At 38.3% G+C, this 72,089-nt stretch overlaps 1 long non-coding RNA gene, 1 other non-coding gene and 1 pseudogene across 2 annotated transcripts; all 3 read right to left on the bottom strand.

The window, feature by feature from the left end:
• Positions 1–16,113: 16,113 nt before the first annotated feature.
• Positions 16,114–16,254, bottom strand: LOC112130027 (U4 spliceosomal RNA). The gene has a single exon (XR_002912340.2). It is a non-coding gene; the product is annotated as a U4 spliceosomal RNA (small nuclear RNA).
• Positions 16,255–18,636: 2,382 nt separating this feature from the next.
• On the bottom strand, positions 18,637–60,560 carry LOC134760357 (uncharacterized). Its single transcript, XR_010137685.1, has 3 exons — positions 60,371–60,560; positions 55,549–55,704; positions 18,637–18,861 (listed from the first exon to the last, which is right to left on the bottom strand). It is a non-coding gene; the product is annotated as an uncharacterized LOC134760357 (long non-coding RNA).
• LOC100459111 (small ribosomal subunit protein eS1-like) lies at positions 29,036–29,882 on the bottom strand (annotated as a pseudogene).
• Positions 60,561–72,089: the final 11,529 nt, after the last annotated feature.

Raw genomic sequence — 72,089 nt, 5'->3', positions numbered from 1 at the left:
GAAACACAAATGTTTAGGAGCAAAAGGTGCCAAAATGTTAGACAACATTACAGGGATAGCATAATGAACTTTGTTCTTAATAATTCAGTAGCAAAAGTTATATCTGAAGTCAAATTAAATGTTTTGAGATTTAACAAATATTCAAGCACAACATTGCCATTCCTTCCCTTTTTTAGTGAGATCTGTAAAAGCAGGTATGTAACAACCTACAAAAACATATGTTAAATTTGTTTAAAGTTCAGAAGATTGTTACATAATAGATGTCATTTGTGTAAAACATACTTATTTTATTGTGCGTGCACTGAAGTCTCCAGAAGAGTCCTCAAGAATCTGGGGAAGAGAACTGAATGAATGAGAGCTCATGGCAGGAGGGAGAATGTCCTCTGTAGTAAGGCTTCTCACAACTCTTGTATTTGTACAATGTGCCCTATTACCTAATTGATATGGTTTGGTTGTGTCCCCACCCAAATTGCATCTTGAATTATAGTTCCCATAATCCCCACATGTCATGGGAGGGACCTGGTGGGAGGTAATTTAATCATGGGGGCAGTTACCCTTATGCTGTTCTCATGATAGTGAGTTCTCATGAGATCTGACCGTCTTATAAGGGGTTTTTCCCCCTTTGCTCAGCACTTCTCCTTGCTGCTGCCCTATGAAGAAGGACATGTTTGCTTCCCTTTCCCCCATAATTGTAAGTTTTCTGAGGCCTCCCCAGCCCTGCAGAACTGTGAGTAAATTAAACCTCTTTCCTTTATAAATTACTCAGTCTTGGGTATGTCTTTATTAGCAGCATGAGAATGGACTAATCCACTAATCAAAGAATGAATGAGGTAAAATAAATATTAGAATTATATTTAAGGCAACGTAGTCCTTTCCATAATTTAAACAACATGGGAAGTAGCATCATTCTTCCAGTAATGATCTGAAAATTCTATGGTAAAGTTAAATTTCAGGTGCCTTACATAGACCTAGGAAAGTTCTTCTAAAAAAAATAATAAAATACGCACACCACCACCCACCATCACCACCACCACCACCATATAGCTTCTAAAAGCTTTTCAGGAAGTTCACAAGAAAATACAGTGGAAACTCTGACTATTCATAATTTCTCGAGAGGGGATTTTCACTAAGTGAAACATCTTATCTGAGCCTGCTTGATTCAATTATATGAAGATTAAATTACTTTTTCATATACCACTACAGGTCAATGGATTCCATAATCTTTTCTCATTTCATTTAAATCTGGATTACCACAACACCAAATAAGAAGAAATTGGATAGATGAGACTTATGGATAAATTTTACACAAAAATCGAGTCATAGGTCACTTAAAGCTGCAACTCAGATTTCAGACTTTTAACTTGACCATTTTGAACTTATAATATAGACTTTATTTTTTAACAGTCCTTTCATTTCTTCTTTTTTATTGCGATAAAATTCACAAAACATAAAATCACTGTTTTAATCATCTTAAAGTTTATATAATTCAGTGGCACACAATACATTCACAGTGTTTTGTAACCGTCACCACTATTTAGTTCCAGAACATTTTTATCACTCCAAAAGGAAACTTTATACCCATTAAGCAATCACTCACCATTCCCTCCAGCCTCACCCCCAGCCCCTGGCAATCAGTAATCTGTTTTATATCATTATGAATCTGCCTGTTCTGGATATTTCATATAAATAGAAACATACAATACATGGCTTTTTGTGTCTGGCTTTTTTCATTTAGTTTATTACTATCAAAGCTCATTCATGCTGTAACGTATATTAGTACTTCATTCTTTTATGGCTGAAGAATATTTCATTCTCTGGATAGACCACATTTTGTTTACCTCTTAATCAGTTAATGAATATCTGTATTGTTTTCACCTTTTGACCATTATGAACATTATTGCTATGAACATTCATGTACAAGTTTTTTTTTTTTTTTTTGAGTTCCTGTTTTCAATCTTTTAGGTATATTCCCAGAAGTAGAATTGCTGGGTTATATAGTAACTCTATGTTTAGCTTTTTGAGGAACCAACAAACTGTTTCCCACAGTGGCTGCACATTTTATATTCCCACTGGAAATGGTCAAGAGTTCTAGTCACTCCATGTCCTCACCAATGCTTATTTTCCTTTTTTGATTATAGCCATCCTTGTGGGTATGAAAAGGTATCTCATTGTGGGTTTTGATTTGTATTTTCCTAATGACTAATGATGCTGAGTGTATTTTCATGGGTTTCTTGGCCATTTGTAAATATTCTTTGGGAAAATGTGTACTCAAATCCTTGGGCCATTTGACTTTCTTTTGCATTCTTTATTGCATTCGACTTTCTCTTTGTTATTGAGTTCTAGGAACTCTTTATGTAGTCTGAATACTAGACCCTTATCAGCTAAACGACTTGCAAAGATTTTCTCCAATTCTTTTTTACTTTATTGGTAGTGTCCTTTGATGTAGAAAGTTTCATACTCGAGTCCAATTTATCTATTTTTTTCTTGTTGTTGCTTATTTTTTTGGTGTCATACCCAAGAAACCATTGCCAAATCCAAGGTTATGACTATTTATTCCTATATGTTTTCTTCTAAGAGTTTTACCTCCATTATTTAGATCTTTAAGCCATTCTCAGTTAATTTCTGTAAATGATATAAGCAAGGGTTCAAATTCATTACTTCGCATGTAGATATCCAGCCATTTGAAATTTGGACTAATAAAGGTAGCACATGTCAACTTGTACTACCTTTTTGTAAGTACTGCATTTTATATAGTAAAGTATATTTTAGTGGTTAATTCGGAGTGTGATATACATTGAAATAACGAAGGAATATTATATATATATATAATATTCACTCACAATTGGGCATCCAAATGTTTATTAGTAGTAGTATGAAAAACTTACAAGCAAGTATGTGACTTATTTGCCACAATGAAAATCACATGGAATAGTCACAATGCAAGCACACATGTTTTTTTTTCTTTTTTTTATTTACAATTTTTTTTCTTTTTATTATTATTATTATTATTATTATTATTCTTTAGGCTCTATGATACATGTGCGCAATGTGCAGGTAAGTTACATATGTATACATGTGCCATGCTGGTGCGCTGCACCCACCAACTCGTCATCTAGCATTAGGTATATCTCCCAGTGCTATCCCTCCCCCCTCCCCCCACCCCACAACAGTCCCCGAAGTGTGATGTTCCGCTTTCTGTGACCATGTGTTCTCATTGTTCAGTTTCCACCTATGAGTGAGAATATGTGGTGTTTGGTTTTTTGTTCTTGCGATAGTTTACTGAGAATGATGATTTCCAATTTCATCCATGTCCCTACAAAGGACATGAACTCATCATTTTTTATGGCTGCATAGTATTCCATGGTGTATATGTGCCACATTTTCTTAATCCAGTCTATCATTGTTGGACATTTGGGTTGGTTCCAAGTCTTTGCTATTGTGAATAATGCCACAATAAACATACGTGTGCATGTGTCTTTATAGCAGCATGATTTATAGTCCTTTGGGCATATACCCAGTAATGGGATGGCTGGGTCAAATGGAATTTCTAGTTCTAGATCCCTGAGGAATCGCCACACTGACTTCCACAAGGGTTGAACTAGTTTACAGTCCCACCAACAGTGTAAAAGTGTTCCTATTTCTCCACATCCTCTCCAGCACCTGTTGTTTCCTGACTTTTTAATGATTGCCATTCTAACTGGTGTGAGATGGTATCTCATTGTGGTTTTGATTTGCATTTCTCTGATGGCCAGTGATGGTGAGCATTTTTTCATGTGTTTTTTGGCTGCATAAATGTCTTCTTTTGAGAAGTGTCTGTTCATGTCCTTCGCCCACTTTTTGATGGGGTTGTTTGTTTTTTTCTTGTAAATTTGTTGGAGTTCATTGTAGATTCTGGATGTTAGCCCTTTGTCAGATGAGTAGGTTGCGAAAATTTTCTCCCATTTTGTAGGTAGCCTGTTCACTCTGATGGTAGTTTCCTTTGCTGTGCAGAAGCTCTTTAGTTTAATTAGATCCCATTTGTCAATTTTGGCTTTTGTTGCCATTGCTTTTCGTGTTTTAGACATGAAGTCCTTGCCCATGCCTATGTCCTGAATGGTAATGCCTAGGTTTTCTTCTAGGGTTTTTATGGTTTTAGGTCTAACATTTAAGTCTTTAATCCATCTTGAATTGATTTTTGTATAAGGTGTAAGGAAGGGACCCAGTTTCAGCTTTCTACATATGGCTAGCCAGTTTTCCCAGCACCATTTATTAAATAGGGAATCCTTTCCCCATTTCTTGTTTTTATCAGGTTTGTCAAAGATCAGATAGTTGTAGATATGTGGCATTATTTCTGACGGCTCTGTTCTGTTCCATTGATCTATATCTCTGTTTTGGTACCAGTACCATGCTGTTTTGGTTACTGTAGCCTTGTAGTATAGTTTGAAGTCAGGTAGTGTGATGCCTCCAGCTTTGTTCTTTTGGCTTAGGATTGACTTGGCGATGCGGGCTCTTTTTTGGTTCCATATGAACTTTAAAGTAGTTTTTTCCAATTCTGTGAAGAAAGTCATTGGTAGCTTGATGGGGATGGCATTGAATCTGTAAATTACCTTGGGAAGGATGGCCATTTTCATGATATTGATTCTTCCTACCCATGAGCATGGAATGTTCTTCCATTTGTTTGTATCCTCTTTTATTTCCTTGAGCAGTGGTTTGTAGTTCTCCTTGAAGAGGTCCTTCACATCCCTTGTAAGTTGGATTCCTAAGTATTTTATTCTCTTTGAAGCAATTGTGAATGGCAGTTCACTCATGATTTAGCTCTCTGTTTGTCTGTTATTGATGTATAAGAATGCTTGTGATTTTTGTACATTGATTTTGTATCCTGAGACTTTGCTGAAGTTGCTTATCAGCTTAAGGAGATTTTGGGCTGAGACAATGGAGTTTTCTAGATATACTATCATGTCATCTGCAAACAGGGACAATTTGACTTCCTCTTTTCGTAATTGAATACCCTTGATTTCCTTCTCCTGCCTAATTGCCCTGGCCAGAACTTCCAACACTATGTTGAATAGAAGTGGTGAGCGAGGGCATCCCTGTCTTGTGCCAGTTTTCAAAGGGAATGCTTCCAGTTTTTGCCCATTCAGTATGATATTGGCTGTGGGTTTGTCATAAATAGCTCTTATTATTTTGAGATATGTCCCATCAATACCTAATTTATAGAGAGTTTTTAGCATGAAGGGTCGTTGAATTTTGTCAAAGGCCTTTTCTGCATCTATTGAGATAATCATGTGGTTTTTGTCTTTGGTTCTGTTTATATGCTGGATTACATTTATTGATTTGCGTATATTGAACCAGCCTTGCATCCCAGGGATGAAGCCCACTTGATCATGGTGGATAAGCTTTTTGATGTGCTGCTGGATTCTGTTTGCCAGTATTTTATTGAGGATTTTTGCATCAATGTTCATCAAGGATATTGGTCTAAAATTCTCTTTTTTTGTTGTGTCTCTGCCAGGCTTTGGTATCAGGATGATGCTGGCCTCATAAAATGAGTTAGGGAGGACTCCCTCTTTTTCTATTGATTGAAATAGTTTCAGAAGGAATGGTACCAGCTCCTCCTTGTACCTCTGGTAGAATTCGGCTGTGAACCCATCTGGTCCTGGACTTTTTTTGGTTGGTAAGTTATTGATTATTGCCACAATTTCAGCTCCTGTTATTGGTCTATTCAGAGATTCAACTTCTTCCTGGTTTAGTCTTGGGAGGGTGTATGTGTTGAGGAATTTATCCATTTCTTCTAGATTTTCTAGTTTATTTGCGTAGAGGTGTTTGTAGTATTCTCTGGCGGTAGTTTGTATTTCTGTGGGATCGGTGGTGATATCCCCTTTATCATTTTTTATTGCATCTATTTGATTCTTCTCTCTTTTTTTCTTTATTAATCTTGCTAGCGGTCTATCAATTTTGTTGATCCTTTCAAAAAACCAGCTCCTGGATTCATTTATTTTTTGAAGGGTTTTTTGTGTCTCTATTTCCTTCAGTTCTGCTCTGATTTTAGTTATTTCTTGCCTTCTGCTAGCTTTGGAATGTGTTTGCTCTTGCTTTTCTAGTTCTTTTAATTGTGATGTTAGGGTGTCAATTTTGGATCTTTCCTGCTTTCTCTTGTGGGCATTTAGTGCTATAAATTTCCTTCTACACACTGCTTCAAATGCATCCCAGAGATTCTGGTATGTTGTGTCTTGGTTCTCATTGGTTTCAAAGAACATCTTTATTTCTGCCTTCATTTCGTTATGTACCCAGTAGTCATTCAGGAGCAGGTTGTTCAGTTTCCATGTAGATGAGCGGTTTTGAGTGAGATTCTTAATCCTGAGTTCTAGCTTGATTGCACTGTGATCTGAGAGATAGTTTGTTATAATTTCTGTTCTTTTACATTTATTGAGGAGAGCTTTACTTCCAAGTATATGGTCAATTTTGGAATAGGTGTGGTGTGGTGCTGAAAAAAATGTATATTCTGTTGATTTGGGGTGGAGAGTTCTGTAGATGTCTATTAGGTCTGCTTGGTGCAGAGCTGAGTTCAATTCCTGGGTATCCTTGTTGACTTTCTGTCTCGTTGATCTGTCTAATGTTGACAGTGGGGTGTTAAAGTCTCCCATTATTAATGTGTGGGAGTCTAAGTCTCTTTGTAGGTCACTCAGGACTTGCTTTATGAATCTGGGTGCTCCTGTATTGGGTGCATATATATTTAGGATAGTTAGCTCTTCTTGTTGAATTAATCCCTTTACCATTATGTAATGGCCTTCTTTGTCTCTTTTGATCTTTGTTGGTTTAAAGTCTGTTTTATCAGAGACTAGGATTGCAACCCGTGCCTTTTTTTGTTTTCCATTTGCTTGGTAGATCTTCCTCCATCCTTTTATTTTGAGCCTATGTGTGTCTCTGCACGTGAGATGGGTTTCCTGAATACAGCACACTGATGGGTCTTGAGTCTTTATCCAATTTGCCAGTCTGTGTCTTTCAATTGGAGCATTTAGTCCATTTACATTTAAAGTTAATATTGTTATGTGTGAATTTGATCCTGTCATTATGATGTTAGCTGGTTATTTTGCTCGTTAGTTGATGCAGTCTCTTCCTAGTCTCGAGGGTCTTTACATTTCAGTATGATTTTGCAGTGGCTGGTACCGGTTGTGCCTGTCCATGTTTAGCGCTTCCTTCAGGAGCTCTTTTAGGGCAGGCCTGGTGGTGACAAAATCTCTCAGCATTTGCTTGTCTGTAAAGTATTTTATTTCTCCTTCACTTATGAAGCTTAGTTTGGCAGGATATGAAATTCTGGGTTGAAAATTCTTTTCTTTAAGAATGTTGAATATTGGCCCCCACTCTCTTCTGGCTTGTAGGGTCTCTGCTGAGAGATCCGCTGTTAGTCTGATGGGCTTCCCTTTGATGGTAACCCCACCTTTCTCTCTGGCTGCCCTTAACATTTTTTCCTTCATTTCAACTTTGGTGAATCTGACAATTATGTATCTTGGAGTTGCTCTTCTCGAGGAGTATCTTTGTGGCGTTCTCTGTATTTCCTGAATCTGAATGTTGGCCTGCCTTGCTAGATTGGGGAAGTTCTCCTGGATAATATCCTGCAGAGTGTTTTCCAACTTGTTTCCATTCTCCCCATCACTTTCAGGTACACCAATCAGACGTAGATTTGGTCTTTTCACATAGTCCCACATTTCTTGGAGGCTTTGCTCGTTTCTTTTTATTCTTTTTTCTCTAAACTTCCCTTCTCACTTCATTTCATTCATTTCATCTTCCAGGGCTGATACCCTTTCTTCCATTTGATCACATCGGCTCCTGAGGCTTCTGCATTCTTCACGTAGTTCTCGAGCCTTGGTTTTCAGCTCCATCAGCTCCTTTAAGCACTTCTCTGTATTGGTTATTCTAGTTATACAATCTTCTAAATTTTTTTCAAAGTTTTCAACTTCTTTGCCTTTGGTTTGAATATCCTCCCGTAGCTCGGAGTAATTCGATCGTCTGAAGCCTTCTTCTCTCAGCTCGTCAAAGTCATTCTCCGTCCAGCTTTGTTCCGTTGCTGGTGAGGAACTGCGTTCCTTTGGAGGAGGAGAGGTACTCTGCTTTTTAGAGTTTCCAGTTTTTCTGCTCTGTTTTTTCCCCATCTTTGTGGTTTTAAATACTTTTGGTCTTTGATGATGGTGATGTACAGATGGGTTTTTGGTGTGGGTGTCCTTTCTGTTAGTTTTCCTTCTAACAGACAGGACCCTCAGCTGCAGGTCTGTTGGAGTACCTGGCCGACCGTGTGAGGTGTCAGCCTGCCCCTGCTGGGGGGTGCCTCCCAGTTAGGCTGCTCGGGGGTCAGGGGTCAGGGACCCACTTGAGGAGGCAGTCAGCCCGTTCTCAGATCTCCAGCTGCGTGCTGGGAGAACCACTGCTCTCCTCACAGCTGTCAGACAGGGACATTTAAGTCTGCAGAGGTTACTGCTGTCTTTTTGTTTGTCTGTGCCCTGCCCCCAGAGGTGGAGCCTACAGAGGCAGGCAGGCCTCCTTGAGCTGTGGTGGGCTCCACCCAGTTCAAGCTTCCAGGCTGCTTTGTTTACCTAAGCGAGCCTGGGCAATGGCGGGCGCCCCTCCCCCAGCCTCGCTGCCGACTTGCTGTTTGATCTCAGACTGCTGTGCTAGCAATCAGCGAGACTCCGTGGGCGTAGGACCCTCTGGGCCAGGTGTGGGCTATATTCTCCTGGGGCACCCTTTCCTAAGCCCGTCGGAAAAGCACAGTATTCGGGTGGGAGTGGCCTGATTTTCCAGGTGCCGTTTGTCACCCCTGGAAAGGGAACTCCCTGACCCCTTGCGCTTCCCGAGTGAGGCAATGCCTCGCCCCTGCTTCGGCTGGCGCACGGTGCGCTCACCCACTGACCTGCGCCCACTCTCTGGCACTCCCTAGTGAGATGAACACGGTACCTCAGATGGAAATGCAGAAATCACCTGTCTTCTGCGTGGCTCACGCTGGGAACTGTAGACCGGAGCTGTTCCTATTCGGCCATCTTGGCTCCTCCCCAGCCGCACATAATGTTTAACCTAAAAGACAATACATTACCATTTAATTTATGGGAATAATAACAAGTTTTAGCACTGCAATGGTTCTGTGTAAAATAAGTCACAGCGACTTTGGTTCTCAGCTGTGTCAAAAATTTTTCAACACAAAGAAAATTTTTAAAATTGAGATAACGTTTCTTCGGTGAATATATTCATTTTATTTCTTTTAGAGTTCATGTTATACTGGTGATTCTTTCGTCTGTCTCAAAGATGACAGCCTGCTATACATCTTGTTGACCAAAAGCAATATCAAGTAGAGAAGTTTAAGTCAAACCTTCACTAGTATTTAAAACTTTCTTTCCAGTTACAACAATGTGATCTAATCATACATGTTAGAACTAAAAGAGTTTAGAGAGATTCTAATATTTTTTACTAGCAGAGAAGATACTAGTATCACTGCTTTCTAGTCATACATTTTTCTAGTTACATAACTAGTGAGTGGTTGTAAAAGCACTAGAAACAGATCACAACCAGGTGCATGTCTACTGCTAATACAGTGCATTTTCAACGACAGTGATCAATAATCATGCTTTTAGTAGAATACCTATCTTAATATTCTGAAGTCCCTTTTTCTCCTAAAGAATAAATTAGGGACATGAAAAAAAAATCAGTGCTTCAATTATCTAACATCCTTGAGATATTCCAGAGACTGCTCTAACTATAACAGGTATGTTAAAATCTTATTAATAATTTCTCTGTTCCATAAAAATCAGTTTCTTTAAACACTAAGTTAAAGGGCTAAAGGGTTGCTTTATGAGCTGATAATGCTTACTATTGGACATGATCTCACAAATAATTACTTCCCTTTATATAACACAGAAATGTGTATGGGAATTATATATTTGATAATTTACTATTGATAACTTACTAATAACGTTAGTATTGAATGTTGCTATAAGCAGGCATTCAGTGTGTTTTAAAGGACTTGTGCGATTGAATGGAATCACACTTCAAAAGATAGTGAAAAGGTCCCCCACATCCTGGGTATCTTTTAGCCCTAAAGTTGTCCCACAGGCCACACTTATCCCTGTCCTCACTCCTCACTATGGTTTAAATGTGTTCCCTCCAAAAGTGTTGACACTTAATGGTCAATGTGAGAGTATTAAGAAGGGGGGCCTTTATTTGAGGTGATTAGGCAGTGAGAACTCCTCTCTCATGAACAGGATGAAGGCCCTGATACACAGTGTTTGACTCTCTTGTCCTCTGACTTCTGCCACACACAAGGACACAGCGTTCACCCCGCTAAGGAGAAGATGAAAAAGGGGATAGCATGCAGCCACAAGGAACAATCTCAAAAGCAGAGAGCAACCCTCACCAGACAACCACACCTGCAGACACCTTGATCTTGAACTTCTCAGTGTCTAGAACTGTGAAAAATAAAACTGTAGTCTTTGTAAATTACCTGGTCTAAGGTACAATCACGTGTCACTTAACAATGTAGGGATGGCCGGGCGCGGTGGCTCATGCCTGTGATAGCCCAGCACTTTGGGAGGCCAAGGCGGGCAGATCACCTGAGGTCAGGAGTTCAAGACCAGCCTGGCCAACATGGTGAAACTCCATCTCTACTAAAAATACGAAAATACAGTTGGCCAGGCTGTATTACAGGCACATGCCTGTAACCCCAGCTACTCAGGAGGCTGAGGCAGGAGAATCGCTTGAACATGGGAGGCAGAGGTGGCAGTGAGCCAAGATCGCACCACTGCACTCCAGCCTGGGCAACAGAGTGAGACTCTGTCTCAAAAAAAAGACAGTGTGGGGATACATTCTGAGAAATGGGTTGTTAGGTGATTTCCTTGTGTGAACATCACAGAGTGCACTTACACAAACCTAAATGCTGTAACCTACTACACACCTGGGCTAGATGGCAAAGCCTATTCCTCCTGGGCTACAAACCTGGACAGTATCTTACTATACTGAGTGCCGTAGGCAACTGTACCACAATGGTAAGTATTTGTGTATCTAAACACAGAAAAGATACAGTAAAACTGAGGTATGAAAGAGTAAAAAAATAGTACACCTTTACAGGTGTACAGGCACTTACCACGAATGGAGCTTGCAGGCCTGGAAGTTGCTCTGGGTGAGTCAGTGAGTGAGTGGTGAGCAAAGGGCCTAGGACATTACTGCACACTACTGTAGACTTTGTAAACACTGTAGACTTTGTAAACATGCCACACTTAGGCTACACTGAATTTATTTTTATAAAAATAAAGTAATTGCACTACATTATGATGGCTATGACATCGCTAGGTGATAGGAATTTTTCAGCTCCATTATAATCTTATAGGACTACAGTCACATATGCAGTCTATTGTTGACCAAAACATTATGCATCTCATGATTGTATTTAATTACAGCAGAAGAAATGGACTAAGACACTCCTGCCGCAGGGATACCTACTATGTCAGCAGAGCCAGCAGCACCTTGTCTATGTCTGAGAAAGACTCCATTGTGGCCCCCTCACCAGTTCACTAGGTGTCTCCTCCAGGCTCCTACAGACTAAATCCAATGATGGGTGAAGTTCCCACAGACAGACTTAAGAGAGGAAGTACTGGCCAGCAGCAGATAGCCACAACCTCAGAGAGCCGGATGGGCACGAGATGTTTGCCTGCTGAGTGCCAGATCTACTACCGTGGTCCAGGGACCCTCAAGGGTGGGGGCCACACACAAGAGCCCTAATGGCCTACCTGGTGGTTTGGCAGGTAGAAGAGTCCCTAGACAGTGCCCAATGGGCCTCTTCAAGGACAGGCCCAATGCATGTTCAAGATATAGGCTGGCCCTCTAAGAAAAGAGGGAGAGGAAATCCAAAAAAAAAAAGAGGCCAAAAATTCAAGACTTTGGGGGCACCGATTTGTCTGGCAATAACCAATCTGAAAGTAATACTGGAATGGGGTGCTAGGGATCTGCTGAGGTGCCAGGCATTACTTCTTTTGTTGCTGGACTAGAGAGGAGGTCTAGAATCCCTTCCCCCTTGGCCCTGGAGAAGGAACAAGGATGGCCATGTAAGTAGAGGACATTGGCTACCTACCAGTCAGTAGGTGAGTTTTATATTTTAATATATGGTTAAATACCAGATCTGCCCTGAAACATTGTAAGTGTTCAACAAACATTAGTTACTATGATATATGCTATGATCATAATATGAACTATATGATGATTATTTCTTTTTTGCAGTGTGTTGTTATTTTAAATAGGTAGGCTAAGGAACTACTGTCATCTCCTTTAACAAATGAAGAAATTGAGGCCAATGAGGTTAAATAACTCAAATTCACAGTTAAATACATCTGTGTCTTCTTTTTTTAAGACTAGGTGTCACTCTGTCACCCAAGGTGGAATGAATAGTGCCATTGTAGCTCACTACAGCCTTGAACTCCTGGGCCCAGGTGATTCTCCCACCTCATCACTCCCCTAACCCCAAGAACCTAGGACTACAAGTGAATATTGACATACCCAGCTAATTTTTAATTTTTTTGTAGAGACGGAGTCTCGCTGTTTCCCAGGCTGATCTTGAACTCCTGGCCTCAAATGATTCTCCCACTGTGGCCTACCAAATTTCATGGATTACAGGTGTGAGCCACCATGCCCAGCCCATGTCTTTTCATGTATGTTTCAATGCACCTTTCCACCTACCCTCATGTAGGTGAAGGATTCAAATGATGGGGAAGTACAGATGTGAAAGGGTGGATAGAGGGATACAGCTGAAAAAATAACAAGCTTGAAATATATGTACATCTAAACCAGATTCAAGAAGTAGAAATCAACTAAAAATAGAGGAATACAATCAGATATGGCAAGGTTCAATGTGCAGGAGAAATTGAGAGAACCTATGGCTTCATGAAAGATATACCAAATTTTCTTAACCTTGTATATCCACAAGTCAAAAAAAATTCAACATTTTGTGAGAAATCCTAGTTTAAAGCCAGTGACATAATGTGATTTCTGTTGTTTCCTTTTACTTTCAAAAGTGTTCTAATTTGGGCAATAAATTATATGCTTACTCTTTATGCTTAAATTGATGATATGTGGTCTCATGGAAGGTGGATCATTTTTTGAAGGCCCTTTGTCATCAGACCTACTGTGGTTCTAAAATACTAACAATTCAGAGAATAAAGTAGTCTGAAGATGGGTGGGAAAGACCACAAGTATAGACAGAGGGCTACTGGAGTTCACAGGAGAGAAAAACTTTTGAGATGGTTGAGAACTGAACCCATACAGCCCTATAAGCAATAAAAGGACACCATTGATATGAATAGTTCAGTCCTTAAGCAGAACATCACCTCACTCTGAGGACAAAGGAGGTCACTGGCACTCTTGTCCTTTTCCTATTTTCTCTCCCTGTGAGAACATCAAAGGATTAGGAGCTGAGAAATTTTGCAAGCGATCTGAGATGATAATAAAAGGGTTGAAAAGAGGCTCTTTGTGATGAAAGAGGAGCCAAGAAGAAGGAGAAAACTTCTTTAGCACAATAAAAAAGAGTTATGTTTTATAAGAAGTAGAATCAATATTATACAATAAAATCAATATACTATTTTCAGATGAACATAAGCTGCGCTCTCTTTGGAATAAAATTAGTTGTTCTTGTACAGAACAATTGTCAATTTAGGGCCACACTGCATCCATTACTCTTTCCCAAAGGCCCTTCATTTTTCTATATAAAGACTGAAGTATTTTTATCATGCAGAAGCTTGATAAAATTCTATATTCAAAGAGCCTTGAGCTACCATTATAAGACTAAAGTGGTCTTAGAGCTCTTTCTACAAGATCCTTTCTCTTGACTGCATCCGTTACTCTTTCCCAAAGGCCCTTCATTTTTCTATATGAAGACTGAAGTATTTTTATCATGCAGAAGCTTGATAAAATTCTATATTCAAAGAGCCTTGAGCTACCATTATAAGACTAAAGTGGTCTTAGAGCTCTTTCTACAAGATCCTTTCTCTTGCTGCCTAGATCGACAGTAGCCACATGATCCAAGTTCAGCCAATTGATCACTGTTTCTTTCCCTAGGTGTGGACCCTATAACCACCCAATGGGTTTATCTTGCCCGTTGCCTAGACAGAGCCGATTTATCAAGACCAGAGAATTGCAACAGAGAAAGGGTAATTCATGCAGAGCTGGACGTGTGGGAGACCGGAGTTTTATTATTACTGAAATCAGTCTTCCCGAGCATTTGGGGATCTGATTTTTTAAGGATAATTTGGTGGGTAGGGGGCCAGTGAGTTGAGAGTTCTGATTGGTCATGTCAGAGATGAAATCACAAGGAGTTGAAGCTGTTGTCTTGCAAAGTCATTTCCTGGGTGGGGGGGTGGCAGGGTGGGGCCAAAAGACCAAATGAGCCAGTTTATCAATTTAGGTGGTACCAACTCATCCTTCGAGTGCAGGGTCTGCAAAATGTCTCAAGTGCTGGTATTAGGGTTTACAATAGTGATGTTATCCCCAGGAGCAATTTGAGGAGGTTTAGAATCTTACAGCCTCCAGCTGCATGACTCCTAAACCATAATTTCTAATCTTGTGGCTATTTGTTAGTCCTGCAAAGGCAGTCTAGTCCCTAGGTAGGAAGGGGGTTTGTTTTGGGAAAGGGCTGTTACCATTACTGTTTCAAAGCTAAACCATAAAGTAAGTTTATCCCAGAGTTAGTTCAGCCTCCACCCAAAAATCAACAAGGACAGCATGAAGGTTAGAAGCAAGATGGAGTCAGTCAGTTAGGTCAGATCTCTTTCACTGTAATAATTGTCTCAGTTATAGTTTTTGCAAAGGCAGTTTCAACCCTCCGAGAGGTGACACAACAATGAGAGAAAATGTTTAGAGATCATTTATTCTGTGAAAGCAGGTGAGACAATCTAGAAGTTTCTTTCAAAAAGGTGACTTAGAGCTGCCCGGTTTCTATCTCTTCCAAGCCTGATTGGTGTCACTTGCTTTAAACCAAAGAAACTTAACATATTCAAGTTGATAAGCTGTGTTTGCCCTAATCAAAGGGAAAAGTTTCTGATGCCATCCCTGGAGGAGGAAATTGAATGGAATTGGTACTATATTCTTCCACCTCATGATACAAGAGCCCTGTGATTTGACAACCAGTAGAAGCATGGTCCAAAGAAAGCCTACCATAACATTCTTTCTAAGCCAAAGATGATAGAGTTTGCAGGGCACAGGGAAAAAAAGATGGCCAGAATCTCCGTCTTTTATGTAGATGAGTATTCCAGGAAATGGGAAGTGGTATTTCTAAAGCAGAGTAGGAAAAGGAGAGAAAATTAGGAGTTGATGTTAGAAAGTGAGGGTACATCTACACAGAGCACTTCCAAAGGCCTGTATCTTGTGGGGGCACATTTTAATATGTACTTACCCTTCAAGTGTTTAAATCACCATGGAAATCTGCCTGTATTTTCAGTTGGGGGTTATGTTCTAATGGTTCTTAGGAAGATCAGTGCCTACCTGCTTCCTGTTGAAATAGGGCTGCTGGGGTCCCAACCCCACCCCACCAATCATAAGGAGAAGAGGCCACAGATCTGCATGTGTGTAATTCACTGGCAGTAAGACCCCAGGGCTCTTTTCTTTGGTGGTTCCCCTATCCCAGCAGTGTAGTATGGGCACCTTCTCTTTTGTGGGACAGAGAGAAAGACCATTGACTCACCCAAGTAAACATTTCTCTCCACTTTGTAATCATTTGTGGTAATTGTTAATTTGACTGTCTCATTTTGGAAACTTCTATTTCTCTTGGTGATTGTGGGATCCCTCAAAGCTAAGAGGGACTGGATTAGGGGTTAGGGTTCACAGCAAGTAGCTGGCAGATTTGAATGGACTCTATGTCGAGATTTCCCAGGAATAAGGCCAAAAAAAATCTGGAGATTTCCCTCTTGCCAAGAAAGCAGAAACTCAAGCAAGGACTTGAGACAGGTGACTTGGTTAATAATCAACTGTCTCCCAACCACAGCACTTCCCTTGTGGTCCCAAGCACCCAAGCTTGGCACTCGAAGACAAGTGACAGAGTGCAGGATACATCAAATACAGTATTTGCACATTATGGTTAAAAATGAACCCTCTTTTTTCTTTTTTTAAATTCTGTCTCTGTAGAGACTGTCAAAAATTGCCAATGCACATTCTAATGCAAGTTATCACACCAGGATATTGGGAAATGTTTTTAATTAGCAATAATCGCACCCTGGAGGAACCTCAGTAGCTACAATAGTGCCACTGCACAAAGCTTAAACTAACTTATTTTTATTATTCTTCCAGTGCTAATTTATTAAAATACAGATATGGTGTAAATAATTCAATTTCCTGCAATATGTCTTTTCTATTATTGCTTCTGGAACCATTTGATTCCTTCCATTTTCTTCTTATCACAAGCTAGTCTCTATTTATCTTGACCTATTTATTGTTACAAATAATGTTTTCCTAAAACAAATTAGGCCATCAGGCAGGTATTTTAAATGTTTTTTCTTTCCTTGTCATTTAGTAATTCTATTTGGCAGGAAAGATGTTCTATTGAACACTTAGAGAAATGTTCTTCTCTTGGGCTGCAGACTGTTTTATGAGCTTTGATCCGATTTTCTCAGTTGACTCATTCTTGTGCAGAATGCAATTTGGCCAAGCTTAGTATTAGAATATAGCGCGAGTTCTCAAATTTCTCTCTTTGTGGACAAGTCAACCTCTCAGTTCACATGCTGGAGGATATGCTATAAGGTAGAATGCCTACCATATTCTCCCAAAAATACAGAAGGCCTTAGAAAAATTTGGCTTCCTTTTAGGTGTATGACCCCATCTTTTCACTCAGAATAGGAAAAGACTCCATCAAAGTTTCATATGTTGAAAAAAATCTTTCATTGGTTTGTGTGTGTTAGAGACTCATGATTTATCAAGTTATACTTACTCTAAGCCTTGCATTAGAAGTTACTGTGAGAGGATTTGTCACTAATTCTCCTCTTCTGCCTCTCAGAGTTTGCCCAGGTACTACCAACACTGTTCATTTAGAGTAGGTGAAAATCCTTGATATCTAATTAGGAAATGACAAAGAATTCTCAACTCTGTGTGCATATTGGAAACACCTAGGGGTCTTTCAAAAATTATCAACGTCCTACTTCTATCACAAAGATATTGACATCAGTATTTTTTACAATGCTCCTCAAGTGATTCATAAAAAGATACCCAAGACTGAGAACCACTAACCACAGTTAACTTCCTAATTTTAGGTAGTTCAGAATAACACCCTTAATTTCCTCTCAGCTGCCATGGAGAAGAGAGACCTTGTAATAAAGTAGTTCTCAAAACTTGGTCCACAAACCAGCAGCAACAAAATTATTTCAGAACTTGTTAGATGCCAATTCTCAGGTCCCACCCCACTGCATTAGAAACTGTGGAAGTAGGACCCAACAATTGTGTTTTAACAAGTCCTTCAGGTGATTCAGATGCACGCGAAGGTTTAAGAATCACTGCGGTAATACATCAATGCTTTTTCTTACTTTTAAAGTGCCACAGCACAGAATGACAAACAGAACATCAAAGCTGTGCCACTTCAGACCCGGAACTGTAGAATAAGGAAATAGGCCAATGCTATTTCTTAATCCTGTTTCCTGTGTTGTTGTCCATAAAAACTCCTATCTGAACCCCACATCTGCTCAATTCTTAATATAAATTTTTGGTGCTATAGTGAAAAATTTCCCCTTCTTCAGTTATTTTAATGGACAGCATGGTAGAAAGTTAAGCCAAGGGGTTTGGGCCCTAAAACTCAAAGATCCTCTTCCCCAGAGTTCTTTAAGTGATCTCTTTATTTTGCAAAATTGAATAGGAACAAATGACTTGACATGGAACAGTTCTCTTTCTAAAAGTTTGAAACTTAAATTGGCAGCTCAGACATGACTTGGCAGTTAGAAACTCAATAAAATACCATTAGGGCAGGCTGTGACTCAATCACTCCTGTGTTTGAAAAAAAAGAAGAAGAAAAATAAGAAGAAAGCTGACAGAAAGCTTTTCTTTTAAATCCATGCTTGTTTTGTTTCTTTGATTATTTTTCTTCTCATCCTCCTCCAGGTTCCCTCCCTCAAGGGAATTACATAATGGCAGGGAGACCTATCCAGGGCCAGTAGGGTGTTGATGGCTGACAGATGATCTCTTTAATTTCTTTGGTGATCACTCCAAAAAGTAGCTCTAAAAAATAACTTCTTGAAATATTTTTGAATCAATAAGAAGAGTTAGTGGAAAACTATAAAAGAATAATAACCACAATGTACAATTTATAGACTATAGGTTTCCATTTTTTAGAAAAAAAAGACTGGGGACAATTTAAAGTTTCCAGTCTTATGGTGGCTTTTTTTACCCAATAGTTTTATAGTAAGTGTGCAAATTGTCTCCCTTAAAATAATCACAATATACAAAATATCCGAGACAAACATGCAGCTATTAAGAAAAAGTATTTTTAAAAAATTCACACAGCAATAAAGAAGAAAGGTAGGAACTATTTCATTTGATTGTTTTAAAAAATAGACTAAGATAAGATTCCTAAAAGGGAGCCAGTAAAAATCACTCAAGACAAATTCTATCTTACTTAAGATATACTTACCTACATTCTGCATATTTGTTTCTTTTGGCCCTTCTCCAAAAAGAAACCTTTCTGTAATTCCAATTTGCACTATCAAAAGAGTAATCTGATGGATTGATGACAGGCCTCATCTCTTCCGTGTGAGACCACGATGTTGTGGGTACAACAGAACACTGCTGTCCACCCTTAGGTCATGAAGCCATTTCTGGTCATCTTGGGAAGACATCCCTGGGCAAAGAACAGCCTGGGACTGCTTCTTTGAGCAAGGAACACTGCTAGGGAAATTTATGCCAGAAAGGAAAGTCAGGAGGACAAGCAAGTACATTGACATAGCCTGTAGAATTTCTCGCTGACCTCTGGCAGAGCCATGCCTAGAACTCAGGCCATCTTAACCAAGTAATTTTCCAAATTCACACCCCAACATGTAATTTTATTTAACTATAAGTTTAGCTAATGTCACAGAGACAAGAAAACAGCATAAACACAATTGCCTATTTCTTAGTATCAGCATGGCTGAAGATGTGTTTCCTGAGAAGCTGGTATTCTATGAGATGCAAATAGGAATTGCTTGTAAAAAAAAAAATAATGCTACCAATGTATAAATATTTAAATACATATAATTCATATTTACAATTATATGTGGATGTATATGTAAATATATAATTTTTAAATGGTTATTTTGTTATATGACAGTCTGCCTCTTCAGGAAGTGGTATGACATGTAACTAAATTTTTGATAATTGTACAGCTCAAGACATTTGATCTGAGTATTGACTCATCAAAAACAGTTACTAAGAATCCTTCATTTTGTCAGGCAGCAATATAATTACCTTTGGTAAATGTTGTGCTTTTTTTGCTCCAATTACAATTGTATTTCCAATAATGGATATCTCTTTGATAACCTCATTGCAAATGTGTATTATAGCTCAGCAGCTCCAATTGGTGTGCCCTTGGTTCATTATAATGTACAACAGTGTCCCCTGGTCGAATATCCTGGAGAAATGTTGCCAAAGGTGATACTTCTAGCTTGGAGGAAGAGGAATAAATGGAGCTAGTTGCACTCAATATAGAGAGGCACCATAACTAATCTGATTAACAATATAAAGAGTGAAACCATTATTAAATGGCTCTTTTGTTATATGACAGTCTTCTTCTTCAGGAAGTGGTATGACATGTGACTAAATTTTTGATAACTTTCAGGCTCAAGACGTTTGAACTGAGTATTGACTCATAAAAACACTAAGAATCCTTCATTTTGTCAGGCAGCAATATAATTACCTTTGGTAAATATTGTGCTTTTTTTGCTCCAATTACAAATATGTATTTCTAATATTGTAGAGATAAAGAATGCTCCATGGCATTCCTGCATTTGCTTCATATCCAAGAAATAGGACTCAGCCATTCTCACAGCTTCATGGCCACTGCTGTTTGTCATCAGGAGAAGGCTGAAACACTCAATGCTACTCCCCAAGAAGTTTACCTGCTACCTGCTTGCATTCTCCCTCTCCACCCACTGTCCCCTGTCTCCACCACTGCTCCACTACTCAGCTAACTCTAGTCTCCTCTTCCTCCTCATTAAGAGGGAAGCATGCTCTTAACTCTCTGGGTTCTCAGAGAATGCTCTTAGTTCTCTGGGTGCAATCACAACAGAGGAGAACGAGTCAGTACTCAACACTACGGCTGCCCTTCCCTTGGAACCATAAGCTGGCTTGGGTAAATAAATGGCTAGGCATAATGGTGCTTTAAGGGAAAACAAAACTGATGAGAAGGGTGATGCAGTCTAAATATAAATATTTTTAAAATAAGAAAACATAAGATCTTAAAAAGAAAGGGAGTACCTCGAGAAACTTGAAAATCGTAAAATTTCTATCAAAGAAGATTAATACTAGAAAGCAAACCAAGTCAGTGTCACTGTGAAATGGGGTAACCCTTGCAAGACCTAAATCTAGGAGCACAGTTTGGAAACATTACATATCACAGGTGGAAAGTCATTTTTTTTTCTTTTGGGAAAAATCAAAGTTACCTTTAAAATAGATAGGCCTTAATTTTAACAAAACAATTCAAGCAGCCTCCTTAGGTGAACAAATATAAAATAAATATTCACACATTCTTATGGGGGAATAAAGTCACCATTAACTGAAAAGCAGATGATTTAGAATGAAGACATACTATTTTACTCTTTTAATTGTTCTTCCTCATTACACTGTATGCTCTGTGTTGGCAAGAGTCATAGCAGTCTATTTTACTCATCATGGTCTTCTCAGCCCACATAGCACAGGGTCCCACATACAGTAGGACCTCACACACTGTGGGATATATACACATATGAATAAAGACTATCAATGCTATGAACATGACTTACAAAGTACTAGGGCAGTGCTTATCATGAGGAATTGTTAGCTTCATATATGTTAAAATATGACACAAATAGCATAGCGATATTTAATATTTATTGAAGAGACTAAAGTTTAAATCATTTATCTTTCACTGTTTTCTATTATCTTAAATTCAGAATAATTATTGATACTTTTTTCTGTACAGTAGCACCTATTAAAGGTCATTTCACTTGTAGTTGCCTCACAATAAGCCCTCTTATTTTCTTTTATTAGACTCAGAAAACTGTGTATGTGCTGGTTTCAAAGTCAAGGGGTACTTTCTAATTAGATTTTACACGCATATTTTTTGTCATATCAAGGGTTTAATAAACTAGGGAAGGCAACGACACAAGAAATATACCCCAGTAAAAGTAAATACCTTCTCTTATCATCTTACCATGATTTCTGAAAAGACATCTTTATGATAATCTGGATAACTTTATTTTTTCAATTTGATATCAGATGTTAAAATGAGCCACTTTCTTAAGCAAATTCCTTAGAGCCCTATTATAGTAGGACAGTGAATTGGATCCCAGCATGGTCATTTACTAAGCTGGGGCAAGAGTTTAACCAGTAAGCCTCAGTTTCCTCATTTGTAAAATGCAGGTTTAAAAAACCTACTTTAAAGAGGTATTTTAAGATTAAATGATATGATGCATACAAGGTAGACACACTGTGCTGGCATCTTTAATGTGCTCAATGAAGACTGGGTGTCCTTGACAATAATGGCCACCCTCCCGCCTTTTAGACCTCATGTACAGAGTACCAGATGTGGTTCTGAGCACATGACAAATATACTCATTGAATTCTCATGTTACCTCTTTCAAGTACTATTATTATTCCCAGCTTACATAAGAGGAAGCTGGGGTACGAAATGATTGAGTGACTTGCCAAGATTTACAGGGCTGGTAAATTGCAGAACTGGAATTTGGAGCCAGGCACTCAAGCACTAGAATGCATGCTCTTTATAATTTCACTCTAGCCATTCATGTGGCAGTTTTTAAAACCAGGTCACTCTACCATACACAGAAGTATGCCTGTCCTATTAGATTAAATCAACATGGATGGTAAGCATTCTGAAGAAATTATGGCTGTTACTTGTGCAAGAAAGATTTTTTTAAAAGGCACAATTTTCTGTGATTAGAAAACGCCTCCACAGCTGTCTTTTCACTTGTGAATATCTATTTTTTTAATTATTTTTATTGATACATAGTTGTGCATATTTATAGGGTACAGTGCAATGTTTCAGTGCTTGTGTATGTTGTATGATGATTAAATCAGGGTAGTTATCATATCCATACTTTAAACACTGATCATTTATTTCTTTGTGGTGGTAACATTCAAAATCTCTTCTTGCTATCTTGAAATATACACAACACTGTTATTTGCTATAGTCACCCTACTGTGTAATAAAACACTAGAACTTATTCTTCCTGTCTAACTGTAACTTTGCGTCTGTTGACCAACCTCTCTAGGTCCTGTCCTCTCTACCCTTCCCTTCTCAGTCTCTGGTAACCATTCTACTCTCTATTTCTATGAAATCAACTCTTTTAGATTCCACATATGAGTAAGATCATGTGGAGGTTGTTTTATTGTGCCTGGCTTATTTCACTTAACATAATATCTTTCCAGTTCATCCATGTTGCTGCAAATGACAGGCAGGATCTTATCCTGCTTTATGGCTGAATGGTATTCTATTACCTATGTGTGTGTGTGTGTATACACACATACACGTATGTCTATTACATATGCATGTCTAATATGTATGTATGTAATATATATACATATGTGTGTGTACATATACACATAGATTAATATATGTAATAGAATACTATTATTAAATGTTTTATATATATAACATTTTCTTTTACTTTTTAAAAAATTTTTTTATTATACTTTATGTTCTAGGGTACATGTGCACAACGTGCAGGTTTGTTACATATGTATACATATGTCATGTTGGTGTGCTGCACCCATTAACTCGTCATTTACATTAGGTGCCTCTCCTAATGCTATCCCTCCCCCCTCCCCCCACCCCACAACAGGCCCCAGTGTGTGATGTTCCCCTTCCTGTGTCCAAGTGTTTTCATTGTTCAATTCCCACCTATGAGTGAGAACATGGGGTGTTTGGTTTTTTGTCCTTGCGATAGTTTGCTAAGAATGATGGTTTCCAGCTTCATCCATGTCCCTACAAAGGACATGAACTCATCCTTTTTTATGGCTGCATAGTATTCCATGGTGTATACAAGCCACATTTTCTTAATCCAGTCTATCATTGTTGGATATTTGGGTTGGTTCCAAGTCTTTGCTATTGTGAATAGTGCCGCAATAAACATACATGTGCATGTGTCTTTACAGCAGGATGATTTATATTCCTTTGGGTATATACCTAGTAGTGGGATGGCTGGGTCAGATGGTATTTCTAGTTCTAGATCCCTGAGGAATCGCCACACTGTCGAACTCCTGACCTCGTGATCCGCCTGCCTCAGCCTCCCAAAGTGCTGGGATTACAGGCGTAAGCCACCAAACCCAGCCTATTTGTATGTCTTTTTAAGGAAATGTTTATTCGGGTCATTTGCCCATTTTTAAATTGGATTATTTGTTTGTATTGGCACTGGGTTGTTTGAGTTCCTTAGATAGTCCTGATATTAACCCTGTGTCAACTGCATAGTTTACAAATACTCTCTCCCATTCTGTAGGTTGTCTCTTCACTCTATTGATTGTTTCCTTTGCTGTGCAGAAGCTTTTCAATGTGATGTATCCCATTTGTCTATTTTTGCTTTTGTTGCCTATGTTTTTGAGCTTCTATTCAACATCTATTTATGTTTTATTCTGTCATGTTCAAAATGCACATTTTCATGTAATTATATAAATGCAGTGCATTTATAATCTTTCTTAAAACTATATTTGCCATTTGATTGTTTACACAGGATGTTTTCTGAATATCATTCCAATTATTTTCATTTAAGTATCTAGTTCAGCTTGATACTGAATTTGTCTGTGTAATTTTCTTGATAGCCTAAAATGATTTAAACCATGGAGTTGGCTTCAGAGGGTAAAATGTGTAATCAGTGAATGCATTGTCAAGAGAGAAAGAGGATTTTTGGAGACATGTTAATAAAGAAAATGGTTAAAAAGAAAAGAGAAGTGACACAACCTACATCCTGTGCCTCTGTGCCTCAATATCTTAAAGAAATAGCATTGGGATGGAGGTTAACTTATCCCTTTTTATGAAACATTATCAAGAACTGAGAGTATTAGTGATCCTCTTCTGGGTACTTACTCTGCCAATACCAAGTAATTACTATTCCATTCTGAATAGATTTTGTAATAGAAATTTTGAGGACTGGAGTCAGCCTACAATCATGTCACATTGTCAGATAATTCCACTGAAGGGAAAAATAAGATAATGAGAATCCCAATTAAATGAAAAAAAATGGGGCACATTGAAATATGGAAACAGACATAGTCCCTAAAGTAATATACGTATTGAGATTGCTTACACTGTTGACCATAAACACAAACATTTAAAGAGAAAGCCATTTTCAATTAATAATTCATCACTTTTTAAATGGCTGCAATGTATCAGACATGTTATAAACTACAGCTACAAAGGACTAGACCATGTTTTTAAAGTTCTTGCCCAAAAAATGCAGAGACAGGCCTGTGAACAGAAACTTAGCATTTAACACTAAAGCAGGCAGAAAGGTTTCATACCTTTCCTCATAAATGAAGACAGTATGGCGATTCCTCAAGGACCTAGAACCAGAAATACCATTTGGCCCAACAAGCCCATTACTGGGTATATACCCAAAGGATTATAAATCATTCTACTATAAAGATACACGCACACATATGTTTATTGCAGCACTATTTACAATAGCAAAGACTTGGAACCAACCCAAATGCCCATCAATGGTAGACTTGATGAAGAAAATGTGGCACATATACACCATGGAATACTGTGCAGCCATAAAAAAGAATGAGCTCATGTCCTTTGCAAGGACATAGATGAAGCTAGAAGCCATCATTCTCAGCAAACTAACACAGGAACAGAAACCCAAACACTGCATATTCTCACTCATAAGTGGGAGTTGAACAATGAGAACACATGGACACGGGGAGGGGAACATCACACACTGGGGCCTATTGGGGAGTGGAGGGCAAGGGGAGGGAGAGTATTAGGACAAATACTTAATGCATGCAGGGCTTAAAACCTAGATGATGGGTTGATAGGTGCAGCAAACCACCATGGCACATGTATACCTATGTAACAAACCTGCACGTTCTGCACATGTATCCCAGAACTTAAAGTAAAATAAAAAACCAAAAATTAAAAAAAAAAAACTCTTCAATAAAAAAAAGATGTCTGTGAACCAAAAAATGTTAAAGTCCATTGAAGATCACATGTTGACATGTTATGAGTCTGGATTTTTATCCTGAAGGTTATGTGAAGCTATCTAAGGATTTTAAACTGGGGAAACCTTTTAATCAGATATGAGTTTCAAGTACAATCAGCCTGATTTGGGGTTACAGAAAGGAAAGCTGTGGGTCAGAAAGGAGGGATGCTGACAGCTGTTATGAGGGTCTGCAATGAATAATCAAGGTAAAACAAGAGAAGCGACTGAACTCAGGCAGTGTCAGTAGAAGTGGACAGGAGGAGACTGATTACAAAAATATCTAGGAGGCACAGTCAACAGGATTTTGGGGGAGGTTGAATTCGAGAGAAGAGAAAGAGGACTTGGACCACCGGGTATATCTGAGGGGCCCATTCAGTGATACAGAAATGAAGGAAGTGAAGCAAGCCAGGGGAGGGTTCAGTGCAAAGAGGAAAAAAGTTTAATTCAGTCTGTAATATCTGAGTTCAAAATACCAATGAGACAGCCAATAAAAGTGTTTACGCAGTAATAACTGGGTGTATGGAACTGGAGCGCAATCAAGAAATGCAAGCTGGAGATCCAGGCTTGGAAGTCATCAACTCATTTAGGCTATACTTGCTGCCAAAGGAGCACATAAGATTACACAATGAAGAGGAGTATGTATGGCAGGAACCCAGTGAAGATGTATGGCAGGAACCCAGTGAACCCCAGACACATAGGAGGAAAAAGCTGGAAGAAATAACAAAAGAAATCAGAAGAAAACCAACAGAAAATGTTGCCCCAAAACTCTCCTCAATTGGCTTTCAAGACGAAGGTAGCAATTAGTAAACAATGACAAATCTTAAAGCATTTTAGAAGACACAAAAACCTAAGTTTCTTCTCTAAGATTACTGAACATAGCAGAGAGAATGAGTTTCATATATGGTCTTGCTTTATCTATGGAAAGTGGGTCAAAAGTTTTTCTGGGACATGCCCTTTTCTCCTCCAGATGGTGGGTGGGGATTTGTGGCCTGGGTCTCCTTATGGCAAACACCAAGAAGAGGAAGGATAGCGCCAGACATAGTGGGGCAACTGCCCAAGAGCAAGGCAGCACTGGCTCACTATCCCACAGCTATGCCCGCCACCCTTCCTCCATATAGGAAGGGCCAGATTCTAGAGACAGGCTAAAATGCCTGATAGTTGTTTTGCTTGCTTTTATTCAACTAGGAATAAAAAGAAACCAATATGAGGAGCACTCTTTGCTGCAATTTTCCACTGCATCACTTTTAACCCTGCCCTTTCTCCTGACTTCAAAAGAGTTTTATGAGGACATGATCCTACAATCTTTTACAACTATCTTGAGTCCATAGATATAGACATGACATCACTGACATATTGAGGATGACAGAGCTTACAGATGGCAGGAAATTGGGTCTTGTGTACTATTATTGAATGCCTAAAACAAACTGGAACACACTAACATCTGGACTTTTTGTTACATGAAAAAAGAATCAAGCCATATCATTTAATTATATTTCAGTCAGCTGTTCTGTTACTTGCAGTGGAGCATTCTACCTGCTAACCCAACATACTCAAGGTCTAAGCAATGCTATTTAAACATAAATAGAGTAAACATACCTGCTCTGAACAGAAGCAATAGTGCTACTTCTGGAAAAAAAATCAGACTGTGCAAAATGTCTAACAAACGGGGCAATTTCATATACTTTCCTATTATAATGCAAATGCCTATTTTGACAAAGGCAGTTGAAGCATACAGCCTGAAGTATCTATCATGTTCAAGTTTAAGATTAATGATTCCAGGAAAGATTTGAGCTGAAACACAACAAACTAATAAGCTCTGCACATATCTGTTGTTGAGCTTCCACAGAAAAAGAACAAAGCATGTCAGAAGAACAGATTAGGATATACAAACAGACTCCTCCCTGTGCCCTAACTTCAGGTTTGAAGCCAGATTGTTTGGTTTCTTTGGTTTTTAAATTTTAGATGTAGCATCTTGCAACAATCAACAGTATAAATTTCTATAATAATGTTCTTAGAGATAGCAGCAAATCAGACCATTAGGCCAGAATTAAAATGAACATAGAGGCCAAGCACGGTGTCTCATGCCTGTAATCCCAGCACTTTGGAAGGCCAAGGCAGGAGGATCACTTGAGCCTAGGAGTTTGAGACCAGCCTTAGCAACATAGTGAGAGCTTCATCTCCACAAAAAGAAAAAAAACAAAATGAACATAGAAAGAAATCAAGTAAATGGACATTATCAGAGCCTGTGCCTCCATTTGGCAGTTATCATCCAGGAAAACAATGCATAAAACAAACATTCTCTTTCAACTTTCCACATAATTAAACTCTTTTAGAGTAATAGTAGAAGTCTGCAACTTCCAAGGATACTTAGGAAGATTGCTTTTCCTCCTAAAAATCTTCTTTATTCTTACAACCCACAAAATTAGCAAGGCACTATCTATGGGTACTTAAAGAATTGGTGAGTATTACTCATACTAACCTATGATCTCAGAGTCAGCAAACAAAGAAAAAGTCCTCATAAAAGCTGTTAGCCTGACTTTATTTGATGTTCAAGATCTGCACTTAATCCAAATATATTCTTGTGATGATTTCTTTATCAACTAGGATGATGTCCTACTGACGCTGTGTAAAACAGAATCCCCTAAGCATGCTCTAAGATCACATAAAGACTTCTCTTGCTTTCCTTTAGCCCCAACACAATCCAGCTCTCTGAGCCACTGGGCAAATATTGTCTGCCTAAAATCTACCCAGTGACTTTAACCAGATTATCAAGGCCTCTGAATATCAGAGGCCAAATCTGTTGCATTGAAATTTTCCATTTGTTCAAGAATTATCTATTTCCATCTAGCTCATGAGACACACAAATTTCAACAATAACTATTGGGTTCTGAAACAATAATTAAGGTGAACAGGAGACTGTAATGTGCTTATAATGAATAGAAAGATGTGGTGCACAAATAGATCTCTCCACATGTAAATAGCAGCCATAATGCTTTTCTTCCAAACATCATGTTATTAGTGTTGTGAGAGATATATTGCCTTTTCTGCAGTCACAGGTATTGTTACTCACCAGATAAGTTGTTTTTGAAAAGCAAGATTCCTCAATTGTGAGTGTGTTTCTGGATACTGAGACAAAAAATAGCCCTTTTGAAAAATTTGGCGGGTTCAAAATTATAAGCTTAATATAATGCTCTTCCATTAGGAGTAAATCCACAGGCAGAGCTGAAAGCCAGTTCATATTATTTTTTAACAAAGCCTAACTATAGAAAATTAGTAGGATTATCGTTGTATCAAGGAAACCAGAAACGCTATTTCAAACAAGGTCTCTACAAATCAGCAGCTAGAAGAACAAAAGTTCAAAGCATCCTTGGATGCTGAGTGCCAGGAAATTCCTTAAAGTCCTCCACTGAAGTGGATATGTTTGTGACAACAATCCTTATTTTGATGGAAGTAGCTTTTCAAGATCCATTCTCCAAGGTCACTAGGTCAAGAAAAGTCTTTCCTTACATGGTTTTGAATGTTTGTTTAATCCTCCAATTCACCTATCTTGTCGCATTTTTTACTGGTATTTGATAGTACATTAGAATAACCAAAGTGCTGTTCATTTTTTATTAGGGCCGATTAACTGGAGATATTTTGTTTGTAATTTCCCTTTTTATATTTTTTTATTATTTTTTTCACAAACAGCACTTTTTATTTGCCACTATTTGAAGTCTGAACTTTAAACAGATTCTTGGACTGGTGGTTCATATCCATCAGCTCGTTCAACTTTAGCACCTGTCTCGTCCCCAGCAGCTTTTCCAGAACTACTGCCTTCACCATGAAGCTCCATGAGCTTTCCCAGTTCAAACTTGGGCTTCTTCAGCATTTTTACTTTTCTAACGAAGACATCATAGAGAGGATAAATAGATTGGCAAGTCTTTTCTATGTCTTTTCCAATGCTGTCTGGAATCAATTTATTGACCACTTCTTTCAAGTCATTTGTCTGCACCTCTCGAGTCATGATTTCCATCATCTTCTTCCGGATTTGGCGGACCTGTTGTTGCTGAGCATAAGAGGTCTTCCGTATCTGATTGTTGCATTTTTTAGTAAAACCAACACAGAACAGACAAAGCAAGTAACCATCGGTAGTCTTGACATCAACATGAGCTTCAGTCATTGTCTGCCATTTTTTGACCATCGAACACATTTTGTCATGGGTAAGATCCATGCCATGGAAGTTAGGCAGTTTTTGCCCTGAACATCTTCAGTAATCGGCTTGAATTTTCTAAATGCAACTTCATCATTCTGCAAATCAGCAAGACTCACTTCAAACACACGACCCTTGAGACTATCAGATGCAATTTTGGTTCCTTGGGTCCTGGTGATGGGCATCTTTCCAATATTTCTTATATTGAACACAGTAGGTGCTTTCACATCAAACCAATCTTTCTTAGAAAATGGATCAACCACTTTCTTCCTGGCTCCCTTTTTGCTGCCTTTCGTAAGGTGCTTGTTCTTGCCAACCACCATGGTGCTGGTCAGAGAGCCAAAAGGGCAGAAGTCTGTAATTTCCCTTTTTAATATGGGCAGCCTGCCAGAAGCCTACAATTGTCGCTATCCACAGGCAAAGCAGAGTTCTAACAGAATGACCTAAGGGTGCAATGCTAAAAGCCTTTATGTTTTCTACTTATGTGTGGCTAAAATTGTCACCTGTAGCAACTGTGTATCTTTATCTTATATAACTTGCAGTAAGGTAGTTTTTCTGGAAGTGTTCTTTTTAAAATACAAATATATCATCTTACTCTCTAGTTAATGTCTGGGCTCATTAGTAGTCACTAAAAACTATTTCATTTGATGAGCAAAGAAAGAATCCTGAGAGTGAAGACAGATACATTTTGAGGAGAGCTAAAAGCAGAGGATGAGAAAAAACTTCACAGCATGAGAAGAGCCTGATGACAGCTGTTAGGGACTAAATGTGTCTTACCAAAATTCACATATTGAAACCCTAATCTTCAATGTGACTGTATTTGGAGACAGAGCTTTTAGGAAGGTAATTATAGTTAAATGAGGTCATAACAGTGGGGCCCTAATCCAATAGGACTGGTGTCCTTACAAGAAGAGGAAAGACACCAGAGCTCACCCATTCTCAGCCCCGACACCAGCCCTGAGTACCTAAGTTCAGGGGAAAGGCCATGTGCAGACGCAGCAAGAAGGTGGCTATCAACAACACAGAAACGGAGGCCTCACTAACCCTGCAGCACCTTGATCTCGGATGTATAGCCTCCAAAAGTGTGGCCAAATAAATGTCTGTTGTTTAAGCCACCTAGTCTGTGTTATCTTATTATGGAAGCCCAAGCAGACAATGGAAAATCCTGAAAAAACAGAAAATATCCATCCCTACCTTCAGAGAAAAGGAAATGGAAAGACAGAGAGAAGCCAAAAAGTGAGGTGAACAATTTAGAAAAAAAAGGCCAAAATGCCTCAATGTTGCCCCTTAGCTTAGTGCCAGCCCAATATGAGTGATGGATGAATCAATAGTCCTATCCTTGAGTTAAAAGGTACACTAGGTAAATCACAGATATTTTGAACCTTCTATATTTTAGATTTGTATGCTATTTCGAGATGAATTTAATAGTACTGATATAATAAAAAATTGCTAAGGCACTTTGTTTTTAATCCAAACGTTTGGGCAAAATTCTAAAACTGTGGGCACCAAATTTTAAATGAAATTAATTATGAATGACACTTAGAACAATGTCACCCAATAAAGAGGTTCTGAAATATTATCTATATTTTGCAGCACTGTGGATTCACGGCTCGTCAGAGCTGGAGGCAAACTATGAGATTAGCTTAACTCCCTCATTTCAAGCATTTATTTAACATTACTGAAAATCCTATTTTAAGAAAATTATTATTATTAATTTAAGAGAGTTACTTAAGATCATTATTAAGATAACATTATAGTGCCTTTGGAAGGGTAGACTTTATTATTTTAAAATGATTGATGGAACTGCAGGTCATTATCTTCAGTGAAACAACTGAGAAACAGAAAGTCAAATACCTTATGTACTCATGTATAGGTGGAAGCTAATAATGTGTACACATGGATATGGGCTGAAATAGTCATTGGAGACTCAGAAGGTGGGACAGTGAAAGTGGGTTGAGGGATGGTAAATTACTTAATGGGTACAATACACACAATTTGTGTGATAGTTACACTAAACGCCCAAACTTCACCATTACACAACATATCCATGTAACAAACCTGCACTTGTACCCCTTGAGTTTATATACATTTTAAAAATGATAATAAAATAAATCTAATCTATCAACTTCTCAAATAGAATCATTTTCCAACTTAAAGTAAGTTTTAAAATCATTAAAGCATCAGTTGAGTGAATAATATAGACAAATACAGAGATAGGCACAGATATAGATGTAGATATTCCAGGTAAAAAACTCTGCAAGTTCATTTTAGCTGGTTTCCATGCCCAAACTATGAAAAAACGTTTCTTTACTTCCTCAGCACCACCTTGAGCATACATCTCAAGAAGGCTCTGAGAACACCATGAGGAATGGCCCCTGACTTCCGGTGGCTTTGCAAACCCACAGTACATGTGCTGCGGTTATGTGACAGTTTAAACCTGTTTTCTCTTAAAGCTGACCTGTATTTGAAAAAATATAATAGCTCATCCCTGAGAATTTTCTTTTCCAGGGAAATAAAAACAATTCTACTCCAGGACTGCTTTGTTTCGTTTTCATGTTTGGTTTCAAATGAAGAAAAAGATTAGCAGCATTTATATTAAATACTGTTGAATTAATAGATTCCTGACTCCGTTGACTAATATAAAGCAACAGAACTGACTAAAGTAATTATAGCCTGAAAGGTTTGCAAATGCATACTTTTGAATTGATTTTTTGTTATTTACTCTCATGTTCCAAGGCAAGTTAAAGAAGCCTGTATGTGTCTATTCATTATCCATATTTGCAAATATGTCTAGGTGCTAAAGGAATAATATTTGGAATCATATCAAAATTATTTGTCCTCTGTCTAGCCAAGGTCACACATGGCTGAAAGGAGAATTAGGATCTTTTGAGCAAGAATACACATAAAATGAGTCAGTTACAGCTTTTGACTTACAACCTGGTACCTTGAGACACAAAGTCATGCTACAACCTTGAAAAGGAGACTTTGTGAAAAGGAAAAAGAGGGTTTATAAACAACAAAACTTCTTTTTATAGATCAAGAATCGAGATTAGTGAGTGAGCCAGAAGCCTTACTTCCCATTGGCTCTGTCTCATGAGGCCCTGTCATGGGACGCCAGCACAGGGGAGTCACTCGCGGTAGCGTGGAAAGGGAGGTGTAGCATCTTTAGGCAGGGAGGGACCTTGAGACTGCACTCTCCAGTTCTTCATGGCCTGTGAACGGTGCAGAAGGGATTGTGAATTTCCCAAGTGTCCCACGAACCATGTGAAACTCAGGAGAAAGGTGAAGGTGCTGGCTATGTTCTTGAGGGGTGTGCTGAAAACTGAGAAGGGTCTGCGATTTTACCCTACTTGCCAGCTAATAAGTTAGACTGCCACTGTTTTCACAGATCCTGGAAGAAATCATCAGACCCCTGGGACAGAGATGAAGGTCAGGTTGATGAGTCAGAGTAACCACCATGGTCTGGCTATCAGCACCTCTCATGCTGCTTCTGCAAGCCCCAGTCCCACAGGGAAACAGAAAGAAGACTGAATGACAGCTGCACGCACGCAGGTTAAGGAACCCAGCTCTTTCATATGGGCAGTAAACATCCCTGCTCTGTGCTCCAAAGAAGACAGTATCTCTACCTCCTGAGACAGTTGAGATCCTTGAAATGATAGTCCAAAACAAAGAGCTATCCATCCATTGCTCACAAAACATGCAGAAATGTCAGATAGCCATGGGAAATTGTCTCCCAACAGGGTAAAGTGAGCCACTAGCTTAGTAATGTAGTGAAGGAAAATCAGACAAGAAATCACCTGGGAGTCCCAGCTGAGAACAGAGGAGGGAGCCTGGTTTAAAACCCTGGTGCAGTCACCATGTATTGCCCATGCCCTAAGAAAAGAGCACAAGACACAGCAGTGAGGTCAGAGGCCTCTGTACAGAGACACCAGGATAAGACAGCTCCACTGGAGTTAAGCACTATTGCCACGAACGCCAGGGGGATATCTGGGATCTCCCAGCACCCGATCCCTTCTTAACAAGGAAGAGGGAAGACAGAGGCCTGCAAGAGAGGGAAGAAAGTTACCTGGCAGAGAATTAAACCCTGAATTGTCTATTTACTCAAATAATACTGAATTAATCTGAAAGAAATTGTCTTAAGTGGAAAAAGAACTGGGTTATTGTTCTTTAATTGGCATGTTTAATTCCACTGCTGGACAGCCTCAGTCCAGCTTCAGTATAAATGGAGACTGCTGAACAAGATGAGATCAGTTATAGGTAGACAGTAACTGTTTTTTACCTGACTGTAGTGTGTAAATTTTGACCCAACATTTACGTGTTAAGTTTGTACTTCATTATTTAATATGCCACAATGACAGGATATGTTTATCCTATCATTAAGTTTTTAAAGGGTGTTTTTAATATACAAAAATATTACTTTATAGGGTATATTTATGAAATCCAAACATTGTAGATTTAAAAAAACAAGAACAAAAAGTAGGTCTTTGAAGAGTTTAGTTGAATTCACACATGATTCCACAAATCAACTAAGGGAAGTTAGAAATTTTTTCAGCTACAACCATAACCTTTTGAAGTTAATGTCACAGAACACAAACATGTCCTTTCATAAAACCCACCTTAAAGACACTGTCATGGCATAATCATAGCGTGGCAGACTATTAATCTGATCACATTTTCTAGTCTTCTCCACAAAGTCCAATTTCCCATTGTTTAATAGTCAGTGGCTCTTCTCTGACATTTCTATAACATTTTCCATTTCCTTAGTTTAAGCCAGCACCTCAGACACTTCTGTGAGAGGGCAATTTTCAAGTATTATGTTGGGGTTTCTATATGCAGCCTTCATATTAATGTATACTGGTGTCAACTGGTATGATGTAAAGAATCCTGGCATAGAAATTCAAAGGCCTGGGACCAAATTCTGCTTGTGTTCACTTGCTGGCTTTGTGATTTTAAATAAGTGACAATATCCATGCCCCTCATCTTTCTCACCTTTAAAACTGAGAAGATAATTTATCACTAAAACCAATCAATTAGTTACAATTATTGAAATGCACAGCATAATCCACGTAAAATTAGTATTTTGTACAAATATACATTTCTACCCTAAATTCTCTGTGAAAGAAAATTAAACTGTTATTCAGGGCCAAAATTGACTAGAGGAATTGTACTTCCTATGTAAGCGACATTATTTCTCTCTAGGATAAGTGGCTCTTTATTTAAGCAAAACTATTAATGGTTGTTTTAGATTTGAAAAGGAAATGTAAAAATGATCATCTGCAAGGGAAAAAATGAAAGAAAGAGAAATAAAATTGTACAATACACTACATTAAGAGGAATTTTGAGGTTCTCCAGCAGCTTAAGAGAGAGACACAGGGAATTAGAGGACCTGCAGAGAAAAGAAGGGCCCAGCAAGATGGCCAGGAGCCAGGGCTCTACACGGTGAGATGTTCAGGGAAAATGGCCAAGTGACTTTAGTAGGCAAGTTATGTTACTTATTTTATTTTATTTTTTGAGACAGAGTCTCGCTCTGTTGCCCAGGCTGGAGTGCAGTAGTGTGATCTCAGCTCACTGCAACCTCCGCCTCCCAAGTTCAAGTGAATCCTCTGCCTCGGCCTCTCGAGTAGCTGGGATCAAAGGGATGCGCCACCATGCCTGGCTAATTTTTGTATTTTTAGTAGAGTGAGGGTTTCACCATGTTGGCCAGGCTGGTCTCAAACTCCTGACCTCAGGTGATCCACCCACCTCGGCCTCCCAAAGTGCTGGGATTACAGGAACGAACCACCACACCCGGCCCAGTTCTGTTATTCAATTTTAACTTACTTGTTGCATGATGCTGTGTAATACATCACCCACCTAAGCCCAAAATTTTATTAAAATCCATTACAGACTCTCAGCATGCATGTGGTCATTTGGATGATGAAAGAATCTGGATGTCGGTCAATGGTGGACGGCACTAAGGGGAAAATACCTGCAATAGACAAGACCTCAGGCAAAGGGAAGACATGGCTGGAAGCAGTGAGGAAAAGTATCACTTCCAGAGCTCCCATGACTTTTGGAAGAGACTCGGGTTTCTGCTTTTTGTAGGGTGAGAGTTAAATCGTTTTATTTAAATCAAAAAGGCAAAATGACTTGGAATAGCCTGACAGTTAACACCTGGTTTTCCTCACTATTGCCACAAAACAGCATGGAAATACCTAAGAAAAGGTAGGAAAAAATAACATACAAATAGCCACATACTTTACAATCGTTTCTAAACCATAGCCTCCTCCCAGCTCATATGTTTAAAAGCTGATTTTTATAAATGTCCAAATTTTACATAATTTGTATTAAATAATTTCACAAAGTGACTCATTTCACCCAAATTTGGAAGTTGTTGACTTTAAGGCATTAGAACACTATCATTTTTTTTTTATTTTTTCCATGGAAAATGCTGAAGCCTAGAAATATGTTGTAACTAATCAGTTTCATTCTTTGTCTTTTTTTTTTTTTTCATTTTATTTTGCAGAGTAATCACTTGCTGAGAGTCAGTAATAAAGGTCTGCTACCGGGGCACAGGATACATTTAATGCCTATGGGAATATAGGCAGCTGAGAAAGAGTTCCGATGACCATGTTTGATGAGTTTTTGGGTTATTTTTCTTCTGACTGTTGCCATAGTAACTAAGGAAGATGAAGTGAAGGAATCACTGATGCTTTCTTGCAAAGCATTTCTTTTTTTTTTTGAGATGGAGTCTCGCTCTGTCACCCAGGCTGAAGTGCAGTGGCGCCATCTCGGCTCACTGCAAGCTCTGCCAAATCTGTAGTCCTACCATTGGTATGGCTGACAGATGCAAGATTATGAGGAGGGAAAAGAGAGACCAAAGAGATAACTCCAAGAAGAGGAAGAAGTATCTGGCCTAGCAAAGGAGATTTACCAACAGTTGAGAGAACCTCAGAAAAAGTGGTCACAACTGGCATAGCTCGTAGGGGTTTTAGCCTTAGTGAGAAATAATTTGTGACTTCTAATGTAAATAAAATATGAAATATGAAGGACAGTACAAAACTATTAATCACACTTGTTCTTATATGTGTTTACGAAAATTTTTCTTAGAAAAAAGGAAGAATTAATACTCTTTAAAACATTATAAAAGCTACTAATAGGGCTGTCCACATACTTTTGTTCATATGACTTCAACTTATTGAAGTTTCCAGGTTCTAGAGCAAAAACCAAAGAGGAATTATCTTTTGTTTTGGTTTGTTTGTGGCTTTTCAATTGCAGTAAGAACACAACATGAGATTTACCCTCTTAAGTGTAAAGTACGGTAATGCTAACTTATAGGCACAATTTTTGCAATAGATTTCTGGAACTTGGTCATTTTGTATAACTGAAACTTTATACCTGTTGAATAGCGGCGTCCCCTTTCCCCAGCTCCTGGAAACCACCGTTCTACTTCCTGGTTCTATGTGTTTGACTATTTTGTGTACCTCACATAAGTGGTATTCGTGCAGTATTTGCCCTTCGATCACTGGCTTATTTCACTTAGCATAATGTCCTCCAGGTTCATCTATGTTGTCACATATGTCAGGATATCCTTCTTTTTTAAGGCTGAAGAATATTCCATATTTATAAATACCACTATATATACCAATATATACCACATTTTCTTTATCCATTCATTCACTGATGGATATTTAGATTGTTTCTGCATCTTGGCTATTGTTAATAATGCTGTAACAAACATGGGATATAAATATTGTTTGAGATCCTACTTTCGATTCTTTTAGATAAATGCCCAGAAGTGGGTAATTCTATTTCTAATTTTTTAAGGAACCTCCATATTGCTTTCCATAGATGCTGCGCCATTTTACATTCCTACTGTGTACAAACGTTCCAATTCCTCCACTTTCTCATCTACACTTGTTAAACAGCCTTTGTGTGCTTATCCTATTTTATTTTTCTTCATGGCAAATTTTGTCTATCTGGTGTTGAACTTCATGTGCTTATTCATTTATCGTATTTTGTCCTCCTAGAATATAAACTCCATAACAACAGGAACTTTGTCTTTTTTGTTCACTGCTGTGTCCTCATCATCTAGACAAGTGCCTGGTGTGTAGTGTGTGCTTAAAAAATTTGGTGAATAACTGCTTGAAATTTGTATTAGAAAAATAAATTTGCAATTTAATGTTTAAAATACATTTTGAAAATGAGGTGAACCCACATACCAAATATCCTCCAATTTTTATCATATTATTTTTATATAACTTAATCTTTAAATTGTTTAGCTAAAAGGATAGCCAAGGTAATTGTTACCAACAGTTTATCTAATACAAAATGAACACAGACACAAATTTAAGGATTATGTTAAAATTAAATTCCTTGGCCAGGCGCAGTGGCTCACGCCTGTAATCTCAGCACTTTGGGAGGCCGAGGCGAGCAGATCACAAGGTCAGGAGTTCGAGACCAGCCTGGCCAATATAGTGAAACCCCGTCTCTACTAAAAATACAAAAATTAGCCAGGAGTGGTGGCGGATGCCTGTAGTCCCAGCTACTCGGGAGGCTGAGGCAGCAGAATCACTTGAACCCGGGAGGCAGAGGTTGTAGTGAGCCGAGACCGGGCCACTGCACTCCAGCCTGGGAGACAGAGCGAGACTCTGTCTCAAAAAAAAAAAAAAAAAAAAAAAAAAAATTAAATTCCTTGACTGAGCGTGATGGCTCACACCTGTAATTCCAGCACGTTGAGCGTTGAGAGACCAAAGTGGGAGGATACCTTGAGTCCAGGAGTTTGAGACCAGCCCTGGCAACATAGTCAGACCCCCATCTCTACAAAAAATACAAAAATTAGCTGAGTGTGGTGGCACATGCTTGTAGTCTCAGCTACTTGGAAGGCTGAGGTGGCAGGATCATTTGAACTTGGGAGGTCAAGGCTGCAGTGAGCCGTAGTCACGCCAAGGCACTTCAGCCTGGGTAACAAAGCGAGATATTGTCTCAAAAAAAATTAATTCTTTAATGTGTCTCTCATTTTTCTCAGGAAAACAGTTTCAACTTAAAGAAAACTACTGACAACTCACATGAGTTGCCCATTATATGCTCAGAAGTTGGCTACTATTTAAAAACGTCTATTTCCATAGGAAAGCACCCTTGAAGGTAAAACTAAATGTAGCCTGTCTTACTGGGGTATTTTCATTCATGCAGTTTGCCAAAGAGAATATCCCATATTCAACACTACAAAGGCTAAATATCACACTTTAAAAATAATTATCAATCCATTTTAGTTTCCTTTGAATTAATTCATGTATCCTGGTTTAAAAAGTGACATCAGGAGGGAATAGTTAGAATTGGTAGCCGTCCAAGATATTTTCTCTTGTCTCAAAGAGTATATTCTTTTTTTTTTTTTTTTTTTAAGATGGAGTCTCACTCTGTCCCCCAGGCTGGAGTACAGCGGTGCAATCTCGGCTCACTGTAAGCTCTGCTTCCCGGGTTCATGCCATTCTCCTGCCTCAGCCTCCCAAGTAGCTGGGACTACAGGTGCCCGCCACCATGCCTGGCTAATTTTTTTTGTATTTCTAGTAGAGACGGGGTTTCACTGTGTTAGCCAGGATGGTCTCGATCTCCTGACCTTGTGATCTGCCCCCCTTGGCCTCCCAAACTGCTGAGATTACAGGCGTGAGCCACTGCGCCCAGCCCTTCAAAGAGTATATTCTAATATTACTTCTACAATGTCTGCCAAATCAGTTCTTCTTAACTTTTTTTGGTATTGAGGATATCTTGAGACTATAATGAAGGCAATGCAGCCTATTCTAATAATTTTTCTAAAAGATACACAAATGTGCACAGACCAAACACTTTCCATACAGTTTTGGGGGCGTTTGGATGACTCTTACCCCCAGCATCGAAGTCCAGGGACACGTTGTCAAGAACCTGTCATTAATAAATCAAAGTAATGATATTTAAGTCTTTGAGATCTACCAGATAACTTATTTTACAAACTTACTTTTCCAAGGAAGCAGGAAATTAAACTGTTCAAAGATTGATTCATAGAAATGCAGCATTTTGGCTCTCTTGAATTAGGCTTTGAAAAAAAAAAAAAAAGCAAAAACTTGAGAACTAGAGGAAGAGCTCCATTATGGCATTATTTTATTTTGTATTCAAAAACTTAGCTAGGAATCACCAGCTGAAGCTTGAGCTAATTTCTTGTCTTATAAGGGTAAATGGAGCTTTTAGCTCAAGAGAAATAAATGGGACATTCTGCCCTTCGGTAAATGAGAAGGACAGGCAAACCCTCCATCAATATATCTGGTAAGTAGTAGACTGGGTTTATGAATACAGTGCATTTTCATACAAATACTTGATTAGCAGAGTGAAGACAGGGTACATTTTGATCCTGAGATAGTAGAAAAGCCAGTTGAGGTTGGGTGTACTATGTTCTAGCTGTGTTTTTCTCTCAAGTAACAGTTTTTAAATTGAGCAAGCCATTATCAAAGTGACCATAGACTTAATCTCTGGGAAGCAATGTGACTGACAGCATTCTCCCACCAGACCTTGGAGAGGCGATTCACAGCCTTGTAGGGTCTTGCCTTCTCTGGGATATTTTCTTTCCCTCTGAGCTTTTTCTACGTAGTAGGAAAAGGAAAATGGCTGTAACGGCAACAGCTAAACACTGACAGTTCTTTTAGAGGACATGTGTCCCGACTTATGAACAATCAAAAGTTTTTTCCTCTGATGAGCTTCCCACTGGTGCTAGTTGATTGATGGTAGAATTCTTACAGCATAGCATCAATGATTTCACCACCTTTGCACCTGTGCCAGCTCCTGGCTTCTCTTTCTCCTGTGTGCACTGCCCAGGATGTAAAGAGAACAGTCTGGTGCCAATGGTGAGCAGGGCATCTCTTCTTCCCCAAACAGAGCCATGAGAAGAAAGCTGTGTATACCCAGTCAAGCCCTCTTCCTCCAACCTCGTAGATCTAATGGGTAACGCTAATGGTTTCCTAACAAACATTTTATAACTTAAAGATCAAAATCTTCACTGACAACATTTATCATGAATACATTGATCATAACATTCAGGAAAAGGATATATTAGACCATCAACCCCAAAAATGCTAAGAAAGTCCATTGTAGAGATTATGAAACTAGAGTTATTTTTTATATTTCTTCATTTTCATTTCATTAAGGTTTTAGCTTATGGATTACTATACAGCATTTTTATATCCTATTCTAACTTATCCCAATGTATATAATAGTCTATGAGATTTAGATGACTATGAACTGTTTCTAATAAAGATTTTTATTTTTCCTGTTTTTCTTTTTTTCTGAAGTTTTTTTCAGAAGAGACCTATTATTAATAAGAACCATTACATGTGTCAGTAATAGTCAAAACCTCAAATAAGCATGGTCATACTTATTTTACATTTTTTCTCTCATACTGCCATGCCTATTTAACTACAGAATTCCATGTAATGGGATTTTAACTTTGCAAGTTCTATTTACTTCTTAGTTGCTGAGCTTGGGAGACCTAACTTAAGGATGCGACAAATTCTTTCCATCTAAATATCCAAAGAAATTTCTCAGAAAAAATCCATACACTCACTGCCTATGTCTAAATCCTTCATTGACCTGAAAATCTTGAAGGACTCAGAATTCTATGGTCATTGTTCTAAGAACTGTAGAGATCAGGGCTATAAAAGCAATGCAGTTAGTTTTTCCTCAAGAAGATCTGGCAAATGTTTAACAAATACTGTTTTTATTAGAAGTTCCAAACGAAGAGTATATTTTTTGAGAAATGGATGTTGATATATGATGTAGCATTTGTATTACTACTAATAAACACTCAACTGATCATGCACGGTCAGTCAATTCTGGCCTAATTTGCATACTTTGAATTTATTTATGCAACAAACAATTATTTGGTGTATATCATGGCTTAAGCAGTGTGTTGGTTTGGAGGGGGTACTCAAAAGTATATCAAACATGCAACCCTCAAAGAAACGTATCAGCAGAAGTCACGCATACAAAAAGTGCCACTAGAGTGATGTGGAGATGGAAGTAGAATAAGAATCACGTCTGGTTGTGGGATAATAGGAAGAGAGTCCCAAAGATAGCCTTCTTCTGAGGGCTCTGAGTGGGTAGATTTACTTTGAATGTCCTGCTAGAGACAAGGCCAGTTTACACTCAAATGCTCTTTCAGAGGTTTTTATCCTCATCAATCTGACTTTCAGAACCTACTCTCCATCATCTACCTGCAAACTACTCTCCTTAATTAAACAATTAGACAAGTAAAGAGTTTATACTTTTGGTTGTTGTTGTTCTACACTCCTTATTGGCCAGAAGTTCTGTGGCTCCATATGCTAGCTGCCCTTCTTTTATTCTCTCCACTTAATCAAATCAGGAAAAACGTAAAACTTCTTGCTTTATTTTTAAATGCTGAAACACAAAGGAGAGCTGTTTGCTAACCATTCTACTCCATCTTGAAAGTGCTGCTTGCACAATTTCTACTGATGTCAACTTTTTCGAACATTTCTTTTTCTCTTTTATTTTCACTTTATCATATAAATAATCATAAGCATAGAAAATTGCTCATTGTTATTTATTATATTAATATATAGACTGTAGTAAAATTTTCCCCCCACAAGATGAAAAAAACATACTAATATTTTAATATATTTATTTCAGGAGACTTTTTCCTGTGCAGATAGAGGCTTTTTTAAAACCGTATATAGACTGTTTCTGTTTTAATCACTGGAAACAGTATATATCTCTTGTTAATGTTTTTCATGTCAATATACATTTATTTATTTAATGAGTATTTATTAAGCACCTTCACTATCCTATATGTGAGTGTGTGTGTGTATGTGTGTATGTGTGTGTTCTTTTTTTATTTCTTTTTTTTTTGAAATAGGATCTTGTCCTGTCATCCAGGTGGGAGTGCAGTGGCATGATCACAGCTCACTGCTCACTGCAGGCTAGGGTTCCTGGGCTCAAAAAATGCTCCTACCTCAGCCTCCTGAATAACGAGGACTACAGATTTGTGCCACTGCACTCAGCTAATTTTTATTTTTAGTAGAGATGAGGTCTTGCAATCTTGCCCAGGCTGGCCTCAAACTCCTGGCCTCCAGTGATCTGCCCACCTTGGCCTCCCAAAGTGCTGAGATTACAGGCGTGAGCCACCATGCTCAGCCTACCTTCACTATTGTAAACACTAAGAATACCATAACAAACAAATGTCTAACCTCAAAGAGGTCATATTCGGACCAAACTAGACAGATACAAATAAAAACAAGCAAACAAGTAAACTAATGAGTAAGAATAATTCCAAAACCAGTAGGTGCTATAAGGTAATAGAACAGGTAGATGAAAGAAGACAGCAAGAGGGATGGGAGTGTGGGTGCCCATCTTAGGCAGGTGGTCATGGAACATGGGTTGAAACAAGTAATATTTGAAGCAAGATAAGTGTGGCAAGAAGGAGCCATTCATGTGAGGATTCAGGGAGAGCATTCCCCAACCCCAAGGAAAAAAATGGGACAGCAAGGATGAAAAGCTGAGGGAGGTGTCAAATAAGAAAAAAAATAGCTGCTGATATAGCTGAGAATGGGGAACGAGAAAGTACAAGATGCTAGAGAGGAGGCAGCACCTAGCAGTTTGAGAAATCATGGTCATGAGGTGGATTATTATCTAATTGCAGTGGGAGTTCTCAGAGAACTTCATCTCCGGACTCTCAGACTCCTCTCTTCTCTGTTGCCTCTCCCAGCACAGTTTTCCCTTTTACTTTTATGAACCTGTATTCAAGTTCTGCTCACCTATCTTAATTTTTCTCTTTATATCCTGGGCTCTACTTTGCAAACTGAATTTAATGACATTCTGTAGACCCAACTTTTTTTTTTTTTTTAAGACAGAGTCTCACTCTGTCACCCCAGGCTGGAGTGCAGTGGCACAATCTCGGCTCACTGCAACCTCCGCCTCCCAGGTTCAAGTGATTCTCCTGCCTCAGCCTCCCCAGTAGCTGGGATTACAGGTGTGCATCACCACACCCAGTTAATTTCTGTATTTTTAGTAGAGACACGGTTTCACCATGTTGGCCAGGCTGGTCTCGAACTTTTGACCTCAAGTAATCCGCCCGTCTTTGCCTCACAAAGTGCTGGGATTGCACCAGCACTTTGAGCAGTTTGAGAAACCATGGTCATAAGAGTGGATTCTTACCTAATTGTAGTGGGAGTTCTCAGAGAACTTCATCTCCAGACTCTCAGACTCCTCTCTTCTCTGGTGCCTCTCCCAGGCACAGTTTTCCCTTTTACTTTTATGAACCTGTATTCAAGTTCATAAGAGAGCCACCGCGCCCAGCCAAGACCCAACATTCTAATTTTCAACATTCCCCAAATGGCTAATTTATTCCCTCCTTTGTGCAACTATGAGCTGTGATACTTAACACATGCATGCACTAAAATAAAAATTTAATAACATTTGTGAAAAATAAACTGAACAAAACACTTAAAATATCTGTTCTTTGGAGTACCATAGTTAATTTTATAAACTTGCTTCATTGTTTATTCAGATCACTGACCCCTCAATAACTTGGTGGAACGTTAAATTAACACATTATTGTTCCACCTCTTTGGTCGTGCCTCTTTTTCTCCAACGTCAATGCTACAGTATATGAGGGACCAAATCCACTTTGCATGAGCAGTTAAACTCACAACCTAACAGGATTTGGAATCCCTAATAACTGTGTCTGGGGATTATGTTTTTCTTAAATCTTAGACTTTTGGTCAATCAGAAGGGTTATATCACTGGTTTGGATGCGACAGGAAAGAAAAGTAAAATTTTAGTTATGCTTTTAAAGCATTAACTCAAGACCCTGCACATCTGCCCACAGTCGACCTTCCTAACTTGTTCTGTAGTGAAGGGTAAGGCACTTTTCTGTACTAATTTGTCTGGGCCCATGAGTATCCTTGTATTGTGAATGGTTTCCATGAGAATTGAGGGCTTTCTAAAGATAGTCACATGCGGAAAAAAAACAACTTAGAGCCCTGTGCTATGATGAAGAAGACATACTTCCCCTTGGATACTGTAAAATAATTTTTGGGAAACCAAAATCTACTCAAATGTTTCAGTAGAAAGTGACTAAAAGTAATTGGATCAAGGTGCATGGTTTTTGTTTTTGTTTTTGTGTTAGGAGGGAACTGGAGTAATTATGTTTTTTGTTTGTTTGTTTGTTTTTATACTTCAAGTTCTAGGGTACATGTGCACAACGTGCAGATTTGTTACATATGTATACATGTGCCATGTTGGTGTGCTGTACCCATTAACTCGTCATTTATATTAGGTATTTCTCCTAATGCTATCCCTCCCCCCTCCCACCACCCCATGACAGGCCCTGGTGTGTGAAGTTCCCCACCCTGTGTCCAAATGTTCTCATTGTTCAATTCCCACCTATGAGTGAGAACATGCAGTGTTTGGTTTTCTGTCCTTGCGATAGTTTGCTGAGAATGATGGTTTCCAGCTTCATCCATGTCCTTACAAAGAGCATGAACTCATCCTTTTTTATGGCTGCATAGTATTCCATGGTGTATATGTGCCACATTTTCTTAATCCAGTCTATCATTGATGGACATTTGGGTTGGTTCCAAGTCTTTGCTATTGTGAATAGGGCAGCAACAAACATACGTGTGCATGTGTCTTTATAGTAGAATGATTTATAATCCTTTGGGCATATACCCACTAATGGGATGGCTGGGTCAAATGGTATTTCTAGTTCTAGATCCTTGAGGAATCGCCACACTGTCAAGCCAAGCACAGAAAGTCAAACATCACGTTCTCACTCACATGTGGGAGCTAAAAAAAAGTGAATCTCATGAAGATAGAGAGTAGATTGGTGATTACCAGAGCCTGGGAAGGGTACTAGGGAGGTGGGATGAGAAGTTGATTAATGGGTACAAATATACGGTTTCATAGAAGAAATAAGAGCTAGTATTAGACAGACAACTAGGGTGACTATAGTTTACAACACTCTATCGTATATTTCAAAATAGCTAGAAAAGAAGCATTCAAATTGTTCTAGCATAAACAAAAGACAACTGTTTAAGGTGACAGATAGCCCAAGTACACTGATTTGATCTTTACAAATTATCCAAAGGTATTAAGTTATCACATGTACTCCCAAACTATGAACATCTAGTATGTATCAATAAAAAAGATGGGGATAATGAGGATTAAATGAGACAATACATTTAATGGACCTAGCACAGAGCCTGCCACACACTAATTTCTTACTAAATGTGGTTATGACTACTATCAAAAATAAAAATAAATACAGCATTTTAGAAAGAAGATTGTAAATCCATAAGAAGCAATTTTACCCAAGCAACCAAAACCATGATCAAATGATCAAAAATAAGTTAATGTGGGTAATCATTAAAACGATATATATTTACCTTGAACATTTTATTTCAGCTTAGAACACTTAAATGTACATTTATTTGCTGATCTTTTAACTTAGAAAAACCTAGGTCTTTTCCTGGATGTGAATCCTCAGGTTCTGCTTCATCTTTATACTTATGATGCATTTGCTTAAGGTTGTTTTAAAAAAATAAATGGAGTAAAAGACCAGCCTGGGCAATACGGTAAAATCCCATCTCTATTAAAATACAAAAAATTAGCTGGGTGTGGCAGCATGCACCTGTAATCCCAGCTACTCGGGAGGCTGGGAGAGGAGAATCACTTGAACCCGGGAGGTGGAGGTTGCAGTGAGCTGAGATCGCGCCATTGCACCCCAGCCTGGGTGACAGAGCGAAACTCCGTCTCTAAATAAATAAATAAATAAATAAATAAATAAATAAATAAATGGAGCTAGAATCCAAGACTATATCTGAAGTTATATGACTACATATTCCTCTCAGTCTTTTATAGAGACCTCCCCAAAGCTAATTTGAAAGTGGTTTTCTAGCAATTGTTTTTCATTATATCTTTTGAAAGAATCAATTTAGTTTTCCCAGAAAAAAATAACCTTCTTGCTTTTGATATTTAACATTAGCAAGTTTATACAATCTTAATTAAATGACATAATTTCCATATTAACTACAGCTGGCACTAACAGGTTTTGGAACAAACAGAACCTGACTGTCAGCAAGCATACTAGTGAGAAAAGCAGAGGTGTGCAGGCCTATTAAAGGGGTGCCCAGAAGTTGAATGTATTAAATTATCACATGTATCCTAAAACGAGGTACATCTACTATGCATCAATTTTTTAAAAAGATGGGGTGAATGAGGATTAAATGAGGCACTGCATGTAATGGACCTAGCACATTCTGGACAGGTGATGGGGAGTGTCAGTTAATCTAAAGAATTCCTTAAGAGGTGTTTGCCAAAGACAGTATCTATGCCATTAATATCAAAGAATAAAAATGCAGCATTTACATCCCCAAAAGGATTTTTGGAGTGTCTCTGAACTATTTGTGAAGCAAAGAGAAAAGAACATTCTCTGTCAGCAACCAATGCTACTGCCTGTCAACAAATATTTGGCGTCTATCTCCTAAGTCAAGAGTGAAACTGCAATAGTCATTCATTCATTCATTCACTTATTTTTTTAAAAAATGTTTGAGTATTATGTACCCAACATTGTGCAGAGCCGGAATTCTAAAAATGAACAAGACAAGCTCCTTCCCTTAAGAAATTCACAAATGACAGAAGAGATAGTCAACTAAATAGTTAACAGTGCATGGGAACCATGATTAAAATGCAGTCCCTGAAAAGTAGGATTCAAGGAGCATGATTGACAACTAAAAACACCTCAGAGAACAGTACATTTCCAGTGTTCTCTCCAACACTACAGTAATATACAAGATTTATGGACATTTCAAAGACTTCCATCTTAATGGAGATTGAGAATTATGATCGAGAAACCGAAGAGAAAAATAAGATATGTCTCAGAGACTGATGAAGAGAAGTAAAGGAAGGCATGGAGTCAAAAGAGGATATTTCTGGCAATTTATAAAACTGTAATGTTATAGTCTATAAAGCATATAATTAAAGAGTTTTGTAAGAAAAATCAAACAAATTGTTAGTACTTTTTTTAAAAAAAAAAATTATAGGGGGAGGAGCCAAGATGGCCGAATAGGAACAGCTCCGGTCTACAGCTCCCAGCGCGAGCCACGCAGAAGACGGGTGATTTCCTGCATTTCCATCTGAGGTACCGTGTTCATCTCACTAGGGGGTGCCAGACAGTGGGCGCAGGTCAGTGGGTGAGCGCACCGTGCGCCAGCCAAAGCAGGGGCGAGGCATTGCCTCACTCGGGAAGCGCAAGGGGTGAGGGAGTTCCCCTTCCAGGGGTGACAGAGGGCACCTGGAAAATTGGGCCACTCCCACCCAAATACTGTGCTTTTCCGATGGGCTTAAGAAACGGTGCCCCAGGAGAGTATAGCCCGCACCTGGCTCAGAGGGTCCTACGCCCACGGAGTCTCGCTGATTGCTAGCACAGCAGTCTGAGATCAAACAGCAAGTCGGCAGCGAGGCTGGGGGAGGGGCGCCCGCCATTGCCCAGGCTCGCTTAGGTAAACAAAGCAGCCTGGAAGCTTGAACTGGGTGGAGCCCACCACAGCTCAGGGAGGCCTGCCTGCCTCTGTAGGCTCCACCTCTGGGGGCAGGGCACAGACAAACAAAAAGACAGCAGTAACCTCTGCAGACTTAAATGTCCCTGTCTGACAGCTGTGAGGAGAGCAGTGGTTCTCCCAGCACGCAGCTGGAGATCTGAGAATGGGCTGACTGCCTCCTCAAGTGGGTCCCTGACCCCTGACCCCCGAGCAGCCTAACTGGGAGGCACCCCCCAGCAGGGGCAGACTGACACCTCACACGGCCGGCCAGGTACTCCAACAGACCTGCAGCTGAGGGTTCTGTCTGTTAGAAGGAAAACTAACAGAAAGGACATCCACACCAAAAACCCATCTATACATCACCATCATCAAAGACCAAAAGTAGATAAAACCACAAAGATGCGGAAAAAACAGAGCAGAAAAACTGGAAACTCTAAAAAGCAGAGTACCTCTCCTCCTCCAAAGGAACGCAGTTCCTCACCAGCAACGGAACAAAGCTGGATGGAGAATGACTTTGACGAGCTGAGAGAAGAAGGCTTCAGACGATCAAATTACTCCCAGCTACAGGAGGATATTCAAACCAAAGGCAAAGAAGTTGAAAACTTTGAAAAAATTTTAGAAGAATGTATAACTAGAATAACCAATACAGAGAAGTGCTTACAGGAGCTGATGGAGCTGAAAACCAAGGCTCGAGAACTACGTGAAGAATGCAGAAGCCTCAGGAGCCGATGCGATCAAATGCAAGAAAGGGTATCAGCCCTGGAAGATGAAATGAATGAAATGAAGCGAGAAGGGAAGTTTAGAGAAAAAAGAAGACAAAGAAATGAGCAAAGCCTCCAAGAAATGTGGGACTATGTGAAAAGACCAAATCTACATCTGATTGGTGTACCTGAAAGTCATGGGGAGAATGGAAACAAGTTGGAAAACACTCTGCAGGATATTATCCAGGAGAACTTCCCCAATCTAGCAAGGCAGGCCAACATTCAGATTCAGGAAATACAGAGAACGCCACAAAGATACTCCTCGAGAAGAGCAACTCCAAGACACATAATTGTCAGATTCACCAAAGTTGAAATGAAGGAAAAAATGTTAAGGGCAGCCAGAGAGAAAGGACGGGTTACCATCAAAGGGAAGCCCATCAGACTAACAGTGGATCTCTTGGCAGAAACCCTACAAGCCAGAAGAGAGTGGGGGCCAATATTCAACATTCTTAAAGAAAAGAATTTTCAACCCAGAATTTCATATCCTGCCAAACTAAGCTTCATAAGTGAAGGAGAAATAAAATACTTTACAGACAAGCAAATGCTGAGAGATTTTGTCACCACCAGGCCTGCCGTAAAAGAGCTCTTGAAGGAAGCGCTAAACATGGAAAGGCACAACCGGTACCAGCCACTGCAAAATCATACCGAAATGTAAAGACCATTGAGACTAGGAAGAGACTGCATCAACTAACGAGCAAAATATCCAGCTAACATCATAATGACAGGATCAAATTCACACATAACAATATTAACTTTAAATGTAAATGGACTAAATGCTCCAATTAAAAGACACAGACTGGCAAATTGGATAAAGACTCAAGACCCATCAGTGTGCTGTATTCAGGAAACCCATCTCACGTGCAGACACACATAGGCTCAAAATCAAAGGATGGAGGAAGATCTACCAAGCAAATGGAAAACAAAAAAAGGCAGGGGTTGCAATCCTAGTCTCTGATAAAACAGACTTTAAACCAACAAAGATCAAAAGAGACAAAGAAGGCCATTACATAATGGTAAAGGGATTAATTCAACAAGAAGAGCTAACTATCCTAAATATATATGCACCCAATACAGGAGCACCCAGATTCATAAAGCAAGTCCTGAATGACCTACAAAGAGACTTAGACTCCCACGCATTAATAATGGGAGACTTTAACACCCCACTGTCAACATTAGACAGATCAACGAGACAGAAAGTCAACAAGGATACCCAGGAATTGAACTCAGCTCTGCACCAAGTGGACCTAATAGACATCTACAGAACTCTCCACCCCAAATCAACAGAATATACATTTTTTTCAGCACCACACCACACCTATTCCAAAATTGACCATATCCTTGGAAGTAAAGCTCTCCTCAATAAATGTAAAAGAACAGAAATTGTAACAAACTGTCTCTCAGATCACAGTGCAATCAAGCTAGAACTCAGGATTAAGAATCTCACTCAAAACCGCTCAACTACGTGGAAACTGAACAACCTGCTCCTGAATGACTACTCGGTACATAACGAAATGAAGGCAGAAATAAAGATGTTCTTTGAAACCAACGAGAACCAAGACACAACATACCAGAATCTCTGGGATGCATTCAAAGCAGTGTGTAGAGGGAAATTTATGGCACTAAATGCCCACAAGAGAAAGCAGGAAAGATCCAAAATTGACACCCTAACATCACAATTAAAAGAACTAGAAAAGCAAGAGCAAACACATTCAAAAGCTAGCAGAAGGCAAGAAATAACTAAAATCAGAGCAGAACTGAAGGAAATAGAGACACAAAAAACCCTTCAAAAAATAAATGAATCCAGGAGCTGGTTTTTTGAAAGGATCAACAAAATTGATAGACCGCTAGCAAGATTAATAAAGAAAAAAAGAGAGAAGAATCAAATGGATGCAATAAAAAATGATAAAGGGGATATCACCACCGATCCCACAGAAATACAAACTACCATCAGAGAATATTACAAACACCTCTATGCAAATAAACTAGAAAATCTAGAAGAAATGGATAAATTCCTCAACACATACACCCTCCCAAGACTAAACCAAGAAGAAGTTGAGTCTCTGAATAGACCAATAACAGGAGCTGAAATTGTGGCAATAATCAATAGCTTACCAACCAAAAAAAGTCCAGGACCAGATGGGTTCACAGCCGAATTCTACCAGAGGTACAAGGAGGAGCTGGTACCATTCCTTCTGAAACTATTTCAATCAATAGAAAAAGAGGGAATCCTCCCTAACTCATTTTATGAGGCCAGCATCATCCTGATACCAAAGCCTGGCAGAGACACAACAAAAAAAGAGAATTTTAGACCAATATCCTTGATGAACATTGGTGCAAAAATCCTCAATAAAATACTGGCAAACAGAATCCAGCAGCACATCAAAAAGCTTATCCACCATGATCAAGTGGGCTTCATCCCTGGGATGCAAGGACGGTTCAATATACGCAAATCAATAAATGTAATCCAGCATATAAACAGAACCAAAGACAAAAACCACATGATTATCTCAATAGATGCAGAAAAGGCCTTTGACAAAATTCAACAACCCTTCATGCTAAAAACTCTCAATAAATTAGGAATTGATGGGACGTATCTCAAAATAATAAGAGCTATTTATGACAAACCCACAGCCAATATCATACTGAATGGGCAAAAACTGGAAGCATTCCCTTTGAAAACTGGCACAAGACAGGGATGCCCTCTCTCGCCACTTCTATTCAACATAGTGTTGGAAGTTCTGGCCAGGGCAATTAGGCAGGAGAAGGAAATCAAGGGTATTCAATTACGAAAAGAGGAAGTCAAATTGTCCCTGTTTGCAGATGACATGATAGTATATCTAGAAAACCCCATTGTCTCAGCCCAAAATCTCCTTAAGCTGATAAGCAACTTCAGCAAAGTCTCAGGATACAAAATCAATGTGCAAAAATCACAAGCATTCTTATACATCAATAACAGACAAACAGAGAGCCAAATCATGAGTGAACTCCCATTCACAATTGCTTCAAAGAGAATAAAATACCTAGGAATCCAACTTACAAGGGATGTGAAAGACCTCTTCAAGGAGAACTACAAACCACTGCTCAAGGAAATAAAAGAGGATACAAACAAATGGAAGAACATTCCATGCTCATGGGTAGGAAGAATCAATATCATGAAAATGGCCATCCTTCCCAAGGTAATTTACAGATTCAATGCCATCCCCATCAAGTTACCAATGACTTTCTTCACAGAATTGGAAAAAACTACTTTAAAGTTCATATGGAACCAAAAAAGAGCCCGCATCGCCAAGTCAATCCTAAGCCAAAAGAACAAAGCTGGAGGCATCACGCTACCTGACTTCAAACTATACTACAAGGCTACAGTAACCAAAACAGCATGGTACTGGTACCAAAACAGAGATATAGATCAATGGAACAGAACAGAGCCGTCAGAAATAATGCCACATATCTACAACCATCTGATCTTTGACAAACCTGACAAAAACAAGAAATGGGGAAAGGATTCCCTATTTAATAAATGGTGCTGGGAAAACTGGCTAGCCATATGTAGAAAGCTGAAACTGGATCCCTTCCTTACACCTTATACAAAAATCAATTCAAGATGGATTAAAGACTTAAATGTTAGACCTAAAACCATAAAAACCCTAGAAGAAAACCTAGGCAATACCATTCAGGACATAGGCATGGGCAAGGACTTCATGTCTAAAACACCAAAAGCAATGCAACAAAAGCCAAAATTGACAAATGGGATCTAATTAAACTAAAGAGCTTCTGCACAGCAAAGGAAACTACCATCAGAGTGAACAGGCAACCTACAAAATGGGAGAAAATTTTTGCAACCTACTCATCTGACAAAGGGCTAATATCCAGAATCTACAATGAACTCCAACAAATTTACAAGAAAAAAACAAACAACCCCATCAAAAAGTGGGTGAAGGACATGAACAGACACTTCTCAAAAGAAGACATTTATGCAGCCAAAAAACACATGAAAAAATGCTCTCCATCACTGGCTATCAGAGAAATGCAAATCAAAACTACAATGAGATACCATCTCACACCAGTTAGAATGGCAATCATTAAAAAGTCAGGAAACAACAGGTGCTGGAGAGGATGTGGAGAAATAGGAACACTTTTACACTGTTGGTGGGACTGTAAACTAGTTCAACCCTTGTGGAAGTCAGTGTGGTGATTCCTCAGGGATCTAGAACTAGAAATTCCATTCGACCCAGCCATCCCATTACTGGGTATATACCCAAAGGACTATAAATCATGCTGCTATAAAGACACATGCACACTTATGTTTATTGCCGCATTATTCACAATAGCAAAGACTTGGAACCAACCCAAATGTCCAACAATGATAGACTGGATTAAGAAAATGTGGCACATATACACCATGGAATACTATGCAGCCATAACGAATGATGAGTTCATGTCCTTTGTAGGGACATGGATGAAATTGGAAATCATCATTCTCAGTAAACTATCGCAAGAACAAAAAACCAAACACCGCATATTCTCACTCATAGGTGGGAATTGAATAATGAGAACACATGGACACAGGAAGGGGAACGTCACACTTCGGGGACTGTTGTGGGTTGGGGGGAGGGGCGAGGGATAGCATTGGGAGATATACCTAATGCTAGATGACGAGTTGGTGGGTGCAGCGCACCAGCATGGCACATGTATACATATGTAACTTACCTGCACATTGGGCACATGTACCATAAAACCTAAAGTATAATAATAATAATAATAATAATAAAAGAAAAAAAATTATATTATGCTATTTATTTTACCTCAAGTGTGTGAATACTATTAATAACAGGACTTAACTTTCATTTTTAATCTTTTAACACTCTGGTACCTAAAATAAGGCCTAACATAAAATTAGTGTAAAAGTAAAGTTTGAGAAATCAGTGAATAAATAAATAAATAAATAAATAAATGGAATATTAGGGTAGACAGTAAGATATTGTAAGGTCTGATGCATTTCTTTTCATCCAACTTTCATCCAACTTTAAGTTGAGTCTTAAATATAGGAGTTCACTGACCCAAGCAGTGATGAGCATGTTTAAATATCTTCAGATACCTGTGAATATAGCATATTTTGGGAAAGACAAAATATTTGGTGTAACTATTGTATAGGGTATACATAGAATTGGTTTTATCATCAAATGGTAAACAAAAGACATGCTGCGGTGATATGGCAGAGTCTTACAATTCAGGCTACCATACTTAACAGGCAACGAGAATCGGTGAAAATTTTCAAATAGAGGACATGCAGATGGGATCTCAGAAAAGATAAATCTGGCAGTAGTTTGGAGAATGAATTGGAATGAAAAGAGCCTGGAACAAAGATATAAGTTAAATATTAGTCATATAATTAACTTGAGGGAAATTTGGTAAATTTTAAGTTCATATGACTCTGATCTCTTTTTTATTAAAGGTAGGAGGGAGGGAGAGAGAGACAGAAACCAGGTTACTCACAGTCTTTTCACTTTAGAGAATGGATGCATAACTCTAAGACAAGAAAATCAAGAAAAGAAATGATGAGCTAATTTTTAACATGAAGAGCTTAGGTTGTCTGCAGTCATCCATGCAGATATATGTATCACAGAGTAGTTGATTCATTCATTTATTCAACAAATATTTATTGAACATATACTATGTTATCCTCACAATGCAGAGAACTGGGGACTCAAGACAGAAATGATAGATGTTTTTGCTTCAATGAATTCATGTCTGATGTAGAGACAAAAAAGTAATAATATAAGATGAATAAGTCCAAGGTACATTAGGGTCACAGAAAGTGTAGCCTTTAAGTGTGTGGAGGAGTCTTGAGTACAGTAACCTGACTTGAAAGATAAGCTTATGTTTCCTGGATGGGGAGGTGGGTAAGAGAGCTTCTTGGAGGAAGGCTGAAACATGAGATGTTCTGCTCAGCTGGTGATGGGACAGAGAATAGGAAGAAGCAGATGCTGAAGTGAAAAGGGCCAGATCATGAGGCCCTTTGCAATGCAAGGAAACTTTACATTTTATCCAGTGACAGCAAGCAGTGGAAGAAATGTGAATAGGAAAATGATATATGAATTAAATTTGCACATTGAAAGGAATACTTTGTGGGCGAATCAAAGACTTGATTGCTAGCAAGTCAACAAAGAGGTTGTTGCACTTTCTCTCAATATAGATATAGAAGATATAGATAAAGATAACCTGCCCTAGTATAGTGACAGTGACAGAGGAAGGGAAAGACGAGGACTAGAGGAATTCAGAGGTAAGTAACCTGGCCTAGAGATGATTAGATGAATGGAAGTATTAATAAAAGAGAGTGAATAATTCAGTATGACCTTTGTTTTCAGGTTTTGGCAGCTGGGCAAATACTGGTGCCATTTCACCAAAAAAAAGAAGATCTCTAGGATAAAGTACTTAATAGACTTCTCTTGTCAAAAGTACGACAGAAATACAAAATCTACATAAACACAGTATTCTCTGAAGGATGCTGAATTAATATTGTTTAAATTCATTACTGAGATTAAAGCAAAAAAAGAATCAGTTCATGATGAATCAGAATTTGAATAGCAAAATGAAACATTATTTTATTACTGACAAGGCTGCATTGGAACAACTGTCCTGAAAATAAAATGCCAACAGTTAACTGCCACTTACAGACTTACCTGTTGTTTTATTCCAGCTCTGTCTGCTAGCTTTTCTCCATGAAATTTCTCTGTCCATTAGCAGTTTTTGTGGAATTTGCTTCACTGTCATGACACTATATATATCAACTTGCCTCTATGCTGCAAATGATCCATATTCTTGGCCAGAAGAGCTGTCTAAAATATGTACATATGACAAAGATATTCAGGACAGAAAATTTCTTAACATGGTGGGATGATGAAAAATTGGCATTAACATGCACAGGACACATAAACTTTGCATTTGAAAGAGACACAACAGCATAAGATAACTTCACATGAATTCCAGTTGTAAGATTTTGGTTTTTCAACAACTTATAGAATAAAATGACTAGAAAATAGAAGAATTTAAAATGATTTTTATGACTGTTTCTAAATTATCTTTGATAAGTCCCAAGAAAATTTTCCACAAAATACTTAATAGTTCTGACCCACATTTCTTTCACCTTTACATGTTTTCATTCGTTCAGTAACTACTACATATAACACACATGATGAATATTTTTTCAAAGAAATAAAGGGAAAAAGGAAAACAAAAAAAGAAAGGAAAACAAAGGAATGAGAGAGAAAGAAAGAGGAGGGGTTGGGGAGAGGGACAAAGAAGAAATACTCTAAATCTTTAGTAAAATTTTGGTCATACCTAATTACTATCTCTTTTTTAAAATCACTGATAATGACTCACTTCTCAAGAGAAAGTATGGTCGGACATAGTGGCTCACATCTATGATCCCAGCACTTTGGGAGGCTGAGGTGGGAGGATTGCTTACGGTCAGGAGTTCAAAACCAGGCTGGGGCAACAAAGTGAGACCCAGGCTCTAAAAGAAAAAAAAAATAGCTGAGTTTGGTAGTGTGCACCTGTAGTCCCAGCTACTTCGGAGGCTGAGGAGGGAGACTCATTTGAGCTCAAGAGTTCAAGGCTGCAGTGAGCTGTGATTGCACCACTGAACTCCAGCCTGGGTAACAGAGTGAGATCCTGTCTTTAAAAACAAAGAAAGTATGGCTTGACAGAAAAATTCCACTGAATGATCTTCAAATGATTTACATTCTGCTAAATGTTTGAGGTTCAGTTCTCTCTATTGCTTCATTTCCCATCGATGTTAAATTTTTAGAGAAATGAAAGTACTTTTAACTTTTTTAAAATGAAATACTGAAAAACTACCTTTGGAACTGATAATTTTCTAAAGAAGTAAACATTTAGAATTTTTATATTTTAGGGAAACTTATTTAAAGCTCAATACAAAAGCAAACTAAATGAATCTTATTTCAAGTTATAATATACACTAAATTTTAATTCTTTAATTTCAGAAATAGAACAAATTATCTTATAATTTTGCTAAATAAGATGCACTATGTATTATCATTAATAATTACTTGTTATTAAACATTTCATCAACACCATCATTAGCGTTGTCATTAACAAGTCCCTCTATTCTAACTCATTTTAGAAGTCAGTCTCTCTCTCCGTTCTTCTCTTCCTCCCTACCTCCATTTCTCATTTTTCTAATGCATATTTATTTACCTGATTTGCCATTTAATCAAAGGCTACCCTATTTTGCCATTACTTAATATTATTGAATACTATAATTCTATTACATTAGTTCCAAATGTAAACAGACTTATTTTCAAAGCTGTGAATTCAATATATTTAAAGAGCAAAAAATGGCTATTATCAAATGGAGATATGTATATACACATGTAGTTTATAGTAAAGCTTTACTGTACATATATATTCATAAATAATGTACTTTGAAACTATCCTGTGTTTATCCCAGACTCAATGGGATTATGACAAATAATAAACAATCTAATTTTTAAGGGTTTCATATTCTATTAAGCAATTCAGAATGTTGGCAAATATTGCAAAATCATGACAGCTGATATGGTTTTGATCTGTGTCCCTACTCAAACCTTAGGTCAAATAGTAATCCCCAATGTTGAAGGTGGAGCCTGTTGGGAGGTGACTGGATCATAAGGATGGAGTTCTCACAAATAGTTTAGCACCAACTTTTTGGTGCTGTTCTCATGACAGACTTCTTATGAGATCTGGCTGTTTAAAATGTGTCACATATACACCATGGAATACTATGCAGCCATAAAAAACGACGAGTTCATGTCCTTTGTAGGGACATGGATGAAATTGGAAATCATAATTCTCAGTAAACTATCGCAAGAACAAAAAAACAAACACCGCATATTCTTACTTATAGGTGGGAATTGAATAATGAGAACACATGGACACAGGAAGGGGAACATCACACCCTGGGGACTGTTGTGGGGTGGGGGGAGGGGGGAGGGATAGTATTAGGAGATATACCTAATGCTAAATGACGAGTTAATGGGTGCAGCACACCAGCATGGCACATGTATACATATGTAACTAACCTGCACATTGTGCACATGTACCCTAAAACTTAAAGTATAATAATAATAAAATAAAAAAATTTAAAAAAAAGTGTCTGGAACCTGCCTCACTCTCTCTCTTCCTCCTGCTCCAGCCATAGAAGACGTTGCCTGCTTCCCCTTCGCCTTCCACCATGATTGACAGTTTCCTGAGGCCTCCCCAGAAGCTAAGCAGATGCCAGCATTATGCTTCCTGTACAGACTGTGAAACCATGAACCATTTAAGCCTCTCTTCTTTATAAATTGCCCAGTCTCAAGCATTTATTTATAGCAGTGTGAGAACAGCCTAACACAACAACGTTTACTGTTACGCTATTACTTTCTCTATGTAGTATTACAATTTCTATACAAATGCCTTCACAAAAGAGTAAGACATAAATATCAAATAAATAAAATCTATAGTTTTTCTTAATTCTAAATTATAACCTCTGCAATAAATACAACTGTTTTATAAGAATTTTCTGCCATTCAAAATAGATTGAAAACGGCATATTATAAAAAGAATATAGACAAATACCCTCTCTACCTTTCAATTTTGTAGCTTTAAATTGATACCTGATCTTCATGGTTGCCTATCTGTGTTTATTAATTCATCTACTCATTCATTTGTCATTTTCAGACAGTTTGGTTCCATCTGTTACCTGGTTATCAGACTTCTAGGAAGAAGAATCATGTTACCATGTAATAAAAAGAAAATGGGCGTTGTAGTCGGAATATTTAAATTGGCATTCCAGCTCAATCATAACCCTGTGGGCAGAATCCTGGACTCTCACACTGGGGCTTTATCTACCCCTGAGGGAGCATTTGGAAAAAAACATAGAAGTGGTTTTGATTAAGCTTCTATGTTAGTGCCTAGGAATAAGAGCTTCTACCTGTGATATTCTCAAAATTAAGACTTGTTCTGCCTAAAATGTTAATCATCATCCTTACAAATTTAAGAAATAAAGCCTGGCATGGTGTCTCATGCCTCATCCCAGCACTTTGGGAGGCCAAGGCAGGCAGATCACTTGGGTTCAGGAGTTCAAGACCCACCTGGCCAATGTGGTGAAACCCTGTCTCTACTAAAATTAAAAAAAAAAAAAAACTGGGCATGGTGGTGCACACCTGTAATCCAGCTACTTGGGAGGCTGAGGCAGGAGAATTGTTTGAACCTGGGAAGTGGAGGTTGCACTGCACCACTGCACTCCAGCCTGGGCAACAGAGCAAGACTCTGTCTCCAAAAAGACACTTTAAGAAAAAGAAATTAAGAAATAAGCTACTCATTAAATATTTATTAAATATTGCTTTTAGCATTGCAGAGATGCAATTACTCCACCAAAGTTCACCCTCACCTGGGTATGTAAGTTTCTTTGTAATTATGCTATATAATTTATGTGTATGCCCATGTTAAGAAACTATTCATTTTCTTCTGTGCTTCAAGTACTCAGATAAGCCTTTTTCAAGCAAAAATAATCTTGTAGGATCACACAAAGTCAAATATTAAGCAACCTCAAAGAAGTGATGAAACTTTAACTGACCCTGATCGAATTAATCCTGGTTCATAAAATACTTACCATATTAAAAGAGAGATCTGAGATAATCTGTTTCAAAGAAGTTGTTTGAAAGTCAAATAGAGTACTTACTCGACCAAAAGTTGCTGGCCCATCTCTTTAATATAACCAATTTTAAAAATTACAAAGCCTGATTTCAATCCCTGGGACGGAAGAGAAGAAATAAGGACAAGGCTCCTGCATCCACATGAGTCCAAAGTCAGGAAAAGACATGAGGACACATCAAGTTTGACCCTTGAACATTTGAACAGAAAGTACTGGACAAGCCAATAACCAGGAAAACATTTCAAGTTCTGGCCAGAGAGTCTAACCCTGGTTTTTACTTCCCCTCCATCTAACATTGGCCTATAAACGTCTGTCCCCCACCTCCTGAGTGTTCAATTCTGTTGAAGTGCTTTCAACTATCCTCCAAGTTACACCCAAAAACTATGAATCTGAATGTTCCCAAATGTTTCTTTCCAGCTGTACCAGAGTCGTGCTGAGTTCCACCTAGGCAGGTCCCAGTGGTCTGCAGTACTCTTGATTTCTTCAATCTGATAGTAGGCATCTCCAGACCCAGGAATAACTCAGCTTCGTTTTTAATTTGAGATTTTATACTCTGCATCACTCCTAAATCATTTAAGAAAGCTGAAATAGCTTTTCCATTTTCCAAACTCCCCAGATCAAATACAGTGCTGATGACCCAATAGGTATTAAATAGGGGGGTGATTGCAGTTACAAAGTTGTAATGGTATCTTTTTCTCCTTTGTAAAGGAATATGTAAATCCAAGTATATACACTGTGTGGTGTTCCTGTTTCTGGAGTTTCATGAGGATTTACACATGGCATTCGGTGTTCTGTATGGATCTGCCTACCTTTGTGAATTAATCTGTTAACCCCTCTTCCTTTGAGAGAGCACCTGCGGTGGTGGTGAACTCCTTGTGTTTTCTCTCTCTCCTGATGGTTATTCTTGAATTAAGCACAGACTCGTTAGCTCGGTTGCTTTATCATGAATAATGTGTGTGACCTTGCAGTTCTTCCACAGTTCAGCAAACAAGTGCTAGCTTCACTGACCAAAAATTAAGGAAGGAAAGCGCAGTTTTTAAAATGATCCATCTTTTAACAGCCGAAACCAATGTGTCTATGGTGCTGCATCTTGCTGTCGTACTTCTGAAGTCAGATCTGTGTGAACGATCATTTCTGACTTAACCGTGAGATGCTCACGAGTACCCTTCCTGTTGTTTTGTTAGCGTTGAAATCAAGACTATTTATTTGGAATATATACAACAGTGTTTTTCCACTGTATTTCATTTACGAAAGTTGAGGACTGCTTTCTCTACCTTTTGCAAAATAATTGATATATTCCATATTGGATTCTCAAAGACTTTGATATGGTGAACCTATCAAACCTAGAAATTGTATTCATCCTTTCATGACAGTGGCCTGAGTTCCCCAGCCCTCTCCTCCTTTTTTTAGATGAGATTTAGCACACTCTCAGTTATTTAAACATGCAACATTTCTTGAGTATGTATGTTGAGGCCATCTGAGCTCATAGCTGATTCAGTAACCAGTTTCATGCTGTGTCATTCACACTCACTACTTAATACTGCCATGGTGAAAATGTGGAGGAAAAATGTATCCTTGTGTGTCTGGGAAGCATATACACTTGTACATTTTTTAATACTTTGATTCTGTAACATTTCTGAGTTTTCTTTTGTTTTACAGAAAAAAAAAGTGATAAAGCAATCAGAAGACAAGAGGTTTACTATTGATGCTTAGGGTCATCAGAACTTGGCTGGCTAATAGACCTACATGGCCAAATTAATTTACAAGAGTAATAATTTTTTAAAAGCCAATTTTTTTTCTGTATTTTCTGTATGAAACTGCCAATATCATGAATAGAAAGGGAGAACCATAAAGGAGAAAGAACGTGATGTTCTGTTATGTTCGTGTGAACCTAAAAAACAATGTGGAGGCAGGCGCAATCAGCCGAAATCTAGGGACTTGATGGTGTTGCTTGGAAGGCATCCATACCTGCATTTTGCATTCTTCGTATGTAATCATATTGCCAAAGACAAACTATTTCATCATTTATTGTAAACAACACTTTTCCCCAGACCTACCATAAAGTTTCTGTGATGTATTGTCTTCCAGTTGCAATAAAAATTACTGAGTTGCATCAATTGAAGAAAAAAAAATAGGGGGTGATTGTTCTCCTATTCTAAATGTAAAAACGAAAGAACTATATAACTTCAGGCAGTATGTACAATACTTTCTGAGTTGGAAAACTTTATTAGAAAAGAAGAAAGTAACCATAACTGCCTGTCTGTGGAATGATTATTTAGCTGAAAAATTCAATTTGTACAAGAGGATTGAAAAGTGCTTTGTGGAAGAAAAAATTGATTAGATGCACACTTGAAATCATTTGCATAACACTCTATTCTCATACTTTAAGCTTTAATAGTCTCTAAGTAAAAACTCTTGTCTTTCAAGGTCTGTACTTCTAGGCTGCAGGGTCTGTAGGTAATGACTTCAAGGCCTCGGCAATTGAATATGGCATCCCTGAAGGAGAAAAAGTGGAAAACTAACAATTTGTGCCCCCTACAAGATGATCCTCAAGAAGCCTAGAGACTGAAAGCTTGGGGATTTAAATTTTCCCTGTAAGAACTAGGAGAGTAAGTATTTCAAAAGGCAGAGGTGGAGGTCCTTCTGCAAAGATAAGTGCTTAAGAGTTTAATCTTGAGTTTAAAATGGAGCAAAACCAGAAAGTACTGTCTTCCACAGGCTTGGGGACAGGGAGAGTTAAGAGCTGCAGCCCAAGCTCCAAACAACGACTTTTAGAGAAGGCCCTGACTCTGAAAAACAAACCACAATGGACAGATTCAAATATATCCTGGAAGCATCCCAAAATCTGTAGCATCATGGTGGGAGCTGGAAATCAATTCTGTAGGGCCATGATTGTTTGGTTAGAAGGATATTGTTTCTTTGATGGGGAGTCCTTCCTTCTTTGATATAATTCATGTGATGAGAAAAAGAGAGAAAAATACCTGGAGTCATCTGGAGGTTAATAAGCCTCACCTCAGTATCTAACAAGGGCAGAATCACATAACCATACCCACCCCACCCCACCCCCAACACACACACACAGTAACACAAGAAGGGGGTGAGATGAAAAAGTTCTTGAGGATCAAATGAGCAGTCGGCAATTCCAAGAAGCAAATATGGGGCATGGAGGGAAAGGAAGGAAGCTTCACCACCTAAAAAAGCAGACAAAAAAAGATCATCTTCCCTGAAGAAAGATGAGAAGAGTCTATTTAAACTCCAAAAAATGTCTTGCCCCATATCTTGAAGGAAAGATGTGACAACAATTTCTTTTTACCATTCTGACCAATATGACTTGACTTGTATTTGCTCAAGCTGGTGGAAATTGAGGAATATCTACTAAAATCAGGAAAGACTAGACATTGAATTGAAAGGAGAAGATAAGAAAGGAAGGGACTACTTGATTTGACTCAGCATCCTCGCGGTCTACCCAGGAAACCTCTAAGTCACCTCCTGCCAGACCACCCTCCTCATCTCACTCTACTTCTTCGCAAATTCTACCCTATTTTATTACAGGGGCTTTGCCTTCCTCCTGTAGTTCCTGCTTAAAACCTAGATTTTCTTTAAGATACATGGCACACACAAAAGGAGGGGATTTTTTTTTCTCCTCAAGATGAGGAAATGAAACAAATATTACAAACAAAAGAAACCCAAGAGAATTCCAAAGTATCAAAAACAAAATCACATTTGAACTCATCTATTTCTGGCTCCAGAGTTTAATTTCTCTGCTTTATTCTTGGTACAGAGAATGTGACCTCATCAAGTTTAATTTCTTTGTCCACTTTTATAAAAACACAAAAACACATCGATATTTATATTAAAATATAAAAACTATTTTAAAAATTGCAGAGGTATGGTTACAACTTAGTGAAATATTAGTAAAAGCAACTAGCTCAGTGCTCATTAAATATTAGTATTTTTTTCTCTCTACTCCCACATAAGTCTGCCTGTTAAAATATAGGACACCCAGTAAAATTTGCATTTCAGAAAAACAACAAATAATTTCTTAGCATGGGTAGGTCCCAAATGTTGCATGCATTTTTATTTCCTTAATCTGGCAATCCTACGCTCCAGAAAACAGAAATAAACAACATAGACAGTGTGGGGTGATAGAAACAAAACTAACCCAATATTTAAATTCCAGCTCCATCTGGTCCACACAATGTATTGCTTGTTTAAAGTATAATATTTCACCTCAATTTTGAAAGTTCCCAACACAAAGAAATGATAAACGTGTGAGGTGATGGATATACTAATTAGTTTGATTTGATAACTACACATTATATGTATTGAAATATCACTATAAACCCCACAAATATGTACAATTATGTGTCAATTAATTTTTTAATTTTTAAAAAAAGTTCTTTGCCTCAGTGAAGCTTTGTAATCCATGGGCTGAAATAATGATCATTAAGGTCTCTTTCAAAACCAAAATTATATAAACCTATGGCAACCATTGAATATTAATAGACCCTCTCCTCTTCTAGAATTATGAAAATGTTTAAATGTCTAATATTAAAGGAAATTCCACAAAACCCTCTGTTGCAACAGGATACTCTACTAATGATACGAGACTATCACTGTGGCAACTAGGATATGTGTTAGGACATTTGAAAGCAAAGCCATAGGAGAAAAATAAGTCACTCTTCCATTAATTTTTGTGATCAGAGAATTTTGAAGAAGTTGTTTTCATTTTGGCATATATGTAAGTTTGAGCTTTACTACTTAGTAATCTTTTTTTTTTTTTTTGAGACAGAGTCTCGCTCTGTTGATCAGGCTGGCGTACAGTGGCGTGATCTCAGCTCACCACACCCTCCACCTCCTGGGTTCAAGTGATTCTCCTGCTTCAGCCTCCCGAGTAGCTGGGACTACAGGCATGCGCCATGATGCCCAGCTAATTTTTGTATTTTTTAGTAGAGACAGGGTTTCACCATGTTGGCCAGGCTGGTCTTGAACTCCTGACCTCATGATCTGCCCGCCTCGGCCTCCTAAAGTGTTGGGTTACAGGCTTGAGCCACCGCTCCCTTCCCTACTTAGTAATTTTTTAATTGATATTACATATAGGGGCACAACGATTGTTTCAGCTTTTCTAAAGGTTTTAATCTAGTCCTGTATGCCATGGGGCTAGCCAAGTGGTGGGAGTTTGTGAAGAACTGCCTGGAGCAAAACAAGTGGTGATGTGTCCAGGAGAGCATGAAAGAAACAATGTGATGGTCTAGAGACTGGCCTGAAAAAGTCCTCATGAAAAAGAGCTAAAACAGGATTTACGTTGTATTTCAAAATCACTGTGTAAGGAAAGAACGTGCTTCAAAGTAAAGGGCATGACATGTATCTAAATATGATGAATCAGCTTCCTAACTAAGGGAGAGAACTGTGTCTTTGCCTTTGCACCACAGTGGTTAAAATCATGGTAAAGCAAAAGTTATTTAATGAGACAATAGCCCATGATCACTATTTTATAACCATTTCAAAGCAAAACATAATTTCCACTGATAGCATGTTATCAACTACAAAGTTCATGCAAACATCGCCAGCTGGGAATATAAAGATGAATAAGCCTTTGTCCCCAGTGGTTATTCATCAAGTGGATAAGACACACCTATAAACATGTGATAGCATTAGAGGGAGATGGGGGATAGGGGTGTGAGAGCAACAATAGCATTGGAGGGAGATGGGGGATAGGGGTGTGAGAGCAACAGGAATGGAGGATTTCCTGACACCTGAATAGTCAGAGAGACCATCACAGGGAAGGTGACACATGAGAAGAGGCTTCACAGAAGAAAAGGAAGAAACTACCAGGTAGGCACGCATTCTAAAAGAAAGGAACAGAATGTCAAAATCGTGAAAGCCTGAAATAGAAGGAGAGTTTCAGACAACAGTTGGTGCAATGCCTCATTCCATTAAAAGTAATGGCAAAAACCGCAATGACTTTTGCACCAACCTTAAATGTACAAGAGAAGCTCCAGAGAAAAAATAGAGGCAGAGAGGAAAGATGAACAGAATAAATCATGAGGGACTTTGTACGTAAAGTCCACATGTTCAGATTTTATCCTGTGGGAAATAAAGGGCTATTGACAGCTTTAACTTGGGGGTAACTCTTGAAAAACACTGGGTGGATATGTAGAGTACTTAGGAAAAGAAATGCTACAAACAATATTCTGAGATTATTCTTGCCTTCTGTGTCAAAATAAAATGGGAGAATAAGATGGAAGGCAGATGCATCTCTATTTCAGGATGATTCTTCCCAAAGAATAGCAGCTCCTTTTGTGAGAACAAAACAACTGAGATTTTTTTTCTATATTTTCATATATTTTTATGTGTTCATTATAAAAAATCAAATGGTGCAGATATATACATAGAAAGTTAAAGTCTTATTCATGTCCCCAAATAGATACTGATTTATTTTTTGTTTGTTAGGTAGTTTGTATTTTTTATTATAAACATTATAGGAAGAAACATTTTCACGTGTATACATACTCTAATAAGTCTTACTCTTCTCATTCATGCAAAGTTATGTTACTGGATCAAAATGTTTATGTGCTACAAATTTGAATGACTAATGCAAAATTGCCTTCCAAAAAGGATGCAATGATTTAGATATCACCAACATTCTAGGAGAGCATCTGGTCCTCCATATCTTTGCCAACACTGAGTAATACTTTTTCTTTTATTCACAAAAACAAATTCTTGCTCTCTTATAATTGACACTGTTCACTCATACTAGAATCTCATTCGATAAACACCTATTGAATGACTATGACATTTACATTACACCACTAAGAATTTTTAGTGTATACAAAGACAAGTAAACTATGGCTGTCACTCTGGAAAACTCAGGCTAAAGACCCAATACGGACAATCATATATCTTTAATATAACATGAAATTCAGTAAATAATCTAATGGTGTAAACAAGTAATCAATCAAAGGAAGAAACAATTCCTTCTTGCTTGGGTGCTCAGAGAAGACTTTGTGGAAGAGGCAGTCTTTTATCTTTGTCTTAAATGCTGGCCAAGATTTAAATAAACTGAATGCCCAGAACTCTTCTCAGTCTATTGAACAGCATAAACTACAAGTGCTGCACAGACAAGCACAGGGCATGAACGGGCAGCAGCAAGGAGCCTCCTGGGACTGGGAAGCCTTGTCTGATTCTGGGCTTTCTGTTGACAAGAAAACACCAGGAAATCAACCTGAGGTCTGATTCCCCCTCTGTGTGCCCAGAATTTAGTCTGTGAAGTCTCTAGCCTTTCACTCACATTGAATTACATCATGCATTTCTTTTTTGTCACCAACATTTATCGGCTCTTTAAAACTAGCACTGTTCTTGTAAGAGCCATAAAGAAAAATTTTTCATTTTGTACAACAAATGACATAATTTGTATCTGTGTGGAAACAGTGGAAAGAGTAACTTATGGATTAGATGCAGAGAAATAAAGCCATGCTTATGGCTTTATTCTAGGTACATTCAATACCTTGCTCAATTTTTATTTAATATATTCTATGTGTATATTGATTCCAATATGAGAGTGTGTTGATATGCTAGGTACTATGTCAACTTATGATTTTCTTTCTCCAGCTCTTGCTTACTTTCCTTACATACTGGTTGAGTTAAAAAGACTTCCTTCTCTACAAGAGTGATGATTTTTACTTAAAGTATTACCCAAGCCAAATAATTCTTTTTCAAGAAAGCTGATGTGAAGATGTTATATATTACTATGTTGATCTATGCTATTATCACCATCATATTGATTCTATTCTGCAAAACCCACTTTTTCTAGTGAATAGCTTCCTCTTTTGACCTATCCCCTACTTAGTGCTTGAAGTTAGGCTTGCCAACTAAAACTGAATCCTAAACAAAGTATTAGCTCTGGGAGAAATTATGTCTCTTCTAATATACTTGGACAATTATTTCCCATTAGTTTAATAAATTATTTTCTCTGGTAAGAAAATAATGTAGCTTGAGAAATAATGGATCAGAGCTAGGCTGACTTTATTTAATTTTCCATGCAGAAGCACTAAACCATTGCCTCTAAATCAAACTATCAAGAAAGTTAAGCTTCACAATCTGTAGTAATAGCTTCATAAATTAATTCTGGTACTTCCAAGAAATGCAGGTAAATATAGTTGCTTCAATTATCTCTCCTAAATTATACAAAGATATGTTTTTCCATGGTTCACCTGCACATGGCTTTCACATCAATACTCCAGCAAATAAACACCCAAGGGCCCAGTGGCTGGGTGAAAAGTAGCATCCTTGTCCTCTCCACTCTTATTCTTCTTATCTCACAACCTTGCAATCTCCTCCTTGTCTTAGTAGTATCTTTCTTCTCTAGTTACTGATTAAAACATGCCCCAGATAAGAAGAATGAAACAAGTAATACAGTCATAAGGAACCCAAAGGAATCCAGTAGTAAAACAAGGAGACCACCCGTTCAGCATAGCACCTCTGGACCACAGCAATTCTTCCCACATTCCCAAATCTCACCACGATCAGGGCAGGACCTTTGCTTCCTACAGGCAACTCATTTCCAAGATAAAGGAAGAGGAAGAGGTGGAGGATGGCATGCTCACTTTCTGCTGTTAAACTTATCAGCTGAATAAAGACCGAGCAGAGAGACATCAGGAGGGATTTGATATCCCTTCACTTGGAAATAAACATCAGGAGTGGAGAAACAAATGTTCAACACTCCGCAACACTTTTTGGAGTATTTATATCTTTTTTCTTTCTTTCTTTCTTTTTTATTGTAAATTTAGGTGGAACAAGTACAGCTTTTGCACATGGATATATTGCATAGTGGTGAAGCCATCATCCAAATAGTCAACATTGTACCCATTAAGTAATTTCTCATCCCTCACCCCCTTCCCACTTTCCCACCCCTCCAAGCCTCCAGTGTCTATTATTCATACTCTATATCCATGTGTTACATTATTTAGCTCCCACTTATACATGAGAGCATGCAGAATTTGACTTTTTCTGTTTCTGAGTTATTTCACTTAAATAATGACCTCTAGTTCCACCCAGGTTGCTGCAAAAGACATGACTTCACTCTTTTTTATGGCCAAATAGTATTCCATAGTGTGGAATATATATATATATATATATATATCCACATTTCAATTTCTTTTTCTTTGGGTAGATATCCAGTAATGAGATTACTGGATTGAGTAGTAGTTGTATTTTTAGTTGAGAAGTCTCCATATGGTTTTCCATTGAGGTTGTGCTATTTTCCATTCCCACCAACCATTCCTGGTGTATAAGCCTTCCCTTTTCTCTGCATCCTCACCAACATCTATTTTTTTGTCTTTTTAATAATGGCCATTCTGACTGGTTTGAGATCGTATCTCATTGTAGTTCTAAATTTAATTTCTCTGATTATTGGTCATGGAGACCATTTTTCGTATGCTTCTTAGTCATTTGTATGTCTTCTTTTGAAAAATGTCTATTCACGTCCTTTACCCACTTTTCAATGGGGTTATTTATTTGTTTTTTGTTGTTGTTGTTGAAATGTTTCAGTTCCTTCTAGAGTCTGGATATTAGTTCTTTGCTGGATGCACAGTTTGCAAATATTTTCTCCCATTCTTCAAGATGTCTGTTAACTCTGTTGATAATTTATTTTGCTGTGCTAAAGCTTTATAGTTTAATTACGTCCTATTTGTCCATTTTTGCTGCATTTGCTTTTAAGGTCTTAGTCATGAATTCTTTGCCAAGGCCAATGTCCAGAAGAGCTTTTCCTAAGTAGTGGTTTTATACACCAATAACAATCAAGCTGAGAACTGAATCAAGAAGTTAATTCCATCTACAATAGCTACAAAAAAAAAAATCTTGTAATATATTTAGCTAAGGATGTGAAAGATCTCTACAAGGAAAACTGCAAATTGCTGGAGAAAGTAACTGCAGATGACACAAACAAATGGGATAACATCCTATGTTCATGGATTGGAAGAATCAATATTGTTAAAATGGCCATACTGCCCAAAGTACTCTACAGACACAATGCAATTCCTATCAAAATACCAATGTCATTTTTCACAGAAATAGAATTCATATGGAACCAAAACAGAGCCCGTGTCACCAAAGCAATCCTAAGCAAAAAGAACAAAGCTGGCAAAACTGGAGGGATCACATTACCTGGCTTCAAACTATATAACAAGGCAATAGTAACCCAAACAGCATGTTACTGGTATGAAAATGAAACATGCCGGATGCAGTGGCTCACTCCTGTAATCCCAGCACTTTAGGAGGCCAAGGCAAGTGGATCACCTGAGGTCAGGAATTCGAGACCAGCCTGGCCAACATGGTGAAACTCCCATCTCTACAAAAAATTAGCTGAGTGTGGTGGCACATGCCTGTAATCCCAACTACTCAGGAGGATGAGGTAGGGAAATCGCTTGAACCCAGGAGGTGGAGGTTGCAGTGAGCCGAGATCGCACCATTGCACTCCAACCTGGGCAACAAGAGCGAAACTCCGTTTAAAAAAAAAAAAAATGAACACATCGATCACTGGAACAGAATAGAGAACCCAGAAATAAGCCACATACCTACAGCTTACTGATCTTAGACAAAGTCAACAAAAATATACACAACGAAAGGATACCTATTCAATAAACAGAGCTGGGAAAACTGAATTGGCATATGCAAAAGAAAATAACAGGACCCCTATCTCTCACTATACATAAGAATGACTCGAGATGGATTAAGGACTTAAATGTAAGACCTGAAACTATAAAAATACTGTAGTATTTATTTCTTTATCATTTTCTTCATCTTCTTTGCCAAGCACAAGCACTTTTATATCTGGTCTGCCTAGTCCTGTTACCTACCCAATCTAGATTTGATCAAATTCAGTTACTGTAAATACACCATAGGGAAGATCACTTTATTGAGTCATAATTTATTCATTAAATTGTCATATAGTACCTAACAATAATAATATTAATACCTATACCTATCATTTATTTAGTGTATACTCTATGTTATGGCTATTCCACCTGCCTTACATAAATTACCTCATTTAATCCCAAAAATTACAATTTACATTGAAGAAACTTGTCTGATTCCAAAACCCACAATCTCATGTTAGTTAGAATTATTTTGTTGCAAGCAAGAGAAGGTGATTTTGAATAGCTTAAGTCGAAGAGGAGTTGTCATAAGGATTTGGAGTAGTTCACAGCAGTGGAGGGAACACAGAAGAACCAGAAATAGCAACAGGTGAAGAACTGCTGAAATAAATAATCAGAAATGATTGCCCAATAGGTAGAGTGTCACCTTCTGGGGTGATGAAAAGGTTTTGAAACTAGAGATAGGTGGTGGTTGCACAACATTGTGAATGCACTAAATGCTACTGAATTATTCACTTTACAATAGTTAGTTGCATATTACGTAAATTTTACCTCAATGAAGTTGAAAAAGAACTAGTATACTGTCTCTACAGGGTGTTGCCTCTGTGACCAATCACCTCCAACAAATTTCAGGGGTTTTTAAATCTCTGAAATTCAGGGAGAGAGTGTACAGCTGACCTAGCACACACCATACCTTGGGCACCAGGAACAACAGTCCTAATAGATGATATTTAACAGGGACAATAGTATTTCCCATAGAGAAACATTGGGATGCCGTTTTAGAAAAAGAAAAATAGAAATTGAGTGACAAAAAATATAGGTATATATTTTCTCTAACAGCTCTTAATCACTATGATATATTTCCTCCTTACTAAGCCAGAAATTGTGCTAGGCCCTAGAAGCCAAAAATAACCAAAATGCAGTCATTATTCTCACTGATAGCAACAGGTTTTGAAGTAAAATGAACTCTTTAAGGACAAAGAAATTGGGTAATGTTGGAGGTGAGTAACTGATAGATGTGAAATTAAAGGTAAGAGACGGTACTAATTTCCTTGTTACTAGTAGATAAACTGTTTTAAGCATTTTATTTGGAAAGCTATTTTTTCCTAGAAAACTCAGGAATAAAATTCTAGCACTTCCTTGAGTGGAAGGCAATGGAATGAAGAAAGAGCAGAGAGGATAGCATCTTAAAGTCAGGAAACTAAGATTTTGAAAGCAGTCTAGGAGAGACCATGTACTTGAAAACAAGTGAAGTGTTATCGTCTTAGCATAAAACTGACCTACAAGAGAGATGTCAAGGGATTACATAACTACAGGAAAATGTCAAAGGATTATACTGCAGGCTCCTGAAGAAATAAAGCACTGGTTTGACTCAGCCTCAGTTAATCTCAGGATTAACTCAGAGCCAGTGTTCACATAATGTAGGAGGTAGAAAAAAATAAGCTTCCATAAGTAAGGATGGAAATACAGCCATAATTGGCCATAGGACACATGAGCAGACTGGAGAAGATAATTAAGCCCAAGACAGGATAACCTGGGGCCCATGGGTTAGGTCCTTTAGATGTGCTGGGCAAGAGCCTTCCACATCCAGAGGATACAGGACAACAGCGACCACTAAGGCCCCAATTTGATGCAGCCCACCTGAAACACAACA

Source organism: Pongo abelii, chromosome 17, assembly GCF_028885655.2.
Source record: "Pongo abelii isolate AG06213 chromosome 17, NHGRI_mPonAbe1-v2.0_pri, whole genome shotgun sequence".
NCBI classification, from domain to species: Eukaryota; Metazoa; Chordata; class Mammalia; order Primates; family Hominidae; genus Pongo; species Pongo abelii.
This window is presented reverse-complemented; position numbering and strand designations above follow the sequence as displayed.